We start from the raw sequence: 72,089 nt of genomic DNA, 5'->3' as shown, positions 1-72,089 counted from the left end.
TTGTACTCTAGCCTCATGATGTAGTTCTTGTCAAGTAGTTTTCCAAAACTAATCAGGTTTCTTTCCATTGAAGGAACATATAACACATCACTTATTATATCTTTTGGACCATCCTTCCTCTTCACAAGAATTTTCTACATGCCCTAAGATGTGAATTTTTTTATTATCAGCAAACCTAATGGCTCTTCTTATTGATTTATCAAGCTTGATAAACAAGTTTTTTTACAGTCATGTGATTATTGCAACCTATGTTAAGATACAAAAAATTTACCTTATCTTGTGCTAAATGTGTACTGGCCATTGGTAACACCTCATAAAAGTCATTACTTCCTGTGCAAATTGTGTTTCTTCTTTAATACTTTCATTGGATCATATACTTGCTAAAAGAATAATTAGTGTAAATCCCTAGGTGTGAAGGGTTGTCTAAGGATTTTAATGTTGTTGTTGTGTTAGAGCAAGCTCACTGTGAGAAGCATTGTGTATAGGTGATTGCTCAGTAGAATGAATGTCCTCTCTCAACCCAGTGGTTGAGATATTCATATATACTTATTAGTTATGTATCCTAGGACTCAAGCTACGGCTATTATGTTCCTTCTAGGAGCATGGTTATTCCACCTATTCATTAGGAGAACATGTATTTCCTTATCTAACTGGGCTTCCATGTCGTTAGTGCTTTAGGTCATGTCAATCCCCATGTTTCTTAAGTGGGCAACGAGTAATTTTATTCAAGCCTATGAGGCGATCAATTTAATTAAATAGTGAATGCTACAGATAATGGGTGAACATTATGATAAATGGATGTGTGTTGTGAGGATTGGGCGGCTAGTCACCCTACTTTATGAGAGGTGTGATATTCGCCTGTCTTGGGTGAATCTCGTGTTGTCTAGTGTGGATCCTTTAAAAATATATCAATACACAGTCCCTTAAGCACGAGGGCTTGTAAAGGACAAAGTGATTTAGTTTTAGCGCCTCTTCGCATTTAGACGAGTCCCTCAAGCGTGACATGTGGCGAGTCCCTCGGGCATGCTTAGGGTGAGTCCTTCAAGTATGGTCTAAGGAAAGTTCATCAAGTATGACCTAGGAAAAAGCTTCGAGTGTCAATGAGGTGAATACTCAAACTTTAATTGAGGTAGATACTCAAACTTCAGTTGAGGTAAATGCATGTGCATCATTAAACTTGATCAATGATGATTTTTTCTTGGGAAGCCAAATTGGCTTTAATTTCTTACACAACACGTGTTAGAAATGTGAGTAATCCTTTGCAAATATTAGAGAACCTAGTGATTGGTCATTTAATACCCCATATGGCTAGCTTTAGGATCCTGTATAAAAGGGGTCAGCTCTCACCATTTTATCTTTTCGCATATCCTCTTCTCTGAATTTCTCGCGAGACTTCATCAGAGTACAACAAATAAAGCATACATTCACCTCTGAATTTTGGAGGCGTACTCCAACGAAAAGTGAACCAACATGGATTCCCTAAATGTCTTGACCCCCCCCCCCCCCTTACTTCTATCTATAACTTCCTGTCATTCATGATTTATGGATTCTAATTCCATTTACCGTATTTGAGGTTAAGGTTCTAGTGACTGCAAATGTTGCTCTTTCTCGGATTACGCCCAATGACTGGAGCGTGATTAGGGAGTTCAAAATTATATATTAGCGAATGGTAGTCTTCCCTACCATAGGGATGTTCCTTTCTTTCTATGGTACCAAGAGAAGCACCAAAGGCGGCTGGGTGGTTTTAATCCCCCTATCGGGAAGAGCTTTATTCAAGCCCCATTTCAACCACTACAAAAATTAGAAGGAATGGTTCGTGAGGGTTAGGGGGAAATACGGTGCCTCCATTGTAACGATTGGGGTGGATGGCACCCCTCTATTCCCTTTGTCTTGGATGGAGAATACAATGGCAATCATTGGCTTTAACTTTGACTTTATCACCCATGTTTAGAGGGAGGTGGTTAAACTCGTAGACGAGTTCAAACTCATGAGCTCTCACACCATGATAATACTAGATTAGTGAAAAGGAAGTGAGATAGACAAATATATGAATAAGTAAAAGATCATAGTGACCCTCATTTTAGGATTTTTTTTACTCGTTAGATTACTCATGTTTTCTTTACATCACTTTGCAGAGAAAATGTATTCCATCCCATTGGCTGAAAGGAATGAGCGATTGGCCAAGAAGGAGGAAGACCCCAAAAGTCACATGGGTGGCCTTATGATGAAGGGGATAAAAAGGAATTTTGAAGGAGAAGTCCCTGATGAGAATCGCCCCACTAAAGTCTAGAGACAAAGTCGAGATTATTCTCAGGCCTCTAAGGATACAATAGTAATTCCTGAAGAGGATAACATGGGAAATCACTCTTCACCAATAAGGAATGACTTGTTTCCTAAACCCTCGATGTGGATTGATACAACATTCATTGCCTTAAAATTCAACGACACTCACCTCCATTTTCCTAAAGACTTTCCAGGTGACTATAAGGACATTCGTAACACAGCGCCCAATAAGTTATCTAAGTAGTCTATTGATGGCACGATTCCAATGTGATGACCAGACCCAAGAAGTGAACGAGCTAAAGTCATAACTCTCCATTTCTAAGGGAAGCCTTGCTAATGGTCAGGAGATAGTGAGGACACTAGTCAAAGATAATGAGGATTTTATATCCAAATTTAACACGGTTGCGCTAAAGGCATGTACTCTTGCTCCATTAGAGATGAGCCTAAAAGAATCTATCAAGGAGGTCATCAATTATAAGAAGAAACTGGAGGAAGTTTTATTCATGCTTAAAGATGAATTAGTGGACACTTCTGACCATTTATTTGAGAGTGCGAAAGAGCAAATGGCCTTCTTCTATCCTGAACTAAACCTAAGTGAAATGGAATAATTCATAGAATATGTGATAGCCAATTGGTGGAAGAAGAAGAATAAGTGTCACCTCATATTGGGTATGGCGTGTCTCTTGACGGGGTGCCAAGACTGAGCCTAAAGGCGACAATATGGAGGACGTGAAAACTCCATAGAAGGATTGTGTTCGCCATGGGAGTATTCCTAAAGAATGGTGGGTTCAATATGAGGGTCACTGAGCCCGGGGCTTCTTAGTTTTTGTCATGTGTGGCCCTTTTTTTTGTAACCACACCCCTAAAGCTTTTGTGACCATTCCCTTAGGGATTTTTGTAATGACTAATGGCGTCCTAAAGGGCTTTCCTTATACCTTTTCCCCTTTGGGATTTGATTAATGAAGTGGTGGAATCATATGCCTTTTCCTTACTTTTCTTGTACAAATGTTTATTTTTATAATGCTTTGATTAGGTTTCTCTCCACTATATAACCCGACAAGGATTCCTTCATGACGATCCAATATAAGTGATTTCCCTTATGGGCGGAAAGGATTCATCTATGAGGATCCAACATAATTTATTGTCTTTATGGATGATAAGGATTCCTATGTAAGGATCCAGCATAAGTATTTGCCTTTATGGGCGACAAGGACGCCTCTATGAGGATCCAATATAAGTAATTTCCCTGTGGGCGGCAAGGATTTCTCCATGAGGATCCATCATAAGTGGTTGCCTTGTGGAAGGTTTTGATAAGACTTTTCATTCCAATCCTAAATTCCTGCAAAAACAAAGCAACAATATTTCAAAACTTATATAAATAACGTGTGGTACCTCATTAAAAACCCATGTTCATCACAACCAATGCAAGGTAAATAGTACCCCCATACAAAACAAAGAATGTCATGAAAAATAAACCATGCACATGACAAAAATTATGCCTCTCATTAATCAATCCAAATGATATATTAAATTAATCCAAGCATGGCATAACGCCTAAAGCAATTAATGGTTCCTAACTAGTCTATTCATCTACCACCTTCTTGCTCCTCTGAAGTAAGGCGGTCAAATATTTGTCTTTGATAGTTGTCTCTTATGGTTTGACTACCAACTTCAAGTCTGCAATGTTTACTTCCTATGCGTCTAGCTGCTGATTGTGGACCATGACCATAGTCGCCTTCTTTAACTTTAGACTCTCTAGCTAACACCTCCTAGAAATCTTCTAGTCCCTGTTGATAACGCTAACTCTCCCTTCAGGGAGTGAGTATTTCATGCAAAGATATATTATGGACATAGCGACTCCAAGTTGGTTGAAAGTAGGTCGTCATATAATCATGTTATATAAAGAATATGCATCTATAAAAAGATATATTACCTTGATCAACCTTGTGGTCTTCTCAGCTCCAAACATGGTATTTAGGGTAATATAACCCTTTACATGCACTTCTACGCTTGAGAATCCTACCTGTTAGCCTTGGAAAGCTTTGAGTTCGTCCAAATCCAGGAAGAGTTTTTCAAAAGCGCCCTAATAATGGATGTATGAAATGCTTCCTTGATCAATTAGTAGTCTCTTAATCTTCCACTCATCACACCTTACGGTTATGACCATGAGGTCTTTGTCATGCGGATGGATTCCTTATGTGTCCTTCTCTAAGAAGGTGATCTCAGACTCCAAGTTTCCATTCTCTCCAAAGTCTAGCCTCGTGGACGAGCCCATGATGGTTAGAATTTGGCGTGTGTACCTTCTACGAGAAGAGATAGTCTCCCAACCTCTAGATGATCATCATGCTAAGGTGTTAAGGGTGTGGCATATATGTTTTTCTTCGCCCTTTATCCTTTCTTGGTTCCTTGCCTTTCTTAGGTCTGGGACTCCCATAATTATCTCACCATTGAGAGTTGGATCCGCCTAGGATCTAGGTGGAACCTCCTTTGACATATTCCTTCAAGTGGCCCACTTGGATGAGGCGTTATATATCTTTCTTGATTTCATAGCTGTCTTTTGTGTGGTGCCCTTTGACCTTGTGAAACTTGCACCATCTACTAGGTTCATGCCCCTATTATGTCTGACTTGGGATTTAGAGGAAGAGAAATGTTATGTTTATGGATGACCTCACACCATATCTACTCATGGTGTGTGTTCAAGGGCATGAAACTCTATGTAGCTCTCCCACTTCATCTGAAGGTCGCCATTTCTCAGGCAGGAAAGGCATAGTGATTCATGTGCGACTACTATGAGTTATTAGAGTTGTTAGTTGTATATTCATTAACATATATGGCCTTCTTTTCGTTATTGCTTTCCTTTCCCTTTAAATAGCATTTTGCCCACATCACTACCTTCTCCAAGGAATTTGCAGGCCTTTTGGCAATGGATTCATTAAAATGCTTAACCCTCGGTCTATTTTGGAATTATCTGACGAATATCTCTTAGTTAGGGTGGAAAACCTTGATAATTTCCTCATTAAATTGGGTGAGATATTCCCTCAAAGATTCAGTAGTGCCTTGGTGAATGTTAAACAGACTGGTGGTAGACACCTTCGGTGCTTGCTTGTCACAAACTGGTGGACTAATTTCTTTGCTAGGTCCTGATAATTGGGTATTGAGAACCTTGGTAGGCCCATGTATCACCTCAGTGTCGCATCCCTAAAGACTCCAGAGACAAGCTTACATTTCAGTGAATCAGAAGCTCCAATAGTTTCCATTTGTGTGTTGACAGAGATGAGATGTTATTGGGAAAGTAATGGCGGGTTGAAGTTCTCTGGCACTCATGCCCCCTATATTTCATTAGAGAGAGGTTAGGATTCCCGAACCTTAGTCTTTTTAGCCTTAGATGTCTCTCTTTGATGTGAATGAAGTTGTCCTCAAAAGTTTGATTCTTGCAGCATAAGTCATCCATAGTGGGATGCATTTCTTCCATGGCATCCTCATCATCGGTACTATTGTTATTCGGAGTTACTACCTTCTTGTTCACCATATTGAAAGATGAGTTGAAGATGTGTATAGAAATCAGACTGTCTGATGCAATGGTGGCCCAAGTCAGTTTTACCCATGGTGGGTGCTAATTGTACTTGCTAAAAGCCACATATAACCAAATTTGTAATGTCTCGTTTCATTTTAGCATCAAAGCTTTAATATAAATTGGTTTTAAATTACAATTCTCGGTCAATGTCTTCCGATGTGGGTGTCACCTTCATGGTTTGAATGCAATAACTTCACATCAACTTCAAGTGTTATTGCAAGGTAAAGAGCATTGTATGTGTATCATGGCCTCCGTGAATTGGTCTAATTTGTTTTTCACTAGGTCAACATCTTCTCTTAACGCAATCTGATTTTGTTTCAACAGGTCCAACGATCTTTCGAGAGTTGCTTCAAATTGCTCTTATTGATTGAGCATGATATGACAAGTGTTTTTATACTTAAAAAATCAGCTAACTAATTAATTCTTAAAAATGTCGTTTGTGACAGTTAGCTTATGTTACAAGTGAGTGATTACATTCTCAATAATGAACACGGGGAATCAGCCTATTAATACAAAAATGTAAAACTCTAGGCTAGTGTGAATTCAGTTCTTGTAAATAATTAGAAAATGTTAGAATTTGCACCAAACATCTTATATCCTATATTTAGGGATATATCATATTTCAATTAATCTTCCTCTCGTTCTACATTTACTTTTAAAGAAGCTCGTAATGATCCAAAGTAGAAAGAAGTTGTTTTGAGGAAATGTAAGCGCTTAAAAAGAATCAGATATGATATTTCTACACCACTTTCTTACACCTACACCATAAATAATACATTTTTAATTTTTTATTATTAAATTCTCTCTCCTATTACACCTATATTATCTTTTCTTTATATTTTAATAGATATAAATGTATTTGAAATATTATAATAATAAATATTTTTTATAAAAATATAAAAACTATTATTATTACTTTTAAAATTAATATGATTAATCAATTTTATATTTTTATTATCAAATATTTTATATTTTATTAACCAACTTTGTTTTATTATAAAAAAATATTTTTAATATCTGAATGTTTATTAACCACTTTCATCACTCCATTAACCAACTTTTTATATTTTATTAACCAATTTTATTTTACATTAAAAATTATTTTAAATAGTTGTGTGTTAATTAACCGGTTTTATCACATCAGTAACCAATTTTTTATATCTTATTAACCAACTTTGTTTCCCTATTTAAAATTACTGTTCATGAATAATATTCACAAGATACTGTTCATGATACTATTTATAACACTGTTCATAAAATACTTTTTTTATTAAAAAAATACTATTCACCGTATAAATATGGTGAACAGTGTATACGATATAAGTATTGGTGTATAAAATGGGTGTAGGAATAACATTGCCGAAAAGAATAACACTTGAAGTGAAGTGTTATGACTTCTAGCTTAGAAAGAGAAGTCTAGGTTGTATAGTGGAATTTACAATAAAGTGCAACTCTGACTATTTAACTTATAATTAGTGTTGTAAAGTGGTGAATCGGGATTAATTTGGCATAATGATATGCTTTACCATCAAAATCAAAATTTATCCAGTTTAGAAAAAAAAAATCAAATGAGAGATCAAATTAAAATATTTTAAAACTGCAGAGATTATTTGAAAGAGATTTTTTATAAGAATTAAGATCAAAGTGACTCCTATTTCCATAGATCTTTTGTATAAATAAGCATGGTAAAATTCATCATGTGGCGCTTGAAAGACATTAGATACCAACCTCAATCATGCGTAATATTCTTCTGCAAAAATAATTTTCTTAAGAATAATTTATATAGAATACTCACACTCCACAATATAACGAGATACATTTTTTAAAAGACAAAACCAATAGGATCCAAAGCAGACAATATCTCATAATTACAGTGGTGTTAAGTTAGAGTCGGCCAAAGCATTGGCGCTAGAATGAGGGGTCAGAACTCAGAACCACATGTTTGCATCCTAGCCCTTAGCCTCGACAGGGAGGGCAACTGTTTCGGATTGTCCAAAATAGTCTCACATTGCTTGGGACGCTTCATAATCTAACAAGATACATTTTCTAAAAGATAAAATCATAAGAGTTCTCACATCCAAAACAGACAATATCTTGTAATTACTATGGTGTGGACTTAGAGTCAACTAGAACATTGGCGTTAGAATAAGAGGTTAGAACTCAACCACGTGCTCGCACCCTAACCCAATATCTCATCATTACTATGGTGTGGACTTAGAGTCAACTACAACATTGGCGCTAGAATAAGAAGTTAGAACTCAAATCACATGCTAGCACCCTAGCCCTTAGCCTTGATTGGGAGGACAACTATTTTGGACCGTCTAAAATAGTCTCACATAAATCAAGGATAAGTATAGTTTATTATAATACTCATTCTTCATCCTTTGGGACATCTTTTTTAAAAGACAAAGTCGGCATGATGTGTAAAATAGTCTCACATAAATCAAGAATAAGTATAGTTTATATATAATACTCACTCTTCATCCTTTGAGACATCTTTTTTAAAAGACAAAGTCGACGGTGTTCTCACACTTACACTGAAAGTGGACAATACTTCGTAACACCAGTGGCACGGACTTGAGGTCAACCGGAATAAAAATGTCTAAGTGAGTTAACATAATAATAATAATAATAATAATAATAATAATAAGAATAAATAATTATTATTATTATTATTATTATTATTATTATATTATAATAATAATAATAATGCTTCTGCAAAAGTAAATATTTTCATTTATACATAACAGTTATTTATTTGAATATGCTTTAAAAATGCAATTAAGTCAAAAAAACAAACAAAAATGTTGGTGAAAATATTTTCATTTATACAAAGTACAAAAAAATATTTCCTGGATTTTCTTATCACTAATCAGTAATAAAAAGTACATAATCTCCAAATCCAAAAAATACAGATCACAAGGAAATACATTAGACATTACTTTCAGGCAATGCTTTCTCATCCAGCTCAAGTAAACTTCAATGATTTTCAACAGACATCATAACTTACTAGGAATAACATCCTTAGAAAGCACTCCACTCTTTCCAACATGAATAGGGTCATTGAAAATATCCTTTCTTTCAGCAATAAACTTAGCAAACTGAGAACCCTTCTCTTCTTTGCTTTTATTGTCTAGTCGAGACTGTGGTTGATCAGGTGCGGGATTGAGCTTTGGAGGAGATGGTCGCATCAACGCCCAAATAGATGAAATGTACTCGTCCGGTTCGTCTAGAATCCGCAAAAGTGATGAATCAAGCATGTCTGTAGTGGGAGAGGAGTCATATCATAACATGTCAATCTACCATGTGGAGACCAAGTAAACAAAAACTAAAAATGATTTTTTGAAATTACACCTTTTGCAAACTTGAAGATAGGTGCCAAAGCTGCAGATGGAATGCTAAAATTAAGATGAGGTATTATCGATCCACCGCCGTGCCTTGCATTGCTGTATCAAAAGCATTATATGTAAATACAAGTCAATGATAAAGAATTACATCCAAAAAAATAGGTTAGTGGCATTACCTTGTAACCAGACCAATCATGTGACCGTCTGAATTGATAACAGCACCGCCACTAGCACCAGGATGAATAGCAGCTGTTGTTTCAAGCATTGCTGGGAAATGGACACGGGTATGCATGTGCTCGGGTAGAATGGAATGATAAGATTGAGGAGTCTTTGCTTCAACCACTTTCGCTACCACACCCGAGCTAACAGATGGGAAGAATCCTAATGAAAATAGATCACTTCGGATGTTAAACAAAATAGAAAGAAACTGCACACTATGTCCCAACCAATCACCAAACATATATATTAAGAAATGCGTAGCCACAAAAGTCAAGAGTAACATGGAATATATCGTTTTGAACGAATATCACTGGCATTCATGACATGGAATCGAACCAAGAAAAAAAATAATTAATTAGGTTTGCAAGGACTTACCACACTTCGGGCCAAATAATCCATGGCCAATGACATATGCCTTTGATCCTGTGGATGGCCTGGAAAAACTTGTTACAATAGGCAAAAGATTAGCCGGAACTGGTTCAAGCTGCAGTAAGGCAACATCCCACGGTCCTTTACAGACATATATTACTTTAGCATCACACCAAACCCAAGGCTTGATATGATCAAGCCGTACACGTATATTTCTATGGTTGTCATAAGTTGGGTTCAATTTATATCTCCTCTGCTCAAGAGTAGTTCCCTCCAATATGGAAGGAAAATTTTCCGGGTTGGTTCCATATCCTCTGCCGCTTACATGAGTTTTCCCAAATCTCCAAGGTTCTAACAGATGGGCATTTGTAAGTACGAGACCTTGACTGTTTAACAAAACGCCAGATGCCCATACTCCATCACCAATAGTAATAAGACATACAGAAGCCATTGCCCTCTCGATTAGTAATGGTGAAGAGCTACCAAAATTTAAATGCTCGTGTTTATTACTAGAAGGTACACGAGTTTCTGATCTCTCGTAGTCGATAAAAGGTCTCTTTCCTGGAGCATAAGAGTTTCCCTCTTGATAATGTAATCCTTCTGTTGTGTTTTGAGGACATGTCCGCAGCAAGCCACTAGAAGCCTTCACAATGGCTTCCCATGGAATCACCAGCTGTTACCAAAGACTACAGTATTGCATGATGAGTTAAATTTGAAAAGTTTTATATAATGTTAGACATAGGCTCTATTTGAATAAACGGCTTAATTAAGTGTTTATAGCATAAGTGTTTCTTTTACAAAAAAATATAATAAAGTCAAATTGTTTTCATATAAGATATAAACTATTTTTATAAGCTATCTTGAATAGTTTATGGAAATATTCTGAAAAACTTATCATAAAGTTGTTTCGATGTGGTCTCCCAAACAGTTTTATAAATGCTTATGCTAGTAGATAAACTCAAATAAGTCAACACAAACAGATCCCGAGAGAAAAACACGTTCAAGGAACTACCTGAACTTCAGCTCCATTTGTCTTCTGTCTCAATGGTCTGATCAGGACACCAGTAAGACACGCATGCTCGTTGAAAACTGGACTGCCTTCCATTCCTGACAGGTAGAGTGTCATAAAAAACCAATTTCATAAATGACCTAAATTATGCAACAGAGAAACTGCTCATACCAGGAAGACAGCGTATGTCAGCCATCAGCAACGATCCATCAGATGAATTAGGAGGATAACAATTTGCAATGCATCCAACTGATAAACTGATTCAAGCAGGCAACCGAATCAGAAGACTGAATGATACAAATAATGTCAAACATAGATATCCACTTATTCATCACAGCATTATATAGACAAATAGAAGCTTGTACAACTCAGCTGAACACACAAGTGACCCCAACAACCTATGGAGCACGGACTCTGACATAAATACCAGGACACAACACGGACACTTGATTGAGTTTTCCAACACGTGTCATACGGGTATCTTACAAGTGTCAGACACTGCGACACGCCTAATCTTAGAGGTGTCTATGCTTCATAGCCAACAACTCACCTGAATTTTTTTGGCATATACAACAACAACAACAACCAAGTCTTATCCCACTAAGTGGGGTCGGTTACATAGATCAATTTTCGTCATAATATTCTATCTAGGACCATGTTTCAATCCATGGATCAACATTTTATGGCATATAATGACCATGTGTTACATCAAGGTGACTAAGAAAATTTACCATGACAAGATACCATTTTGAAAGTAACTACCAGTTAGGTTATTCTATATTTTTTTTCTTTTAGCCAGACGAGAATATAATACCTGTTAAAGAAGTGTGTAGATGATAGAACTCCAAAGGGAGACCCAACTGCCAGAAGGAAATCACCCCTTTTATTCATGGAAGGTTTTTGATAGTTCAGTGAGTCCTATGTTACATGCATCAACATGTTATTCTCATGAGTCTAGAAAGACAAAAAATGAAAGAACACCAAATAGAAAAATAATTACATGTGCAAGGTGTAATCATTATGTTATAACTGTTTCCAGAAAAATACCTTGAGAGATAAAGAAACACTAAGAATGGCCATTCTAGTCAGTGATTTGCACATAACACTTGAACTACCCGATCCTCCCTCCGATATCCTCCCCTGACATTTCAAAGATGATTTATCATTCTTCATCCGAAATAATGAGTTTCTTTTTATGCATTGGATTACGGAGATGACATTTCCAAATATCAAATAGAAGAAGAATAAAGAAACTTTAATACTTTATAAGCAAAAGACCGGAATATTAGAAACCAATTTCAATGTACCGACAGTGTAAAACATTTTTACACATGCATCCAATCAAATCACTCTCTGATGTCACATTGTTACACTAGTTTCTAAAATATTTCCATAATTATCTACATGGTGAGATGTGATTGGATGCATGTGTAAAATAGTGCGCACAAATTAAATCGTTAACGCAATATCCAGGGAAAAAACATTATTTCTGTTAAACCTACTTTTCAAGACATAACTTTCTAACCCTTTCTTGATTCATAACAATCAATAAAGTAACCTAATTATGAAGAAAGAAAAGGAATAACCTGAGTTTGAAAATTATCTTTAGAGGATTGAGATTCGTTATTGTGAGATGCCAAAGACCAACCAACCTCCCATTCATGCTCTGACAAGCCTCGAGACGTTTCAACAAGTGACTGTACACAAAGGGCTGAAGCAGGAATATCAACCTGTACGTGGAAACAAATTATTACAAATTGTGGATAACAAACAATCAAATTAAACTCATGTAATTCACAGGGATGAACAAAACCCGAGCAATTCACAGGGATGAACGCGTTTTAAACTTTAATCAGTCATTTAAAAATATAGACCATCAGGAGCACCAAATTATTAATTTTAAAGAAGAAGGCATAGTAAGGAACAACATAGAGAAACTCAAAATGCCTACTAATGACAATAGCTGCCCCTCAAGCCAACTCGGAGTTCCTTGATCAGATTCTTCATTGGTTTTCTCTGTCATAATATCAATTCGAACACCAGAAATCAAATCAGGCCTACCCTGAAAAGCATAAAATAGAAATTCAAAACATATTAAATATAATAAACATGGAAGTAAATAAAGTTAGCACATTTTATGGAGCTATCCCATGAGACAACAAAATTTGACAACAATTTAGATGGTTAAGTCAATTCAAGAACAACAACAGTCAAGCTTTATCCCACTAAGTGGGACCGGTTACATGGATCAAACTACGACATAATGTTCTATCAAAAATCATGTGTCGATCCAATTCGTTAATCTCGAGATCTTTCTTTATAATTTCTTATATAGTTTTTCTAGGTCTTCCTATGCTGATAGGTGTTTGACTATACTCCACGTGTTTTCTCTCTACATACCCAAACCATCTAAACGTACTTTCCACCATCTTTTGTACTATATGTGCTACCCCAATACTCTAATATTTTCATTTTTAATCTTATCTCGTCTAGTCTTACCAAACATCTTCATCTCTACTAAATTTATTTTACTTTCGTGTTGGTTCTTTACCGCCCAACATTATTTCTCGTACAACATATCTTACAATTGTCCTATAAAACTTTTCCTTCAGTTTGAGTTGTACTTTGGTGTCACATAAAACACCTGAAATACTCCTCCATTTCAACCACCCAACTTGAATGTGTTGGTTAACTTAATTCAAACACATGGTTAATAGATAATAACAAGGTATCGCAACTCATTTATCATCCACCAAACACAATTAACCAGGATGACTTTGAAGTGGTGAATCATGTATATTTGAACAATTGATGACTGTGCTTAACAATGTTAAAATTGTAGTTAATGGTTAATGAATTGTTTATTTCATTAATCATCTACTTAACCTAAGTAAATTGAGTTAACTATTCAAACTACAGTCCAATTTTGTCGTCAAACTTGTGCATTAAAACATCATTTAAACATTTAATCTACAACTGAATCCATGAACTATGAGCACCAAATACAAACCTGAGGAATATTCTCTCTATGATGAGGAGATAGAAAAGGCTCAACAACCGAAGCAACCGTCACAACCAATACCCTATCCTCAAACCTATCACCATATAAACGCTTAGCTACTTGAGTATCACAAAGGGTATCAGGTACAAGCAACCCAGAAGCAGAAAGAGTTGTCTCACCAGAACTACACATACCCAGAAGAAGAAAACAAAGCCCACATAAACATAAATTCAAAAAAACGAAACTTTGAATTAAGAAAAGGAAAAGTAGTAGATAATGGATAGGTCAAAGAACCGGTAATGATGAAAAGCGTGTTTTCTCATCTTCATTCCTTTTGGGTCCTGAAAGATGAAATTGCAAGTTGAGTGATCATGATTATGCAGAACTGGGATTAACCAGAGAGAAAGAGAGAAACTTACAGGACCGCGAATTCTGACCATAACTGCGAAATTTCGAGCGGAATTGAAGATTTCTGAGTGACCCATTTTGTGATTCAATTTGATTTTGGGATGAGTTTCAATTTGAAGCAGGAGAAGCTATGCAACAGTGTCAAAAAATAAATATTTTATGTATTGAATTGTAAAGTTTATTTTTTTGTTTTTAATTGTACTTTTACTCTTCTTGTGCAATTTTATTTCTTAATATAATTTTTCTTTTAAACTAAAATATAAATTAGCGGATTTTTGTTTTGAAACTTAATTTTTTTCAGAGTCCCTATATATTATTCTTTGGGTTGATTTTAGTCTCTAAATCCTTAGATTTCCTAACAAAAGTAAGATACAGGGAGTCAGATCAAAAAAAATAAATTACAATGACCAAAATCAAAAATTCAAATTAAAGATATCAAAATCAAAAATTCAAATCACAGGGAATAAAATCAAAAAAATCTCTAACTCACCGAAATCAAAAGATTATTTAAGTCTAACTTTTTTTTATATTGATAACCAAAAACCAATGTGTATTCCAATTCCACGTATTCGATTGTGGTAATATTTTTAAATTATACATATTACTATTTACCTGTCTGTGTTTTTAATACTTTAATATTAATGCATATAAAATATATATTATATTATACTTTTATTAAATTTTAATTTAATTTTAAATTATTTATAAAATAGTTAAAAATAATAATATAAAAAATAATAAATCGTCGTATAATTATCGTTTGTGGAAAAGAGAAGTTACTTTAAAATAAAAATTAAAAGGGTATATTTAGAAGGAAAAAAAGTTACACAAAATTTATGTTTTGACTTTTTATGATGATGATATATGATGAATATGATATAGTAGATTAATTATTTTTTATTGAAACGTTTTTATATACATGCATGGCTTTATGCAGTCTATATACTTTGATTTCTTTGTCAAGTTTCATAAATTTAGTTGGTTGTGCAACATACGCTTCTTCATTTAAGGGTCATTCAGGAATGCACATTTCACATCTATCTGATATATGTGTCAGTTGTTCCTGTTTGTTAGACCAACAACCAACCTGATTGTTTCGATCCTAGCAATAGGTGCAAAAACTTCATCAAAGTCGATTCCTTCTGAAGAAATCCTTTCGCCATAAGCTTAGTCTTGTGTCAAGTTACTTCTCCTTTGGAATTCAACTTCACCTTGTATGCCCACTTCACATCAAATGCCTTATTTGGAAATTCGACAGGTGACCAAGTGTTGTTGACTTCAATGGACTTCAGTTCCTCATTCATTATTTTCACCCATTTCAAATCCTTCAATGCTTCAACTGTATTGATTGGTTCAACATCTGCATAGAAATCATAGTGTACCAGCTCACCTTCATCATCAAATGCATCATCTGATGTAATCACACATTCCTACAACCTTGCAGGCATGTTTCTTGTTCTCTAAGATCTGATTGTGCTTGCTTGACCTCTGACTTCTTCTTGTCGAACTTCTCCTTGGACTTCACTTGCTGGTTCTTCACATAAGATTCTCACTTAATCTTTTTTGACATTTTCAGTCCAATCTCATTCCTTAAGCTCATTTGTGATCACGTCTCTGTTGATCGCTACTTGCTTGCTCACTGGGTCAAACAACTTGTAACCTCCAGTCGAATGATACCCTATTAGGATCATCTGACTCAAATTATCATCAAGTTTTCTTCTCAATTGATCTGCCACATGTCTATGTACTATAGATCCAAATACTTTCAGATAACTCAAGCTAGGCTTGACACCAGACCAACATTCTTCTGGCGTGCTTTCATCTAGCTTCTTCGTCAAACATCTATTCAAAATATATGTTATTGTCGACACAGCTTCTCCCCATAATTCTTTGGGTAGATGTTTGTCTTTCAACATACTTCTCACCATATTAATGATGGTTCTATTCTTCCTTTCTGCAGTTCTATTATATTATGGAGTGTATGGTGCCACCACTCATTCACGATCCCTTATTTCTCACATAACATGTCGAAATCTTTCGATACATATTCTCCACCACCATCAGTCCTCAGAATCTTGAGCTTTCGACTATAGATTTAAACTTGACAAATATCTCGATCACTTCATTTTTCTCCTTAATCAAGTAAGTCCATAATTTTCGACTTAAATCATCTATGAATGTGACAAAGTATTTGTTACCTCCAACGAATCCACCTGGATAGGACCACACACATCAGAGTATATGACTTACAAGATTGCCTTCGACTTTCTTCATGCATCCTTGTTGAAGTTGTTCTTGTGCTACTCCGCCTGCACACATTTCTTACACACTTCGTTTGGAATATCAATTTCTGGTAACCCTGAAACCATATTTCTTCTCTTCAGATCTCTGATGCCTTTGAAGTTAAGATGACCAAATCTATAATGTCATATTCATTCATCTCAGCTAGCTGCAGTTGCAAGACATTTATGCTCCATCACATTAAGTTCAATCCTGAAGGTTCTACTCTGAGACATGGGTGCCTTCAAGATTAATCCTCCACCCGAGTCGAAAACTCTCATCATTTTTTCTTTGATCGACACTTTGTAGTTCTTTTCGACCAACTACCTTATGCTGAGCAAATCACTTTTCATGCCTGGTATATACAATACATTGGAAATTATTGACATCTTGCCATCTTTCCTCATAATTAGAACATCATCAATACCTTTATCTACTAGAGTATTGTCATTTGTAAATTTTACCATGTTCTTCATTGAAGGTTTCATGTTGACAAATCAATCTTTCCTACCAGTCATGAGTGATGAGCATCCTGAGTCCAAATACTATTGGTCCTGAAATCTTTCTTCATCTCTTGTTGTGACCATCAACAACATTTCTTCTTCCTCATGCTTTGCAAACTTTACATCATTATCTTGATTCTTTTGTTTTTCCGGACAATCACTAGAGTAGTTACCATACTTTTGACATTTGAAACACTAAATGCGACTTTTGTCAGGTTTTCGACCACCACCTCTTCCTCTACATGCATCACCATCTCTTTGGTTGTTTTGGTATAAGAGCTTTCTCTGATTCAACCAACCTCTTTCTTGCTGATTTTGACCAATCGAATTGTCGTAGCCTCCTTTACTTTTGTTGTCGAACCACCTTCTTTTACCTTTCTTTTCTCTTGTTGATTGTGCCTATAAAGCCACATCATTTTTCAACTTGCCTACAGCTCTTTTAGCCATTATGTGTTCATGAGATTGAAGTGTCTCTTCAAGCTCTTCCTTTGTCAATATTGACAAATCTTTCGACTCTTCTGTGGCTACTACCACGTGGTTGAACTTGGAGCCAATGACCTTAAGATCTTTGAAACAACTGATCTTGATGTTAACACTTCTCCACATACCTTGATTTGATTCACCAGTTTTGTAACCCTAGTGAAAAAATCAGTTATGCTTTCATTGTCTTCCATCTTAAGCAATTCATACGTTCTTTTGTGAGTTTGTAACCTCACTTCTTTCACTTTTTCCGCACCTCCAAATGATTTTTTCAGAATTTCTCATGCTTCTTTTGTTGATTCAACATCACTAGCCTTTTTGGATTTTCTCCATTAACACATTGATGGATTATAAAGAGAGATTTATAATCTTTCTTTTTCAATTTTTTGTGTGCAGTTTTTTCCTCATTCGTCACGTTTGTTGCAAGCGGTGTCACTCCCTCCTTCACAAGATCCCAAAGATCTTGATAGAAAAAGACAACATCTATCTACTTGCACCAATTCTCATGATTCTGATTCTTCGAAATTGGGAGACTCCTCGAAAAATGTTTGTTTGGTTGATTCATCACCATCGTGTTTTTCTTCCCACGAATCGCTCAATCAGCGCTATAGATACCAGATGTTGGAAATTCATCAATTCTCCTTCAAGAAATTCACCAAAATATATGGAGAATTCTGAATTTAATCTTGATGAATAATAATCAATCTTTCTGATTGATTACTCCTCTTGTTCTTCACTCTTCGGTCGAGTGAATCAACCAAATCTTAGTTGCAAGATTTCGGTGCACAATGGTAATGAAAAGAAACAAAATTGAATTGGAAAAGAAAAAGAGATTAGGATTTTCAAACAAGGAAGAAGAAGAAATTTTGCAGAGTAACTCTCGACTCTCAAATTGAGAACTTTTATTCTTTGCAACTGCAAGTATGTGTTATATTACAATAATAGGGATTACTTCCTATTTATAGAGTTGGATTTACTTGCTCCCCAAACAAAACTCAAAATATCTAATTATGCTACTAAATTTGGCCTAAGTAAAAAATTCATGTTGAGACTAACTCCTCAACACTTCGATAACTAGGTGTTTTGACACATCCTTACTTTTTATCGAACAACTTGATCCGATACATTCTCGCTTCAGTCGAGCAATCTGCTTTAACACAAAAAATTATAATAATTCAACACATTTCACCATTTAGGGTTTCAAAATCCTTAAGTTTTCTCCACACATTTCACCATTTGGGGTTTCAAAATCCTTAAGTTTTCTCCACATTCTACTTCAGTGCTTCGTTTCGTTCCCTTCGGATTTTAAAAATCCATAATTAACTAAAATCGCTTCATTTCAGATAGGTTATGTTTCTATGTTCTTTACTCACTCTCTCACAAAATGCATTTTCTTATCATATGAGGGATGAAAGTGTTAAGAAAATTTGAATCAATCCATTTATTTAATCTATTCTAGTTATTGTGCACGCAACATATTTTAGAAATTAGATTCATGTAACATTATAGCAAGAGAATTATGGCCACCTTTATATTTTTTATGCCAAAATTTTAGTTTCTGGTTCATTTATAATCATGTAATTGAAATTTTTTAAAATTAGTTTTAGTTTAAAGAGGTTTGAAGAGATTTAAATCTCCACAATTTAACATGACACCGGCATACCACTTAGCTATTGTTAGACCAAATAAATAACAGAACAAAATTGTAGACAGAAAATTTTAGAATAAATAAAAAAAATTAGAAACTAAAATTGATTATACATATTTTAACCCTTATTGTTATTATTAATTATTACTCGTTCTATTTCAATTAGTCTAAATTTAATCAAAATATTATTCTCTTTCATATACCTATATAAACTGATCAATTAATCCGTTAAGAATAGAGTAACTTTTTTTTTAAGTCAAGGACTCCATTATATATATCAATGACATGAGCTATGTTGTCAATATTCAAAATAAGGATAAGATATGAATCCCTCGATTTCTCCATTAAATCATACTTTATTTTATTTGTCAATTACTTATAAAAGGACTTGGTATTGGTGGCCCCAAAATTTTAATTATTTCCAAGTAGTATTAAATTACTAGAATGATTAGGAAATGGATATAAATCAATTTAGTGGATCAATGATGTATGCATCTCACCTAAAATTATTATTAATACAGTCCTAATCCATTCAGATAAAAGTTAAATACAAACTCATTAAAGCATACTAATTCAATTTATTAAGTATTTTACATTCAGATTCAGATTAGATGCTTAAATAAAAAAAAAACACTCTGCAACAACCAATCAGATCTCAACACGTAACGGTGATGTAGACACGTGGCAGAAGATGAACAAAACAGAACACTATTTACATGCAAAACCCAAGGGAGTTGGTATCCACTTGATCACTAATCAACGGTGCTTGCTTCTCGTATCCCCACTGTACATCCTGCAATCACATACAACCATACTCATTTTAGCACGAATCATCCCATCAACAAACAGGTAAATCTCATCCGTAGATCAAAGAGTCTCAGATCCAACGGTATAAACATAAATAAGACTATGTACCAATCATAGAGGAGATTATGTACCAATCATAGACAGTGGGGGTGTTGGGGAGTGGTTTGTCGAAAACATGAGCACCAATTGACTTTGTAGCAGAGTTACTCCCAGGATTGAACACGCTCCTCCAAACGTTGTCAACTTTACGCGCCGATGAAGGTGTTGTCGGAGTCACCGGTGTCGTCGGTGTTGTCGGAATCGACGTGCTTCTCATTAATTGATTACTCGCTCCATCATCTACATCCAAATTCAAATTAATTAAACAACCTCAATATACATCACAAATCTAGTATAGTTAGTACGTAAAATTAAGGTTGTTTTGTCGCATAAAAGTTTATGAAATTATTGTTACTACTACCTTTGAGGGTGGTGGTGAGTTTTCTAAGCTTTTCAAGGCCACGTTCTGGTTGAGGGCCAGCAACAATATCATCCCAAAGTTTATCTAACATTTTGTTTGTTTGATAAAAGAGTTTGATGAGAAATATGTAATAAGAGTGTTGTTATATATAGAGAGAGTGATGCTTAAAATATCTAGGGTTAAAATTGAATCAAGTGTTATTTTGGTTACAAGTGTAATATGTGAGTGGCAATATGGTAAAATAGAAAGGGTGGAAATTGGATAAGGATGAAAAGTGGGACCCGGTTATAATATCTTAATGAAATGTGGGACAGAGGTTGTAGTGGGTTGTCGGTAGGGGTGGCAAACGGGCATGCCCGCCCCGTTTAGCCCCGCCCCGCAAAAGCCCACAAAAAAACGGGGCGGGGCGGGGCGGTCATAGTTGAGGATGCGGGCCTAAAACTTAGACCCGTCCCGCAAAAAAGTGAGGCGGGACGGGGAAAGCCCGCGGGCACTGCACTCTTTAAGCCTAAAAATGCAAAAATATATGTAAATACATGTGTCCGCAAAAGCCCGCGAAAAAAACGGGACGGGGCGGGGCGGACACATTTGAGGGTGAGGGCCTAAATCCTTGGCCCGCCCCGCACAAAAGTGCGGGCAAAACGGGCATTCCCCGCGGGCCGAGCCCGTTTTGCCACCCCTAGTTGTGGGTCACCTCACAATGAAAAAACACACTTGTTTTGTTCTATTATTAATACTATAACAATGTGGGGTCCACGAGATTGGAGATATGGATATGGATATACATTCATTCATTCTTGATATGTTTTCTTTTAGGGAGATGTATGCATTAGATTGGTATGTATGGTATGGTATCACGTCGGCAACAATTTGCCGTATCTACATATTTATTTATGACTATTAAATTGATATAGTATAGTTTAATGGACCAATCAACCAACAATAAAGAAATATTGGTTTCATAAAAAATATTAAAATATATTTAATTTGTGTTAATATCTATTTTATGTATAAATAGAATTTAGGGATGGTAATTTGACTCAGTCTCAATTATCCATAATAGATAGGATAAAAATCCACAAAATGGATACGGACATAGATTCGGATAATTATTCATAAAAATAGATAGGTATGGTGCGAATATGGACATCTTGGTATCCACTCCGTCTCATACTTGTACAATATATATTTATGTATTTATTTTTATTTATATATTTTATTTTATATTATTATATAAAAATCTATATCTATCAATTATAAAACATATATAAGTGTTCGTTTATTTAAACAATAATTTTTTTAATGCATTTAAAAAATTAAAATTATATAATATTTTATAATTAATCTATTTATTTTTAATAATAATGCGGGTCATGAGTACGGGTATGAGTACTTACATACCTATAGGACAGAGATACGGGTGTTAACTTTGGCATCCAAACGAGTATGGGTTCGGGCACGAGAATTTTTTCAAATCGCAGGTATCAGGATGGATACTATAGTACCCTATTCAAACTCTACCCATTGTCATCCCTATTAGAATTACATATCAGTGTAAAATAATAAATAAAAAATACAACTAGAATTAGAATGGATCCTTCTTGATCTAGTTTAATATTATCTGCATTTTTTATTATAAATTATTTTTTTAAAAAAATTGTACTGTAATATAAATTATTTTATAATATCAATAAATTATTAATTTATTATTTTTATTATATTTTTAAATATTTATTATTTTCTTTTTTTAATTATATAAATTTATTTTTTTAATAATATTAATGAATAAAAATTTTGTAAATTTTTTTATTTATGTCATAATTATTATATTTTTTAATACGTGTGAAAAGTAAAAAATAATTTATAATAAAAGAACTGAAGAAATAATTTAATAGTTAAGTTTTATTAGTTACGGTGAATTAAAAAAATGTCACTACTGATCTTGCAGTCAAACATTTATGTTCAAGTATAATTAAGCTGCCTTAATGATCATCTTTTATTTAGTGGAATCGTTATCCCTCGAATCTTGTAATTATATATAGTTGTACTTATAGTTTTACAACAAATCGATTCTTAACCACACTGATGTTAAGAAAAGTAAAGGTGAGGAAGAACCATTGAGAAATAAAATGTGAGAAAGTTTTATATTAACTAAATAAAATGGTTATTAGTGAGAGAGTTTAGATATTTAAAGTTGAACGAATATCACTGTATTTCTCATAATGTGTGTTGTTTATAAAGGAAGACTCTAATGTAAAAATGATCCCTCATGTTGATTCCTGGTATGACGAGCATTTGATTTAAGTGAATGACTGACTCACTTGTATCGAAATGCATCCCATGGGTAAGAGGTGTCACGTTGAAGAGCGTTAACGACGGTACACATGTATGTGGATAAAATAGCCTTTGCTTGAAGATGAGCATTGTGGATAGACTCACACTTGATGGCGAGTGTTCAGAAAAGCAAGTGTGAGTTAAGAAGTGTTGAGAAACAAAGTGTGGGAAAGCCCTTCGTTGATTTTAAAAATTAAGACTTGGGCATTTATTAGTGAGAGAATCCACACATCTATCACCTTTAAGTTTTTGTTGAATAATGTGGTGTGTCTCTCATAAGTTGTGTTGCTAATAGAGAAAAGTCTCAATGAATGTAAATGCTCCCTCATAAAGAAATGGGCAAACTTTAAGTGCTTTAAGATGGCCACTTCGAAATCAAATAAGGGTAACTACAATCATATCCTAGTAAATAGACACTTATAAAGTGGGACTGCACAGTCGTCAAATGAGCTGCATATCCTGTTCTCCAGGCCCACGGGAAGAACCGACCAAATCTGAAGATCGCCGACTACGATTCCAGCAACCTCTATTATTACTTCAACATTAAGCACAAACAGGGTACCTACCACTTCGACATCTACCTAGCCATACTTCATTGCATCAGTCAACTCCACTAGCGTCAAGCCTTTTTAGGCAAGGTGGTAGATTTTAGAATGTTCGCCGGATCTAACCTACCCCGGAGATCCAAGTGGACTTTCACTTTAGTATCGTTGGGCTCACATTTATTAGTTCTTAGACAAAGATGGATGAAATCATCAACATGTTTCCTCATCCGCTTGATAGATTGTATCTCCTCCTCGGTCAAAATAGGTGGGAGCATAGGAACCTCAATAGGGTCTTCCCTTCCACCATCTTCTAACATAAGGGCTTCAAAAGAGTATATTGAGGAAGCTCTTTCGTCAAAGGTGTTCCCATATGCCCTTTTCGAATCAGAATTGTCATATAGAGATATAACTTATGATTATATGCAATCATGAGAAAAAGGAGGGAGATGAGAATCAGGGGATGTCCTCATTCCCGCAGCAGAAGAAATATTGTTCTCTGAACTATTCACTAGGTTAACAATACTATCACTCATCCTAACTAGAAAATAAAAAATGCTAAAGGTAAAAGCTTGAGTTGAGGAGGATACCTGGATATGTGAGATTGGTGAAGCGAAGCGAATCAAGAAGGTAGAAACTACGATCAAGGAACTACTAGCGCTCTAATAATTTCCCTTAGGGATGAAGAGAATAGGGCTTTTACTAACAAAGTGAATATGAATGAATTTGAATGCCTAGGATTACGAAAAGATTTTCAACGCTTAACTCCTCCTATTTATAGGTAAAGATATTTAAACGTACCATAATTAGTGAAGGAGAAAAGTTATGTGATCAACAGATAAATTTCCCCTTTGCAATACGTGCAAACTTAAGTGCACTATAAGTTGTGACATTCCCTAACTTATCGCATCACACACGTGTCGGAAGAGGTCAATGAAATGTTTCAATGATGGAAGTGCATTAAATGCACTTGTTCCCAAACTACTCTTTCAACTGACTCCAAATGTTTCGCCTCTAGTTCACATTGGAAGACATCCTTGAAGGTTGGCCAAAATTACTAAAGGCTTCCCCAACTCTATTAATGCCCGACAAAGCCTTGGGGTAACAGTTTTGGGCTGGAAACAAAGTGATAACGCGAAAATACATCGTATATTTGCCTTGATTTACACCCAAAGATCGTACCACTTTCGTTTATATTCTGATTATTCTGTAAGTATTCGAGTTATTTTTGCAGGTATTTTAATCCCCATGCATAAATGAGCAAAGTGTAGAAAAGGAAGAAAAAGAAGAAGAAACAGAAGAGAAAGCATCAGAAAAACAGAAAGCAGCAGAACACAAAAATTATTGATGTGACGACCGTCACAAAGCGTGTAACGACCGGCACGCCCAGCCTGTGACGACCGTCACAGGCCCATGACGAACGTCACACGGTCAGAATCAATGCCTTGAAACAGTCAACAGAAGCGAGCAAACGTGCATAAATTCCCGCAACAGAACCACTTTCCCGTGGATTCCTCACTCAACCGAGTCATCCTTGTTTCTCTCAACTGCCATGACCTACCGGGAGATATAAAAAGGACAGATGTTGGAAACGAGGGGACGCTTAATTTTGCTCTGCAATTTATTTTCTACAGCAATTCAGCTTTCTAGTATTATTTTCCTTCAGCAACATTGTTTCCTCTACCGCAATTCAGCTACCATTCCATTTAGAGTTTCTGTTTTCCCCTTCCCTTCCAGTTTTTCAGTTATCCAAAGTAGTAGTTTCCTACACTGGGGAACTACTACAATTTATTTGATTTAGATTAAGCAATTGTTTCGAAGAATCGGAATCCTACCGACCCGTGGATGACTGCTCAAGTACTTCAAGATTCGACGTACTCTATTTATCCAATTGCCAGGTTTTTATTAAATTATTATTATTATTGCTCTGTTATTATAAGGGTTAAATACACTTTTCCCCCCTGTAATGTTAGCGAGTTTAGGATTACCCCCCTGTAAAAATATTTTTTGTAAACCCCCCCTTATGTTATGTAGATTCCTTCATAGAACCCCCTAATATCCAGGTGGCATGGAATCTAATAAGAGGTCCTACACCTGGCATATTTTTAATTTTGTTAAAGTGATTATGTGTCATTTTACACTTTTTAATTTCAAATACCCCCTTAGAAAATTAGGGTTCTGAACATAGCAGGGAAGACGAAGACGAAATTTCCAGGGGAAGACGAAGACGAAGAAGAAGAATGCAGGGAACGAAGCAAACGAGAAAGACGACCGCAGTGAAGACGAAGATGAAGACAACCTCAGCGAATACGAAGAAGCGATCCAGCTCAGTGAAGACGAGCTCAGTGAAGACGACCGCAGTGAAGACGAAGATGAAGACAACCTCGGCGAATACGAAGAAGCGATCCAGCTCAGTGAAGACGAGCTCAGTGAAGTGTCCAAAGTCCGAGGTTAGTAAAAATTTGAAGTTCATCAATGTCGTAGGGTAAAATTTTGAAATCAACAATCTTTGACATGTGGGTATAATATATTGACAGGATTCACAACACTTTAGTGTTACACTCCACCATGGGGGTGAATTTTACAGGGTTTTTGAAGAAGAAATTATATACAGAGGGGGTACGGATACGACAGTTAATGGGATACATGTTTCAAATTGGAACATGGATAACATTGAGAAGTTGTTGAGTAGGTTAGGGTATAAGGCTGATTGTGTTAGGGTATGGACAAAAGTTTTAGAAATTCAAGATGGTTTTTTTCTGATTAGGAAAGATGATGATGCTGTTGATGATTTTGCTCTATACTTTAGTGCAATGAATGTGAAAGGAGATTTGTATGTTGAACATAGTACTGGGAACATGGACCCTGCTGATAGGGAACCTAAATGTGTGAATGATGATGACCACCCCCTTGATAATGGAATTGATGGGTTAGATGAGGAGAAGGTAGAGGGGTTAGATGACAGTGAAGATGAAAGAGCTACTGCTTACTTTGATGGTTTGAAGGAATAGATGTTACTAAGCCTATTAGGTGGGAGCCCAATAACAGTATGGAGGAGCCCAATAAGACTATGGATTCAGATGATGTATACTATAGTGATGAGTTGAATAGTTCTGACCCAGATGATTCTTGTGATGAAGAAAGGCCCAAGTATGCTAGGTTTAGGAAAGAGCATCTAAACAAAGACTTTATATTCAAGTGGGGTATGGAATTCAACACACTTGATGACTTTAGGGCAGCTATCCGTGAGTGGTCAGTGCTTAATGGGAGGGAAATTTCTTTTGTGAAAAATGAGGGAGATAGGGTAAGGGTGGTGTGTAAGCATAAATGTGGGTTTTTAGTCTTATGCTCTAAGGTGGGCCACAAGGAGACTTTTGCTATAAAAACACTTGTACATAAGCACACATGTGCTAGGGTTTTGAACAACAAGTCTGCTAGCTCAGAGTGGGTGGCCAAGCATGTGGTAAAGAGGATGCAAACTTCTGATACAGTCAGGATAAGAGACATCATCCAAGATATGAGGCAAACATATTCTATGGGTATTACTGTTGCAAAAGCATGGAGGGCTAAGCTAATTGCCAAGAAGATAATTGAAGGTGATGCTGACAATCAGTATGCTTCCATATGGAGGTATGCAGAAGAACTAAGAAGGGTAAACCATGGCAACACTGTGAAGATAAATGTAGAAAGACCTAGTCCATCCATACAACCAAGGTTTGGGTCATTTTATTTCTGTTTTGATGGCTGTAAGAAAGGCTTTATTCATGGATGCAGACCATTTGTGGGGGTTGATGGATGTCACTTAAAGACCAAGTATGGTGGACAGTTACTTATTGCTGTAGGCAGGGATGCTAATGATCAATACTTCCCTTTGGCATTTGGTGTGGTTGAAAATGAAACAAAGGAGAGTTGGAGATGGTTTATACAACTACTAATGGAGGACATTGGTCAGGATAGAAGATATGTATTTATCTCTGATCAACAGAAGGTATGTATTTAACTCTATCTTTCTGTTGCAAATTATTCTATTCTCTAAATGTTGAAAAAATTTCTATTTTGTATCAGGGACTTGTGGCTGTATTTGAAGAATTGTCTGATACTATTGAGCATAGATTATGTCTTAGGCACTTGTATGCTAATTTCAAGAAAAGGTTTGGTGGAGGAGCCCTTATTAGAGATTTAATGATGGGAGCTGCTAAAGCCACATACTATCAGGCATGGGTCCAAAAGATGAATGAATTGAAGAATGCAGATCCCAATGCTTGGACTTGGTTGATGGCTGTTCCTACCAAAAGCTGGTGTAAGCATGCCTTTTCTTTTTACCCTAAATGTGATACATTGATGAATAATATCTCAGAGTCTTTTAATGCTACCATTCTAGCTGCTAGGGACAAACCTATACTCACAATGTGTGAGTGGATAAGAAAATATCTGATGAATAGGTTATCCACCTCTGCAAGTAAACTAGAAAATTGGCCACATAAGGTGATGCCAATACCTAGGAGAAGGTTAGATAATGAGGTGTTCAGGAGTGGTCATTGGTTGCCAACATGGTCAATTGCTGAGACTTTTCAGGTTACACATAGTTACAACACACATGAATTTATTGTTGACATTGCTAAAAGGTCATGTAGTTGTAATTTTTGGGAATTAGTAGGAATTCCATGTAGGCATGCTGTAGCTGCTCTGAGTTATAGAAAGCAAAACCCTGATGAATTTGTTGATGCTTGTTACACAAGAGAAAAGTTTGCACTATGTTATGGATTTTCAGTAAGTCCAATCAATGGTCAAGATATGTGGCCAGAAGTTGAGATGGAACCACCTCTACCACCTGCATATAAAAATGGTCCTGGTAGACCTAAGAAGATTAGGATAAGAGAAAGTGGAGAGGATGGTGCAAGGAAGAGAAGATCTGGTGTTGCATATAAGTGCACCAAATGTGATAATTTTGGTCACAATGCTATGACTTGTAAGGCTACCACTCAGGATCCCAATGCACTTAAAAGAAAGGTAATTCATTGTGATATACATTTTGTCTTAGATTCTACATTCTATCTTACATTCTTCATTGTGATATGCATTGTGATGACAACCATACATTGTGTCTTACATTGTAGAGAAAACCTAAAAAAGGACATGTGCCAACTGCAACTGATATGCCAACTGCAAATGATGTGCCAACTGCAACTGATATGCCAACTGCAAATGATATGCCAACTGCATCTGATATGCCTGCCCCAACTGCAACTGATATGACTGTTCCAACAAATGTGCCTGTTCCAACTGATCCACAGCCTCCAACTGATATGCCTGTTCCAACTATTATGAGTCAAACAAGATCTAGTGTGGCTGCCTCAATCACAAAACAATCCAGAAAAAGGGTTGAAAAAAAACCTATCATCAAAAGAAGGCAAAGTGAGAGGATCAAGTTGAGTTGGTTTAAAAGACCCATAACAGGTGAAGGAATATCTAGTGACAAACCAATTACCCTACCAGAAAATGAAGACATACCCACTTCAAAATGAGGGACTGATTATTATGTTTCTGCTATGTATTTTGTAATCCTTTTGGAAAACTCTTTTGTAATGCCAACTGATCTTTGAAGACATGTATTTTGTAATCCTTTTGTAACAAACATATGCACTTACTGTGATGATCAATTCTAATGTATCAGTTTAACATTATTGGTGTGTATTGTCTATAAAACACAATGGCTAGTCTGTCACATTTTTTTCTTGTTTTTCATAAACCATGAATTCTGCAGAGAGCCATGGCTAGTCTGTGCACTAATCTTACAACAAAACCATGAATTCAAAGTGTATATACTAAGAAAAAACAGAAATATAATATTTCCAATAACTGTATATACTGTAGTATATTTTCTTTCTAAGAATACAAAGTGTAAAATTTAATGTGGAAAAAAGTGTGAGAAAATATGGATGGTTATATTCCCTCTTATGGTTAAACCATCACATAAATAAGTTTCAAGTTGGAACAGTCAATAATTGGGAAGCGTTTGAATGTTGAAGGATTCAATGTCTGAATGTGCTGTTTTGTCAAAAAAGGAAATATAGACTTAATGCAAACAATAAGTTCTACTGTCACAATGGTACACTTCAGATGAATTTCTCAGATCATATATTCCATTTGTTGATGTACGGTTTACTTATAAAGTTACTTTCAAAATGGCTTCTGTTGCAGAGCCGAAGAATAAGAGAAATTATTTTAAGCTGCTACTTCACATCACAGCGATGAACTATTGCTTGTATACGAATATGTTCCAAACCACACTGTTGATTTTCATCTCCAAGGTGATCTAGCAAGAATAGACACACTGCCTTGGCATATCAGGATGATAGTTTCGGTGGCAGAGTTGGCTTTTCAATGTTTGCAAAGGGAAAAGGAATTGAGACCTTCCATGGATGAGGTTTTGAGATAGACTAATCTTACAACAAAACCATGAATTCTGCAGGACCTAAAGAGAAAGCCAAAGTATTTAATTACATTCACCTTGAATTCTGCACTGAAAAAGTTTAAGAGATAGACTACATTAATATATTTCAATTTATTTATATGTTTACTATGTCATATTTTCTTTAGAATTACTGACTATAAAATTGTTCTGTAGTTTTCTGATGATTTTGCAATTTTGCTCTTTCATTATGATATAACTTTTTTCTGTCATTATTGGTAGATTGAATGCTGAAAGTTTAATCAAATAATGATGCTGCACTGACAGTTTAAGATTGATGAACAGATTACATTTCATTGATGAACACATTACAAGTTCAACATTACATTGCTGAAAAACACTAATGACATAACAATTACATGACAGACTCATTAGACTAACTTAACCATAGCTGCTATCAACATCCATGACAGACCAATTACAAACATTAACCATAAATTTTTCCTCTTTTCCATTGCAATCTTTTTCTTCAGTTTTTCTAACTTGTTAAGCTTTCCGACTCTGCAATCTATCTCCTCAACAATCTCTTTAGCAAATTCAATCAAATAAGCCTTGTTGACTTCACATTGGCGGCATCCAGACGGATTGGTTTCTTTCACTGCAAACTCACTGACCAAATCATCCCACAAAAATAAACCGCACCCATTCTGCAATTTGAGACAAACACCACCAACAATTAATTTCGAAATCAAACTCAAAATAATAAAATGCTTCAAAATTGCTCACCATATTATTCCTGCATTTCCAAAATTTGCGACCGGGGTTTTCAATTGACTTGGAGACCAACAACTTCATGGTTTCATTGCATCCACATCTTGGTAAGCCGTTTCCAACTTCACTCATGGAAGATGCCTTGCTGCCACCCATAACCCAGATGAAGGGGACACGGACGAAGATGAAGAGAGGGATGGATTTGGGGTAGGGATGGATTTCACGAAGAGAGAGAGGGATGGATTTGGGATAGGGATGGATTTCACGAAGAGAGAGAGGGATGGATTTGGAACCCTAATTTCTAGTTTATGCCATGCTGGAGACCTAATGAAGATTCACATGTGAAAATAAAAAAATTAAAAAGCCACGTCTGAAATAAAAAACCAAGATTCCATGCCACCTGGATATTAGGGGGTTCTATGAAGGAATCTACATAACATAAGGGGGGTATTGAAAAAATAACTTTACCAGGGGGGTAACCCTAAACTCGCTAACATTACAGGGGGGTAAAGTGTATTTAACCCTTATTATAATTATGTTTGTTGCACTGTTAATCTGTTTATGTTTGTCTGTGTTTGCGTTATTTAACATGTCTGGCTAAACTACCGGTATCGGTATGTAACAATTTAATTAGACGGGATTTAATAATAATCGGTGAAAAACTCCTTATCTCAAACAATCTTTTCGGCTGTGGTTTTTAATTTAAATTTAATTAACTTTGTCACAAAAGTGAGAATCTATTTAATACGATTTTGCCACGAGAGTGGGAAATTAACTAAGGTGAGAACCGACAATCGCGAGAGCGTGAGGGTCGAATTGGATAGTAAAAATTAGGCATTGATTTTAAAAACAGCGAGAGCACTTTAAAAGCAATTAGAACTTATCTATTTTCAAAAAGTATTTTTAACTTCAAATGGAACAACGAGAGCGTACATTCTGACTTAAAGGTATAATTTGAATCAACAATCACGAGAGTGTGAGATAAAGCCTTTTAAATAAGTATTTTCTACTGAAAGATATTTGGTACTTAAATTATACATCGGTGACTTATCGAATCCCTGACGATTAATGTGTTGCATACTGATATCCTCCTATTAATACTTTCTTAAAACTCAACTTCCATTAGATTTAATTTTCTGCAACCAAACTTCTAAAAATCATTCCCTTAGCTAAACATAGTGACGTCAGTAACATTAGTTTGACCATCGGTCCCTGTGAGTTCGATATCTTTTAAAACTAAAACGAATGGATTGTGCACTTGCAGTCAAGTACCCGATAGACTATATTCTATATACAGTCACACACGTATCACAAAGGCCTAGAGAGTTGGTGTCCAATTCACCTCTAATCCATTCTACTTGACCCTAGGTATAAAACCATTTCACAAAAAGAAAAAGCAAGGTACACTTTATGATCTCCACTTTTTACTACAACCATCTTGAATCTTGAGCTGACCTGGCCATTGAAGTGCTAACCATGCAGGTTCACCTCGCGCCTCCATAAAGGATATTAACATCACCGGTTCAAGATCCTCAGCTAACCAACTACATCCAGAACTCAATTTTAAGAATGAAACAAAAACCATAACCCATTTATGGCGATCTAGAATGTGTATCAGATTGTTGCAACTAGTATCATATTGAATATCACTAAGTATCGAATAAAGAAATTGTAATTAGTATTGAATATAACACTTTACTTGTTGAAAAAAAAGGTTTGTTTGACGAAAAGTAAAGTTTGTAAAATTAATGATTAAAATATGATCCTAGATGAGTCCATGATAACTTAAACAAGCATATATATTAAACTTAAACTCTTAGTAATTAAACTTTTAACAACTTAAACAAACTTCTCAATCACATGATAACTTACAATCTAAAGTTAAGCATACAGATAACATAAATGTATGGGTTTCTATCTATAGGAGGTGATAAATTAAAATATATAATTTGAAGCATTTATTCATTCCACTCCCATTTCACAAAATCGTAAATCAAATTATCGTGACCAATCAATAATAATCATCAAGCATAGATATTAAATATTAGACAAATAATATTTAAAAAAATTGATTAAATTAACAATTGCATCAAAGAGTACAAGGTTATTCCTAAGATGTAAGATTCATCTCTCACAAAAGGGGTTTTAGCTATTCATTATATAATTAAACATTATAAAGAAGTTTAAAATAACAATACATGAATCATATAAGAAAGCGCTTGAGATTCAATAGTCACGTGTAATCATTTTATCTCCTCCAGAATTTTCTAAAAGTTCATATGTAATTCAATTTTGAAAACCATATTCGTTGGCACAAGTTAAGAATATATATACTAGGTTGTTTTTCATGCAATCACGGTGAGATATGGTGCAATCATGTTGCGTCGTGGTGCAATCACTATGCAATTCATCAATAATCATTTATATCATAGTTGAGTGACTCATAAATCGTGCCACAGTCCAATCTGATGCAACGCGATATTTCAGGAGAGTCTCTCATTTATTTGCATCTTGAATCATGCCATGGTTCATTTGATTATGCAGAGATTTGAGGATACTTTCATGTTTTATTATTTTCTTCCAATTATTGTTTGCTACTCTTTCATCTCTTCTTGTAAGTGTAACTTCGGTTATGTAAAACATTGTAGAATTGTCTAGTTATAGTGGTTTTAGGGTGAAATGAGATTTTCCACAATATCTTGAATCTTGTGATAACTTGCTATAATTTATTCAATGTTATTCAAAAATATGATTAAAACACTAAGAAAAATGCTAGAAAAAAGTAAAAGGACAATGTGTCATCAACCATCTGAGTCACATGTTATCTCTCATAAAGATGAGGTGATTATGACTACAAATACGTTGTCAGGTAATGAAACTTCCACACCTTCTCTTGATTCTATGTCAACTCTCACTCCCCCTCAATCACCACCATGTTAATCATAGAGTGGTGGTACACCATTTTTATCTCAACAATTGAATTCTCGACTTCTCAATCATTTTCATCTATGGCGTCAAAATTTCGAGTAGTATATCAATACACATAACCTCACCGATTTTGTTATTTGTCTGAAAATTTTGGTGAAATTCCTAAACAACTAGATCACAATTGTGGGATGATCAATCATATGTTTTTCTTATGGTGATGTCGCAATCATATGCTTTAGTCCTGGTTACAATCCACTATCTCCATCAAAATTATATGTTGTGTTAGTGTAGTGGGGTATTCGTTACCTTTAGATTTATTGACTAAATCAAAAGTAAACCATACAAGTCAAGTCGCCACCGCACTTCTATTTATCCAAAGGAAAGGTTAGAAAAACGAACAAAAATTGAGAAGTTTTATCGAATCAAAAACTAATAAAAATGTCAGAGATCGGGGTAAGGGGGTTGGTTATGCAATGGGAAGGTTTTAAGCACCAAAAACATCCTAGGTACTCCTAGTGAGCCCTTTTCACAATTGTTGTAAGGTTGGTATTTTGTGAAAATTTGTTTGTGCAAACATGATTGGGGAGGTGAGAGAAGAATGCACAAATTATTTACAATTTTGTGTTTGAATGGATAAATCCACTACCTACGTACCATCTTAAAAAAGATTAGGATCAAAACCTCGTAGTTCGGGGTAAAAATCTCAAAACAAGTTGGTGAATTGATTGGTCCAAAAGCCTTAAGGTCTTTTGTTATCCAAGGGAGAAAACTCAACCTAAAACCACAAATCCACCATGTGAGGATAGCTTCAACATGCTAGTGAGGGGTTAACCCTATAATAAGCATGGAAGACTCATTGTCCATCACTAAGGATATAGGTGAGTATTATATCTACCTCAAGGATAACTCAAACCTAATAGCTAAAGGTTATGAAAAGTTTTGATAAGAAAGTGGCCATTGAAACCACAAAAACATTTAAATGAGTTATATTTACCAATGAAAAGTATTTACAAAATATGGTCAAAGTTGACTTAAAGATTCAATTCAAAATAAGTGTTATGAAAAGAAAATTTGAAAATCAAAAGCATAATGCTTAGGTTTCTAATGTTGAAAAGAAGTGTTAATGTTTGCACAAAAGTTTTGGCTTGGGTTAGAGTGGAGGGAAGAAGAAGAATGGCTAAGTCCTAAACATACAAGAGATGAAGGAGAAGAAATAAGACCACAAATGGAGTTCCCTTCTTGAGATCATATTGATGATCCAAGTAGCTCTCATCCTTTGGAATAAGCAAGCAAATAAGTGTATACTCAAGCAATCAATCAATCAAGCCAAGCTCTTAGGAATCTTTCAATGGCTCTTGTATCTCTCACTTTAGATGCACATGATAATGATTCTTCAATTTGGCTCAAATAGGAATCCCTAGCACAAAAGCACACACATCAAAAAGTTCCACAATGTAAACCAAAAATGGACAAAAGTGAGTTTAGAGATTTGGTCCTTCCAATTCATCTTCAACATTAAGGCCTTTTTTACTCCATTTTGCATAGGGAATGTCCTAGAATCTAAGTCCTTTTAGTCCATTTTACTTTGGTTCACAACAATCAAAACAAAATACAAGCACAATAGTATATACACAATTATATACTCAAGTGAGCAAAAGGCAAATGGCATTAAAATAAACATGTGCTCAAATGAGCAAAGGGCAAAAGCAAATGAATAATATGTGCAAGAATAGTAAATTGCATAAATGTAAAGTGCAAGAATTAAATGTTAATGGTTAATGGTTAATGTTAGTGTTAGTGTGCCATAAGGCAATTTAGCGCTATGTTAAGCAATCATAAGTGGACTAATGTAGTAGTCACACCTATTTGAGGTCGGTCAATAAAATATAGGCAACAAACACAAGTTAGAGATCTTGATTAGTGAATCAGGCTCCTACAACTTGCCATGCCAAAAGAAGATGAGAAATGATCTTGTATTGATTTAGGTTCTTTTCTTGATTAGGAAGCAACCCATCCTTAATGCAAAGTCATTCACTTGATCTATGATCAAGATGAATTAGATTTGAATCAAGGAAGGTTAAACCTCTCATACATCAAGGCTAACTACCAATCTTTAACTCATTGATCAAAAAAGAAAAAGAAAAAGAAGAAGATGAACAATAAAGTGCATTAGGGGAAATCAAATGAAGTAATCAATAAACATTGACCAAAGGTAGATGAGATCAAGGTTAAACATTAGTGAACAGAAGAAAAATGAAGATTAGAAGTCAAGAAACAAATAAAATATTTTTGGTATTTTTAGAAATTAAAATAATACTTAAATTAAAATAATCAAATAAAGGTCAAACTTCAAATTCACTTCAAATCAACTTTGAAAAGTCCAAGTGAATCATCTTAAGCTCAACAAGGTCAAACAAAGTTTGACAAAAAAATTCAGCATTTTTAGAAACCAGAAACTATTTTTAATCAATTAAAAATGCATAAAAATAACCTAATTGAATTAAAATCTCAAATAAATCTCAAATCAATTGATAAATTGATGAGAATATTTTTCATAAATCAATCATCATTCAAAGAGGTTGAGAAAATATTTTTTAGTTTTTGAATATTGAAAACTAATTAAAATGAAGTAAAAATAACCAGAAAAGACAAAATTCAGAAAAAATATCAAATGATAAAATAAAAAATATTAAAAATCATTTTTAGAAACTAGAAATTAAAATAGAAATAATGCAATTGGTTTCACATTTTTTGGACCAATAATGAGTGAGATATGATTTTTTGAAATGAAATGGAATAAAAGAAATAAAATGAAAATGATATCAGAAATTAAAAATGTGGAAAAACGTGAGGCGTTGGATTGAGCTCATTAATTGAGCTGACATATCACATGGACCACATGCGCGCATCCACCATACTCTCAAGTCAATCGAGTCACAAACATCCTTTAATTAAGTCATAACAAGGAATTATCCAGATTTGATCTGGAAACAAGATTGCACGGTCCAGATTTGATCTGGAGTTGGGACGGTGGTGTACACCACCGTCTTCTCCGGCGGGACCTCCGGCTCCGGTGAGAGTTGCAGACATGGCAACCTCAACCAAATGCCATGATTTATATAGCTATGGAAAGCTGGGGTGATGTACATCACCCTTGTGCCATCTATTTTCGCTTTAGACTTCCATGGAGAGAGGAATCAGAGCTTGAAAAAAATGGTGTTCAACTGAAACTTAATGGAATTTCAAAATTCAAAGCACAAAACAATTGCCTCTAATGAGAGGACTTCAGACAACCCAGTAAATGCAAGAAACAAGCTATGAATAAAGAGTTTCGAAGAAAATAAGTTCTGATGTCCACCTTTGAAATGTGGATCTTGAGAGCACGATTTTCCTTTGCTTATGCTTGCAGTATGATCTCAGGATGAAGGTGAGCAAGGTCAAGGAACTATAGATCTAGAAATCAATCAATGAAATTGAAATTCAGATCTGAATTTTTTTGAAAGAAAAAGTGAGTTCCTTTAAGTGAGGTTATGGAGAGATTCTTGCAGCATAACAGGTGCCTTCAGGTTGTGTAATTGTGAAGCTATGCACTCCTATATATAGCAATTGGCAAGGTAGAAGCATGAACAAATCATGTGCATGGATGAAGAGGGCCTCCATGCATGGGCCTGTCCAGGCGCATGGAGGGCCCAATTCTGATTGGAATTGCAAGCTGATACCAAATGGAATTAAAATGGACGTGCAGAAGTAATGTGATGAGCTCATGCAATGTGTTTGAATCAAGTTTCTAAAAGTGTACCAATACTTTCTCCTCTTCGAAAATGACATTTCCAAAAATGAAACGTAGCCTTATGGGTAATGGTTGGAAAGCTCTTGGCATGAGGATCAATTGTCATGTTGGGCAAAACTTCATTTGGAATTGGTAAATTGGTGAAAATTGATCATGAAGTGCTAGGTGCAAAACATGTGTATGTGAAAATTTCAAAAATGGCCAAACTTCAAGCCCTTCTGTTTCAATGATGCAAGCTCCAAATGACAAAACCTTCAACATAAAAGTTATAGATCTTTTCAAGATAATCAATTTGGACTTAAATGGTGCATCATTTGGATTTTGGATGAGAAAGTTATGGGCACTTGAAGTTGGACTTTTTCACATTTCAATGCCTTTGGTTCAAAGTGACCTATAATGTTTTGCATTATCACATGTATTTATTTTAGGATTATGAAAATGTGTCCAACATAAAAAATGAATTATACATCTTAAAATTTCCAATGCATTTGTTCCCACCTCAAAATCATGAAAAATCAATGAGTTATGTTCTTGGGAAGTTGACCTAAAATTAGGGTTTCAGTCAAAATAACCTATAATGTTTTGAAATTTATGATGACCTTCCAAACTTAAAATCAATTTTTGATGAACATTAAAGTTGTTTATATGGTCCTTAAGAACATTTTTGCTCTTGGGGTCATCTTCATTTGACAAACACATCAAACGTTAGGTCTCAGTGTACTTCAAAATAGTCAAATGAATTAACTGATCAACTTCTCAAGTCCATGCCTCAAATATTGATGAATGGATGATTGAGGAAACTCAAATAAGCTTAAATATGCATGTAATGATGAGTGAAAGAACTTCCCTTGATTGTATTTGATCATGGGTTGAGGTTGCTTCATGAGCAAGGCACAGTTGATGAATAGATGAATTAGGGTTTCCTTGGGAAACAAGCCTCAAGCCCTTTGGTTTGCTTTGATCAAATTGATGAATTGAGATACTTGGGAGGCATATTTGATTAATGATAGATTTGTGAACCATTGTCATGCTTGCGTTCACCTTCACCTGGCCATATTAATGAGCATAAGGTCTCTAGGAGCCCTGAACCTTGTGATTGCTCAAGCTACAAAACAAAAGATGTTAGTGACATATTTTTGTGCTTTTGGTTAGTAAACAAAATAAGAAAAGCAATAATATACAATTCAAGCATGCTTGGTGATCTCAAACCAACTCACAAGTGTTCCCACCCTAGGGTAAGGAGCCAAGATGCTATGATCCTTGAGGCAAATGCAAATGCAATATTATGATGCCATGAGGGATCTTAGGGTCAAAATTAGGGTCTTACATATGCCCCTATTTAAGGTCATTCTAGCCGGAGATATGAAGGTTAAAATCTTCGTCTTGACGAGGTAGAATGGGCTTAAATAATAACAAAGAGACGAATTTTGGTCCCTAAGAGACCTCATGATGTGAATGTATGTATGCAAAAGGTAATACTTTGTGGGGATATATGTCCACAAAGAATAAAAGAAATCAGGAGAAACTGTAAATCCATATGAGTAATACACTCAATGGGACAAAGACTCTGGGAACTTTACTGGGGAGTAAAGGGATAAAATACGTGAGCAGATCACGACTTAAAACTTGCCGAGAGACACGAGAGGAATTCCATGAAAATAAATCAATGGAAAGACTCGAGCTGACGCAAAGATGCATGTATTGGGGAATATGCCAATACATCGAAACTATCCACACAGGATACTTCGGATAAAAATCCGGACTCAGGCTGGGAAAATCCACCAAGGGATCCCGATGGGGAATGTCCAAAGAGGACTCAGCTGAGGGAACAACAAAATGAGATATTACCGGTTACTAGGTAATAAGCTCAAAGGGACATGTGACCAAAACACCGGTATGAAGGTGAGAAAAGCAACATGCTCGGGGAGGATGAATATCTAAGACTGGTATAAGGGTGAAAGATATCAATCATCCAAAATCTGAGGAAGACCTAAAAAGGTATATTTCAACTCAGGAAATCTGACTCCACGGGGGACAAAAAGTCGTAATAGGGAGCAGAAAGGAAGGAACACCAGGGATACCGGTTACTGGGTATATAATAGGTGACCAACCAGGCGTGAATTGGGGAATATTTCAAAACACTCATCATCCAAAAGGAGGACTGAAAAAGCAAACTCGATTACAGGATGGACATTCAATTCCATAAGGAAACACGAATCTTACTCGACTGGGAAGAACAAAGACTTCGACCAAAGAGCGCATGAGATATATCATCTATTACCATCAGAACATAGATAACATACTCGCATGGAAGATTATCCATAACCGGTTACTGGGTTAATAAAGGATAAATCGACCGAAAAGAAAGGACATCGGGATACCGACTACTAGGTATAAAATGATGACCAATCAAAAGGGGAGAACCAATCATTACCAAACAAGGGTAAATGAAAGATAACTCGTTGGGGATAAATTGCTTTATCAGAGCAATCATCCAAGAGACATATCACCAGTTACTGGGTGGTATACTAAAAAATGAAGGAATATCAATACCGAATATTGGATAAAGATAACCGACAAAGAGGGGATTACATCTACCGGATACTGGGTAGAAAACCACTGAAGAGAGTAACCGTCATCGGTTAGGATGAACAAAATAAGGTTAACTCTGCAAGGGGATAAAATGGGGTTTACAACTACCGGTATGAGGGTAGAAAGCCGCAAAAATAGGACTTACAACTATCGGTTACTGGGTAGAAAGCCATAGAAATAGGACTTACAGCTACCAGTTACTGGGTAGAAGGCCACAGAAATAGGACTTACAACTACCGGTTACTGGGTAGAAGGCCACAGACTCCGTCAGGGTAAAGATGGACAATTACTGGTTAGTGAGCAATCATTCATCTAAACTATGGGGAAGTGCAGGGAAAAAACAAGAGTAGTCAATCTAGGAACAAGCTAGAGAGACACAATGAAACAAGACTCAACCCTATGAGGATATAACTCAGGGGGGAAATTCCATCCCAGTACATATTTTGGGGGAAAACAGGAATAACAATCATCCACGAGGTCATAACTCAGTGGGGAATGTGGAAGAAAGGATAAACACTTTCTGCCTATGGGGCTGACTCTATATGGAGAGATCAGACACAAACATCTGCTTGGGGAAATATGTATCACCAAATAGCAGGAGACAACAAACAAAGATATATGGCAAAGAAATGCAACATGAATATCTGAATGTTGAGAATATGCATATATGTGTGTGGTTTATGTATGATTAATGCTGACAAACAGACATATCTGACACAAACATGTCCAAGAATCAATGGACAAACATTCAGTACTAATTCTCAAAAGAGAAAGCCAGACCCACTGGAGAACATCCAATCTGATGGGGGCAACAGATATTAGGAAACAAAAATCTCTGCAGGGAAAGGAGAACCAGTCACTCTACTGGGAAGGAATCAACACATCTTCCTCAGAAGTTCCAACGCCACTCTAAAATCAGGCAAAGTCTTGGCTGGGGAACTGAACATGGATACGATTCATCGTAGAAAGCCATTCCACTGGGGAAATTATCCAGGGGAGGGACAAAACTCTGTGGGGAACAACCATCAATCAAAAAGTTTCAAAACCAACGCATTTCCTTGCACTGACGGATAAATCATCTTTGCCGAGGAGAAGAGAACACCACTCCGTTGGGGATAGAAAATAAGCATTTTCAACACCCGCTCTACTCGGGAGGAAAATAACAAATAGGCTCTGATCAGACAACTTGACTGGGGAAACACTGCTGACGACCATACTGAGAAGTAAAAATGGGATCAACCCTGCTGAGGATGATCGAGGAGCAAATCTGCTAGAGATCAAAGTAGACAAGTCCATAGGGAAAAAGCTACAAGCCAAATGTTGAGAATTCCACTCATGTTGGGGATTTCCTGCTCACTTTGGCGGAGAGATTTCTAACTTGAAGTGAGGGAAAATTAACTTCTTCGAAAAGATTTAGCATATTCAATTTATCAATCTATAAGGGATTTTAGGTCAATCCACGCAAGGGATGACAACCATATAATTGATAACACAAGTGCTAAATCCAACCTCACTGGGGAGCTAGAAAACTGAGACCAAAATCCAGACCGTCTGGGGATTTGGTGGGGCTTAATTTTCTTCTGCGCTCGCGGAGGAGAAAACCTGAAAGATAATGAAGAGGATACAAGTATGCTGGGAATATGAACAAAATGTCTTACCCTTTTGGAGATCATACTATCCTTGGAAGAGCACTGAAGGCGTCCCAACTATCCTTTTTGTCATTGTGAATGTTCACTTTGTTTAAAAACAATTTATGAAAAATTTATTTATTTAAAACAATGATATTTATCAATTAAAACATGCAAAATATTTGTTGAATAGAAACGAATAAGAGTGCAAAGAATTGGATAAAGGCTCAAATTTATTTGATGGAATGGTAGTCTACAAATGGCAAGACTCCATGGATCTTTACAAATTTGAAATTGGTGATATATATTGGAAAAGGGATACATTGAACATAATGACCATTTCTCCACCAACTCTGAATCCAATGTATTTGAAGCTTCAGTTGACGATGACTAAGCGAGAATCTTTGACAGATGACAGTTGTAGAACAAAGTCTTGTCAGGATGCAGTTACTTGCCATATCCCTAATTTTGCCTAGATTGCCCCAGGGTGAGGTACTCAATATAGTGGGATACACATTCATTTTTTATGTCTCTAACTTTTGCCTGGATCGCCCTTTCGGGTTTTCAATCCACCGAGACGCTCATTTTTGCCTAAGCCGTCCTTTCAGGTTTTCAACTTAGCGAGCTATTCTATTTTTTCTTTTAGGCGAAGTATTTCTTGACTGCATCTGAATTCATAGGACGAGTGAAATCCTCCCCATCCATTGTTGTAAGTATCAAAGCACCGCCTGAAAAGGCTCTCTTAACAACATATGGACCTTCATAGTTTGGAGTCCACTTGCCTCTGGAATCGGGCGCGAAAGACAAGACTTTCTTGAGCATAAGGTCACCTTCTCGGAACACACGAGGCTTGACCTTCTTATCAAAAGCTTTCTTCATCCTTTGCTGATATAACTGACCATGACACATGGCAGTCAATCTCTTCTCTTCTATCAGGTTCAACTGGTCATAATGACTCTGGACCCATTCAGCATCATTCAACTTGGCTTCCATCAAGACTCTCATTGATGGTCTCCACCTCTACTGGGAGCACAACCTCCATGCCATATACATGAGAGAAAGGGGTTGTCCCTGTTGAAGCACGGACAGATGTACGATATCCATGCAAAGCAAATGGCAACATCTCATGTCAATCTTTGTATGTAACAACCATCTTCTGGATAATCTTCTTGATGTTCTTGTTAGCAGCTTCAACAGCCCCATTCATCTTGGGTTTATAAAGAGAAGAATCATGATGCGCAATCTTAACCTCACTACACAGCTCTTTCATCATTTTGTTGTTCAAGTTAGATCCATTATCAGTAATGATCTTGTCTAGCACACCATAACGGCATATGAGTTAATTCTTGATAAACTTCACAACCACCTGCTTGGTCACGTTAGCATACGACGCCGCTTCAACCCACTTGGTGAAGTAATCAATTGCTACGAGAATAAATCTGTTACCGTTGGACGCTTTCGGCTCTATCATGCCAATCATGTCAATTCCCCACATAGAGAAAGGTCATGGTGATGAAATCACATTCAGAAGTGTCGGGGAATATGAATCTTGTCCGCATAAATATGACACTTGTGGCATTTCTTCACATATTTGCAGCAGTCAGACTCCATTGTCATCCAATAGTAGCCTTCTCTCAACATCTTCCTAGCCATGGCATGTCCATTGGAATGAGTACCAAATGAACCCTCATGGACTTCAGTCATCAACAGGTCTGCTTCGTGTCTATCCACGCATCTGAGCAAAACCATGTCAAAATTCCTCTTATAAAGCACATCGCCATTGAGGTAGAAACTGCCAGATAATCTCCTTAAAGTCTTTCTATCTTTAACAGATGCCCCAGGCGGGTAAATCTGACTCTGAAGAAAACACTTGATATTATAATACCATGGCTTATCATCCTTCACCTCTTCTACTGCAAATACATGAGTTGGTCTATCCAAGCGCATCACAGTGATATTTGGGACTTCATTCTAGAGTCTCACCATAATCATCGAAGCAAGTGTAGCAAGTGCATCTGTCATCCGATTCTCATCTCGAGGAATATGATGGAAGTCAACCTTAGTAAAGAACGTTGAAATCCTCCTCGCATAATCTCTATATGGGATGAGGCCAGGCTGATTCGTCTCCCATTCACCCTTAATGTAATTAACAACAAGGGTCGAATCACCATAAACATCCAGATGCTTGATCCTAAGATCAATACACTCTTCCAATCCCATGATACAGGCCTCATACTCCGCCATATTATTCGTGCATCTGAAAGCTAGCCTTGCTGTAAAAGGAAAATGTGTGCCCTGAGGAGTAATAATCACTGCCCCAATACCATTTCCATATTGATTTACAGCGCCATCAAACGCCATGCTCCATCGCGAACTAGGCTCTGGCCCTTCATCGAGCGTAGGCTCATCGCAATCTTTCATTTTCAAATATAGAATCTCCTCGTTTGGGAAGTCGTATTGAACTGACTGATAATCCTCAATTGGTTGATGTGCCTAGTGGTCAGCCAAGATACTACCTTTAATAGCTTTCTGAGCTCGATACTCAATATCATACTCAGACAACAGCATCTGCCAACGGGCAATCCTCCCAGTTAAAGCAGGCTTCTCGAAGATATACTTAATTGGATCCTTTTTTGATATCAACCAAGTCTTATGATTCAACATATACTGGCGTAAGCGCTTAGCATCCCAAGCCAAAGCATAGTGATCGCTCGACTGGGTGAGTCGAGAATGGGATACAAACTGCAAGTGCACAGTTCTATCGCGTAGTTTTAAAAGATATCGATCCCACAGGGACTTATGAATCGATATACCGTTATCTAAAGTTACTACGTAAATCTAAGGTGAAGATGTTTGATTGTTTGGGGAAAAACTAAGAGCTAAACTAATGTCTAGATTAAATATTAATAAAACGGATATCGGTATGTAATTCGTCAAAACTAGGGAATCAAGTCTTTGTCGGTTTCTTGGTTTTAAAATGAATCGTTTCGGTTAACTTTATTGGTTAAAGGTTCTATCTCAAACTCTCGCTCTGTTGAATAAACCATGATTTTATATTAATGTTGCTGTCACTTATAATTAAGTCAAAAACCATATTTTGAAAACAATAAAGTTGCAGAAACTCTTTTTAAGAAAATACTGACTGTTTTAAACACCCTTATCTCAAACTCTCGCTCTGTTGACTTAGGTTATATAATTAAATCCAAATGCTTAACTCTCGTCCTCACATTCAATCTTTAAAAATACTTTTTGGAAAATGTCAGAATTTAATTAACTCTAAAACTTGCTCTCGCCCTGATCTAGAATTAATGCCTAACTTACACTGTCCAGTTAAAATCTCAAACTCTCGCTCTATTGATTTTAACTTCTCTATGTCTTTTACTTTTGTAAAAAATCTTGTTATTAAACCTGTAAGTTGAGACCATAAAAAGATTGATTTTGATTTTAAGTTTAGATAAACCGACTCAGTCTCGATCCCTTATTCTGCTTACCTTACATACCGATACCTAGGCAAATTAGCCAGACATGCTAAATAAACAAGAATTTATATCATGCATAAACAGACTCATTCCAGGCAGGCAATATGAATAAACAATAGAATAAAACATACAAAATTAAATAGCAATTAAAGAACCTGAATGCGTAATACAATGGTCTTGAACACTCCACCACAAGCCGGTAGGATTTGTTCTTGGATTCTTCAATTAAACCGTAAAATAAATCAAGGAAATAAAACTCGAATATAACGTAAGGTTAAATCCGGTATAAAGCTGCACAGTAGTTTCCAGTGTAGAAACTATTATGCGAAAAATATCTAAAAGCTAAAAAACGGGAAAGATAAATTGCAAGGGAAAAAGGGAAAGTAAAGCTTGCAAAAGAAATAAATAAAATGAACAATGCTGGAAAGGAAAAAAAAATAAGCAAAGGCGTGAAAGGAAAATTTGGCAGAGCTTTCGCAAAACTGAGCGTGCAAAAACTTGTGTCGACGGCAAAGAGAGGAGATGGCTATTTATAATAGCCTTGGTAACTGCCTTGCGTTTCCTACGAGTCTTCAGCATGGCTAAATACACGGCTTGAGAATAGGACACGAAATCCTCAACGTTACTTCCATTCTTCTGAGAGCGTAACTTGCGCCAAAAAGCTAGTGGACTGGTGTGACGCTCGTCACACCATGTGTGACGTCCGTCACAAGGCTACTTCGCGTGACGCTCGTCACAACCCTTGTGACGCCCGTCACAGGGGCAACTTGCGCTTCCTTTTGGGCTGGGCTTGGTCTTGGTTATTTGTTTTCTTTTTATTGCTTTTTACACCTCCTTTTCTTCCCTTTTTCACTTTTGCTTCAAAATGGGTACCTGATGTAAATAGAAAAGAAATACTGCATAATATCTGATAAAATGGGATAAATTAAAGTAAATGATAATATAATCTAATTAAATTAAGTCTTAAAATGTGATATAATTTCATGTTATCAAACTCCCCCATACTTAAATCTTTGCTTGTCCTCAAGCAAAATTCAGTATAGAACTTGTTAAAAGTTTTAGCCAGATGAAATTTCAAAGCACACCTCAATTCGTACTAGGTTGCGAATGGATTTTTGTTTAGGAGGATTTTGAGTTTAATCTTGACATCAACAACTACCGTTACAACTTAGATAACCCTACTTTTATGCCAATCAGTTATAAGTACCCTATGATAGCTATCCTGGTTCCTTTAGTCTTATTTTACCCGTTTTCATTCTAGCGAAATCACATTAAGCCCTTTATCTTTTCGCGCACATAGTGGAGTAACCGGTTAGTGATTATGATCCGCTTTTAGCTAGAAGTTCTGGTACATAAGTCGGATAACTTCATTATTCAGTCCATTGCAAATTGCGGGGGATCGGACCGTAGTCCGCCCTACCGAGTTCAGTACCAGATTCCTACTGAACCAACTCATAATGGATCTTTCGTATTGTGCTTTTGCATGATCTGCAACCTTTAGATTAAATGATCTGGTAAGGATCACCTAATTTAATTAGTGCATTTCTTGATATCTTTATATATTTTAGGTTACTTTGGGGATCATTCACTTATATTCATCGGCTCTCCACGTAGTTTGCTATTAAGACGGTGCTGACTTCTGTATAAACTACTTGGGGTTGCCATAGAACTAAAAGTTCGAGGAATTGGTATAATAGGTACTTATCCTGATCTAACATATTGAGGTTCTCAGAGCGTTGTTACGGTAATGGTTTTGTTTTGATCTCACTCAAGTTTTATAAAGTAAGCAACCTTTATACTTATTGGGTGTGTTAAAATTTTTGTTATGGCTCAGGAAATTGAGGGGAATAGATAATAGAAAATTTTCACACTTAGGAACTTAACTTAAAATAAATATATATTATAATAATAATTTTTGTTTTTTTTTTTTTTTTTTTTTTTTTCATAATAAGAAGGGGAAATAACAATGAAAGGGAAAATAACATACTTGAAAAAAAACTGAGAATGGAAAGAATATTGTTTCCCCCCCATACTTAAACTAAACATTGTCCTCAATGTTTTAAGGAAGTGAAATACAAGATGGAAAGGAAAAAAAAAGAAAATAACAGCTAAGGCTGCCTTCCGCCTCTGGTTCTTGGACCTGGTGATCTTTGACGTATGTCTAAGTTGTCGAACCTGTTGAACAATTCAGTAAACCGCTGGTCGGTTATGGCATTCCGAGCGTCCTGTTGCTGTTGCATTTGACGCATCATCTGCATCATCTCTGTATTCTGTGCCTGCATACCATCGATAGCATCCATAATGTCATCGTTGGTCGCAGGCCTTCGTCGTCGACGACGTTGGGAGGATGGGCCGGCTGCATTACTGGAAGGGTTTAGCGGGACTGATTGTTGTGTTGGCGGATGATCACCTTGTTCCATTTCTTCAAACTCATCTGTTTGCTGGTTTGTTTGTGAAGGCTCGGTGGTTTCAGGAGCGCTAAGATCGTAGAGGTGGCGGTCGGGGTTTGTGACATCAGTTAGGGTGGTATTGGGTAGCACAACACTCGGGACTGCTTGGTTGTTCACCATAAGATAATAGCCTCCGCCTACTCTGTTTTTAATCAGGCGGCTGGAGCGGCAATAGCTGATATCCATAGACAGGGGAGGTAGGGATTCTAAAGTTTGGAGTTTATCCCCTAGGTTCAGGCCAAGTGCTATGGAGGTTATTAATCCACCAATTATAAAGGGTTGCCGGCCTCTAGCACATAAGGTGCGGATATGATGAAAGAGAAAAGAGGCGGCGTTTACCTTAGTATCCGGTTCGAAAACGCACTGGAGGAAAAATAACTCCTTCGAGTTAACCTTACTGTTGTTTGGTCTTCCAAAAAGTGTGTTTTGCAGGATACGGAGAAAATAACGGATGGTGGGGTTATGGATGTGGGAGAGAAGGAGTTCTTCCCAGTTGTAGGTATTTATACCGGAAATTTTCTTAAAAAGATCGAAAACTAGAACTGTGTTCCAGTTTGAGGTTGGAGGGATTCTGGCATGCAGCAGACCTTCTGTGGGAAATTGTAGCATGGCACTCAATTGGCGTTGGGTTAGAGAGTACTCGGTGTTAAACATACGGAAGGTTGCCGTACCGGTTAGAAATTCACCTTCACCGGCGGGAGTGGTGTAGTCGTAAGAACTTAGGAATTCTAAGGTTAGGGAAGGGTAGGTGGGTTGGTTATGGGTGCAAAGGAAGGTTAAATCGGCTTTACGGAGCATCCACTCGATACCTTGGAGTAAGCCCAATTGTTGTAAACAAGTTAAATCGGGGTACCTGGTGGGAGCGACGCCTCGCTGTTGGAAACGCTCGAATTGCTCTTGCTGATAGTTGTCATCTCCGGATCGGAAGATGATATTTCCGAAATTTTGATTTCCCGCCATTGTGATGAATTTTTGAAGGGATGATTTGGAAAGGAAAAGAAGTGTGTTTGATATGAGAGAATTGTTTTGTGGTGAATGAAGGAGGTTTTGGTAGGTATTTATAGGAGAAGGGTTGGAAGGTAGAAAGAAAAAGTGGTTGAAAAGTAATTAAGTGTGGTAAATGAAAAATGAATGGGGAATGTAAAAAAAAAAAAATCAAAGTGTAACGTTCGTCTCCAACGGCTCCTTAACGTTCACTTGTCTGAAGGGCGTTACGCTCGTCACAGGGGTGTGACGTTCGTAACAGGCGTTTTGCGTGCCGTTCGTCATGGAGTGTGTGACGCTCGTCACACCTCCTTTTTGGCAAGGCTTCAGTGGCGCTTCACAGAATTACTTTGGCGTATTTTAATGTTTTATTTTGCTTATGATCAGTTTAGTCTGCAGTTTTAATGCAATGTGCACGCTTACTTGCTTTGTATAATGATAATAGTAGGTAACAACAGTAGAACATAATAGCCATTGCATAATAAAATTAATTAAACAGCTTCAATAAAATTGATCATAAAGTATTATAGGGAAGGAAAATAATGAAATGAAACAGAAATAAACATGAATTCAAACAACATTAATGAAAAAAAATCTAGCCTAAAACTAAATAACTTAGAAAGAAATATAACTAAATTCCATCTATCTTCGGATCTCTGGCCGGAGGAGCAAAAGAGTTAACATGATGCCGTAACATACGTAACTGACTTGCCGTTCTGCTCATGCATTCTAGGATTTCAAGTCTCAAGTTATGGAAATCTTCCCTGAGGGCGTCTTGCTCTGACATCAAGGCTTCAATGACTGTTTTAATATCTGTTCCTGGCATATGATGTCGGAGATCAGGCATGACTGATTCTTCGGTCAGGACAGGCTGAGGAGGAGGATCAATATCATAGTAGCCGTAAGGTGTCTGAGGGTCAGACTCAGCAAGAGAGATATGGTCAACATAGTGCTCATAGTCGTCACAAATCTCATAGTCCTGGATGGATTCAGTGGATCCAGCCGGAGTTGGGGTTTCATTCAGGTTATAGAGCCAGTTCCTTTGATTATGAACACTAGTTCTAGGATCGGGCATGGTGAATAGGCAGAGAACCTGGTTATCAATAATAAGCTCGAACTCATCAGACCCTATGTTTGCTATAAACATAGTGTTGAAGAGGAAGGGTATACTCATAGTAGTAATGCCACAAAAAGGGTTAAGGTCAAGCATAGGCTGACGTAGTCCAATAGCATTACCTATCATAGTGATCAAACCGCCTATTCTAATGGGTGCTCGCTCATCCTGGATAAGGTGGTCCAAATTAGCTAACATAAAAGTAGCACCGTTTACTGGACGGTTCTGGGAAGCACAAAATATGATGAAGAGTTCATCACGTGAAACTGAAGTACTATTTGGCTTCTTCCCAAATAAAGTGTGGGTCAGGATCTTATGGAAATAGCGAAAAGCCGGGTTATGTATGTTTCCAGAGAGAAACTCATGTTCTTCGGGCTCATCATTTCCAGTCAGCTTACCCCAAAAGTGTTCTAGCTCTCTATATTCAAAAAGTTCTTCCTGGCTTACAGTGAATGTATCAAAGGAGGTAGGAAAACCCAAAAGGTTGGTGAAGTCTCTAATATTAAATTGGTACTCCATATTGAACATTCTGAACTGGATAAAACCTCTGCTAATTCCTTTTCCATGGCTAGGTAGATAGATTAATGAACTAAGGAATTCTAGTGTGAGTCTCCGGTAGGTGGTGAAATGTCTCAGGATAGGGGAGGTCTCCCATCCTATCTGATTCAGCAAAAACAGGACACTCTGTCTCAGTCCAAGGGCAGTCATAGCCCAATCATCAGCATATAAACTAGGTAGCATCTCTCTAGCGGCTAGTTCTTCAGACTTTCGTTTCTGAGCCATTCCTCTGAACTTGATACCCATACGATCAAAATGTCCCATCTGGTTAGTGTTAACTAGAGAAAAGAAACATGAGTTTAAGTCAGGATTTGGCCAAATGCCGAAAGAAGAAAAGAATTATTATTATTATATATAGATATATTTTTTTCTTTTTGAATAAATCAATAATGAATACTAAATAGAAATTAAAAGAATAATTAAGAGAAAAATAGAGAAATGATAATAATAATAGAATAATAAAATAACAGATTAATTTGTGGGTTGTCTCCCACTAAGCGCTTTGTTTAAATGTCGCAAGCTCGACAAAGAAACTGTTAAATATAGTCTATGAGTCCTGGGGGCGTTTCGTCTAAGTGTAGAATTAGCGAATCCTCGTTGGTTTCCGCATAGTGATAATGTTTCAGACGTTGCCCGTTTACGGTGAACGGTTCTGTAGATTGTCCTTTTATTTCTACCGCTCCACTGGGAAAGATTTTAGTGATATGAAAAGGTCCTGACCATCTGGATCGTAGTTTCCCGGGAATAACTTTAGTCTAGAGTTAAATAAAAGTACTGCGTCGCCTTGCTTGAAGACTTTCCTTGATATACGCTTGTCATGCCATTGTTTTGTTCTTTCTTTATAGATTTTGGCATTTTCATAGGCGTCTCTTCTGAGTTCCTCTAATTCGTTTATGTCAAGGATTCTCTTTTCACCGGCGGCTTTATAATTCAAATTTAAATTTCTAATAGCCCAATAGGCTTTATGTTCTAATTCTACCGGGAGGTGACAGGATTTTCCATAAATGAGCTTAAATGGGGTCGTCCCTATGGGAGTTTTATAAGCAGTTCGGTATGCCCATAAAGCTTCTGGTAATTTCAATGACCAATCTTTCCTTGAAGTGGCGACCGTTTTTTCTAGTATTTGCTTGATTTCTCTGTTAGATACTTCCACTTGTCCACTGGTTTGAGGGTGGTAAGGTGTTGCTATCCTATGTCTCACTCCATATTTAAGTAGTAGTTTTTCGAGTACCTTGGATATAAAGTGTGATCCACCATCACTGACTACTATTCTTGGGATGCCAAATCTCGGAAATATTATATTTTTAAAGAGTCTAGTTACTACTCGGGTGTCATTTGTTGGAGAAGCTATAGCTTCGATCCATTTTGATACGTAGTCAACTGCCACGAGTATGTATTTGTTACCGAAAGAGGATGGAAAGGGTCCCATGAAGTCTATCCCCCACACGTCAAAAATCTCTACTTCCAAAATACCTTTTTGTGGCATCTCGTCACGTCTAGATATGTTTCCCGTGCGTTGACATCTGTCACACTCCTTAATAGCCGCATGTACGTCCTTCCACATAGTTGGCCAATAAAAGCCAGCTTGTAGGATTTTAGAGCAGGTCTTGGATGTACTTGTGTGTCCACCATAAGGCGCAGAGTGACAGTGTTGGATTATATTTTCTACCTCTTCTTCGGGTATACATCGACGGAAAATACCATCGGGGCCTCTTTTGAAAAGTAAGGGATCATCCCAGTAATAGTGTTTTATGTCGTGGAAGAATCGTTTCTTCTGCTGGTAAGATAAAGTAGGTGGAACTATTCCGGCAGCTAAATAATTGACTAGATCAGCGTACCATGGTATGACAGATATAGCTAAGGTGGTTTCTACTTGCATGTCGGAGTTGTTCTCTTCCAAAGTAGCTATGAGTTTATCATACGAGAAATCATCATTAATGGATGTTCTTTCTGGTTCAAGGTTATCAAGTCTAGAGAGGTGGTCTGCTACTACGTTTTCAGTTCCTTTCTTGTCCTTGATTTCTAAGTCGAATTCTTGTAGTAACAAGATCCATCTTAGGAGTCTAGGTTTAGCATCCTTTTTTGTTAAAAGGTACCTGATAGCAGCGTGATCAGTGTAAACTATTATTTTGGCTCCTACCAAGTAAGAACGAAATTTATCTAGCGCAAATACCACTGCTAGGAGTTCTTTCTCGGTTGTGGCATAATTCATCTGTGCTTCATCCAGGGTTCTGCTAGCGTAATATATAACGTGAAGCTTTTTATCCTTTCTTTGTCCTAAAACAGCACCTACAGCATAATCACTGGCATCGCACATTATTTTGAATGGTTCATTCCAGTCTGGTGTCTGCATAATGGGTGCGGAGATCAATGCTTGTTTAAGAGTTTGAAATGCTTTTAAACAGTTATCGTCGAATATGAATTCAGCATCTTTCATCAACAGTCCGGTTAAGGGTTTGGTTATCTTAGAGAAGTCTTTGATGAATCGTCGGTAAAAACCGGCGTGTCCTAGAAAGCTTCGTACTTCTCTCACGGTTCTTGGGGGTTGAAGATTTTCGATTACCTCTATTTTGGCTTTGTCTACTTCAATTCCTCTGTTCGAGATGATGTGTCCTAGAACAATTCCTTCTTGTACCATAAAGTGGCACTTTTCCCAATTAAGTACTAAGTTTACTTTTACACATCGCTCCAGAACTCTTTCCAGGTTTTCAAGGCATTCTTCGAAACTTTGTCCGTATACAGAAAAGTCATCCATAAATACTTCCATGATGTTTTCGAGAAAGTCGGCGAATATTGCCATCATGCATCTTTGAAAAGTTGCAGGGGCATTACACAGACCAAACGGCATTCGTCTATACGCGAAGGTACCAAAAGGGCATGTGAATGTTGTCTTTTCTTGGTCATCAGGGTGAATTGGTATTTGAAAGAAGCCTGAATAACCGTCTAAATAACAGAAATGTGAATGTTTAGCTAATCGTTCTAACATTTGGTCAATGAATGGTAAAGGGAAATGATCTTTTCGGGTTGCTTTGTTTAGTTTCCTATAATCAATGCACATTCTCCATCCCGATTCGATTCGTTTAGTTATAGTTTCTCCTTTTTCGTTTTCAATAACGGTTATGCCTCCTTTTTTGGGTACAACGTGTACAGGACTAACCCATTTGCTGTCAGATATAGGATATATAATACCTGCTTCTAATAACTTGGTTATTTCTTTCTTTACTACCTCACTTAGGATCGGATTTAGTCTTCTCTGGTGTTCCCTAGAGGTTTTACAGTCTTCTTCTAACATGATGCGGTGCATACAAATAGAAGGGCTTATTCCTTTAAGATCGGTGATGTGGTATCCTAGTGCAGTTGGATATTTTCTTAAGATATGTAGGAGTTTTTCTGTTTCGAGTCTTCCTAGATCTGCATTAACTATCACAGGTCGTTCAAGTTCTAAGTCTAGGAATTCATATCTCAGATTTTTGGGAAGTGTTTTCAAATCAGGGGTTGGTTTGTTAAGACACTGCGTAGGATCTGGTGTTATTGCTAGGCATTGTTTAGATTTGTCCTCTAAAAGATAGTCTGATGGTTTGACTTCTCCTGACTCTGCTTCTTTTATGCATTCATCGATGATATCCATGAAGTAACATGTATCTTCTATTGCAGGTGCTTTCAAGAATTGGGAAAGAATGAATTCAATTTTTTCTTCACCTACTTCGAAGGTGAGTCGTCCTCGTTTTACGTCTATGATTGCACCGGCAGTTGCTAAGAATGGTCTTCCTAGTATAATAGGTGTCGTATCATCTTCTCTAATGTCCATAATTGTGAAGTCAGTGGGAATGTAAAACTGACCTATGCGTACGGGAACGTTTTCAAGGATTCCTACAGGATATTTGATGGAACGATCTGCTAATTGCACAGACATTTTGGTCGGTCTTAATTCTCCCATCTCTAGTTTCTTACATATGGATAAGGGCATAACGCTAATTCCGGCTCCTAAATCGCATAAGGCTTTGTCGATGACAAATTTTCCTATGTGACAGGGTATAGAGAAGCTACCCGGATCCTTGAGTTTAGGGGGCATGTTTTGGATTATAGCGCTACATTCGGCAGGGAGTGTAACGGTTTCGCTATCCTCAAGTTTCCTCTTATTAGAAAGAATTTCTTTTAAGAATTTAGCATATGAGGGCATCTGCGTAATAGCTTCGGTAAACGGAATTGTAACGTTTAATTGTTTAAGGAGATCAACAAATTTTCTAAATTGGCCTACATCTTTGGTTTTAACAAGCCTTTGAGGGTAAGGTATAGGTGGTTTGTAAGGTGGTGGAGGTACATAAGGTTCCTTCTTTTTTAGGGTTTCCTTATTACTCTCTTCCTTTTCCTTAGGTTCACTTTCCTCAATGGATTTCTCAGGGTTTTGGTTTTCTATCCTTGGGTCAGACGGTCCTTCCACTTCCGTTCCACTTCTCAATATAATTGCATGAGCTTGGCTTCTCGGATTGGGTTGGGGCTGTCCAGGGAATGTACCAGTTGGTGCAGCAGTAGGTGCTTGTTGTTGAGCTACTTGAGATATTTGCGTTTCCAGCATTTTGTTATGGGTAGCCAGGGCATCTACTTTGCTTGCTAGTTGTTTAAGTTGTTCGCCAGTGTGTATGTTCTGGTTTAAGAAATCTTTATTGGTTTGTTGTTGGGAAGCTATAAAGTTTTCCATCATGATTTCCAAGTTGGATTTTCTAGGGGTATTATTGTTAGGATTCGGTTTCTGATATCCTGGAGGTATAGATGGGGCTTGATTTGGAGACTGTCCAGGTGCGTATAAAGCATTATTACTCTTATATGAGAAGTTTGGATGGTTCTTCCAATTTGGGTTATAGGTATTCGAATAGGGGCTTCCTTGAGCATAGTTTACTTGCTCTGTTTGGATTCCAGTCAAGAGTTGACATTCCGCAGGAGTGTGGCCTTGGATTCCACAGACCTCGCAATTCTGAGTTATAGCAACCACGACTGCTGGAGGCGATACGTTTAAACTTTCAATCTTCTGGACCAAAGCATCCACTTTTGCATTGACGTGATCAAGGTTACTTATCTCGTACATGCCAGTTTTCGGTTGAGGTTTTTCCACTGTTGTTCGTTCGGTTCCCCACTGATAGTGGTTTTGGGCCATGCTCTCGATAAGCTGGTAAGCATCAGCATAAGGTTTGTTCATTAGTGCACCACCTGCAGCGGCGTCTATTGTTAACCTTGTATTGTATAAGAGACCATTATAAAATGTGTGAATTACTAACCAGTCTTCCAAACCATGGTGTGGGCAAAGTCTCATCATGTCTTTGTATCTTTCCCATGCTTCGAAAAGAGACTCGTTGTCTTTCTGTTTAAATCCGTTTATCTGGGCTCTTAACATAGCTGTTTTGCTTGGCGGAAAATATCGGGCAAGAAAAACTTTCTTCAACTCGTTCCATGTGGTGACTGAGTTGGAAGGAAGAGATTGAAGCCATCTTCTAGCGCTATCTCTTAATGAGAAAGGAAAAAGACGAAGTCGAATTGCCTCTGAAGTGACACCATTAGCTTTAACAGTATCAGCGTATTGGACAAATACGGATAAATGAAGGTTTGGATCTTCGGTAAGATTTCCAGAGAATTGGTTCTGTTGCACAGCCTGCAACAACGAAGGTTTAAGTTCAAAGTTGTTTGCTTCGATTGCGGGCGGAGCAATACTTGAATGCGGTTCATCTTGCGATGGAGCGGCGTAATCTCTAAGAGCACGAGCTGGTTCTGCCATCTCGGTTAAAGAAGGAAAATCTTTGAGATCAGGAAGGTCTATAGGAGGGAGATTGTTTTCAGCACGATATTCCCGAATTCGTCGTAAGACTCGGAGATATAGTTCGATGTCGTTGATTCGTAAATAGAGCGGTTCGCCTTGAGAGCGAGTGCGTGGCATACAAATCAACGAAAGAAAGAAAATAGAAGAAAAAGAAACCTTAGTCTCTACAGCGTAACGGAAGAGTTACGATATCGATTGAATAAAAGTCCCCGGCAACGGCGCCAAAAACTTGATCGCTCGACTGGGTGAGTCGAGAATGGGATACAAACTGCAAGTGCACAGTTCTATCGCGTAGTTTTAAAAGATATCGATCCCACAGGGACTTATGAATCGATATACCGTTATCTAAAGTTACTACGTAAATCTAAGGTGAAGATGTTTGATTGTTTGGGGAAAAACTAAGAGCTAAACTAATGTCTAGATTAAATATTAATAAAACGGATATCGGTATGTAATTCGTCAAAACTAGGGAATCAAGTCTTTGTCGGTTTCTTGGTTTTAAAATGAATCGTTTCGGTTAACTTTATTGGTTAAAGGTTCTATCTCAAACTCTCGCTCTGTTGAATAAACCATGATTTTATATTAATGTTGCTGTCACTTATAATTAAGTCAAAAACCATATTTTGAAAACAATAAAGTTGCAGAAACTCTTTTTAAGAAAATACTGACTGTTTTAAACACCCTTATCTCAAACTCTCGCTCTGTTGACTTAGGTTATATAATTAAATCCAAATGCTTAACTCTCGTCCTCACATTCAATCTTTAAAAATACTTTTTGGAAAAGGTCAGAATTTAATTAACTCTAAAACTTGCTCTCGCCCTGATCTAGAATTAATGCCTAACTTACACTGTCCAGTTAAAATCTCAAACTCTCGCTCTATTGATTTTAACTTCTCTATGTCTTTTACTTTTGTAAAAAATCTTGTTATTAAACCTGTAAGTTGAGACCATAAAAAGATTGATTTTGATTTTAAGTTTAGATAAACCGACTCAGTCTCGATCCCTTATTCTGCTTACCTTACATACCGATACCTAGGCAAATTAGCCAGACATGCTAAATAAACAAGAATTTATATCATGCATAAACAGACTCATTCCAGGCAGGCAATATGAATAAACAATAGAATAAAACATACAAAATTAAATAGCAATTAAAGAACCTGAATGCGTAATACAATGGTCTTGAACACTCCACCACAAGCCGGTAGGATTTGTTCTTGGATTCTTCAATTAAACCGTAAAATAAATCAAGGAAATAAAACTCGAATATAACGTAAGGTTAAATCCGGTATAAAGCTGCACAGTAGTTTCCGGTGTAGAAACTATTATGCGAAAAATATCTAAAAGCTAAAAAACGGGAAAGATAAATTGCAAGGGAAAAAGGGAAAGTAAAGCTTGCAAAAGAAATAAATAAAATGAACAATGCTGGAAAGGAAAAAAAAAATAAGCAAAGGCGTGAAAGGAAAATTTGGCAGAGCTTTCGCAAAACTGAGCGTGCAAAAACTTGTGTCGACGGCAAAGAGAGGAGATGGCTATTTATAATAGCCTTGGTAACTGCCTTGCGTTTCCTACGAGTCTTCAGCATGGCTAAATACACGGCTTGAGAATAGGACACGAAATCCTCAACGTTACTTCCATTCTTCTGAGAGCGTAACTTGCGCCAAAAAGCTAGTGGACTGGTGTGACGCTCGTCACACCATGTGTGACGTCCGTCACAAGGCTACTTCGCGTGACGCTCGTCACAACCCTTGTGACGCCCGTCACAGGGGCAACTTGCGCTTCCTTTTGGGCTGGGCTTGGTCTTGGTTATTTGTTTTCTTTTTATTGCTTTTTACACCTCCTTTTCTTCCCTTTTTCACTTTTGCTTCAAAATGGGTACCTGATGTAAATAGAAAAGAAATACTGCATAATATCTGATAAAATGGGATAAATTAAAGTAAATGATAATATAATCTAATTAAATTAAGTCTTAAAATGTGATATAATTTCATGTTATCACATAGCATGTTTTCTCAAGCATCGAGTATCGAGACTCACAATCAGTGAACTTCTTACTCAGGTAGTTGTCGCATCTCGAAAAATACGATTCCTCGCGATGGTCGCGGAAAAATTAGTTCGAACAGAGTCGCCACCGAACTTTATTTATCCCAATGAAGGAATAGGAAAATATCGATAAAACCTTTTAGAAAATAGAATAATGGTCGTCGCAACCATATTCGGGTTCGAGAGTCGATTACGCAAGGGGAAGGTATTAGCACCCCTCACGTCTGTTGTACTCAACGGGAACCTTTTAGTCTGATTTGCTATTTGAATGTTAGTTGACTGTTATTCGCTTTCTTCGAGTGATTTAAAATAGATAACATAATATGGATGGAGACCTTAGGAAGGAGAAAGGGGAGGTTTTTTATTAGTGTGCTCGCCAAGATCTCGCAATCTCGTGTCTACGTATCCTTATGGTGCAATAAGGAAATCAGAGCATTCGTAGTTCGGGGACTACGAATAATTGGTGTGTTTTATTTTGTGAACGACTGTGTAGATCGGCATTCTAAAGGCTAAACGTTGGCTTGTCTACTCTCAGCGGAGGCTTAAGCACTGGTTTGTTGTGCGCATTAGAAAGGATTAACAATGTTCTTTTTTTTAAAAGAGTTTTGGTCACGCGGGGGTGACAAGTTGAGTTAATATGCTTGATGTTTTTGATTGGTTGGTTTCGATCGCACGGGGGCGAGAAATTAGTTTGATTTGTTTGAGACGTTTTGAAGAACGACGAAAGATTGATCAATATGGTGCACACCAATCGTTCAATTCTTTCGAGGAATAATAAGGCGGACGCCTTCTACCCCTTTTTCGTTCGAATTATTTTTGAAAGTTTGTTTGCGGAATCTGAATATGCACGGTAGTGAGGCGTACGCCTCCTACTTGCTTATTCAAAGAATAACGAGGCGTGCGCCACTCATTCCTTTATCCAAGTTTAGTTAAAATGTATTAATCGGAAGTCGATGATTTGTGCAATATGGCGAGCGCCAATTATTCAAATAATCGAGAGATGGTGAGGCGAACGCCTCCCCTCTTTTATCATCCGAAGTTTAATTTATAAAAAGATATGTTTTTAGATGTTGTATTTGATATAGGAAAATAGTTTGAATTTTAATGTGTAGATTTTAATCGAAAGTCGATGATTTGAGCAATGTGGCGTGCGTCAATCGTTCAAATAATCAAAGGATCGTGAGGCGAACGCCTCCCATTCTCTTAATTGAAGTTTAAGTTATTATTTTGTGAATTTGCGTTTGATATGAAAGGTGACTTGAATTTATTCGATTGCGTTTTGAATTTGATGACGAGAATTCAATCAATATGGCGTACGCTAATTATTCGAATAATCGAAGGATAATGAGGCGAACGCCTCCCATCCTCTTATTATCGGAAATTTAGAATTTAGAATGTTTTTAGAAATCATATTAATTTGGAAGAAATGACTTGAACATTATTGTTTGATGTTTTAATCGGGTGACAAGAATTCGAGTAATATGGCGTACGCCAATCATTCGAGTAATTGAGAAATAGTGAAGCAAACGCTTCCTATGTTCTTTTTCATCCTAAGCTTTAAAATTTAAATATATTTTTAGAAATTATATCGGTTTAATTTGGAAAATGATTTGGATTTGTGCGATTAAAATTTTAATCGGAAGTCGGCAATTTGAGCAATATGGCGAGCGCCAGTCATTCAATTATTCGAGAGATGGTGAGGTGAACGCCTCCCATTCTTTTTTTCAACCGTTTTTATAAAAACATATTTATTTTTATTTTATCATTGTAAAATATATAATTATTTATGACATATAAAACATTTATTTTAAAAAAAAATCTTGATTTCATGTAATCATTATAAAAAGAATATAATTATTTATGACATATGGAATGTTTATTTTATTAAAAAAAACTTGATTTCATTTAATCATTATAAAAAGAATACAATTATTCTTTACCTATTACAATCCACAACAACCATGATTAGTGAGAACTTAAATCCAATATGAATGATATGATAATAAAGTCATATTCATATTTTTCTATCATCAATCATTAATAAATATATTTTCCTAAAACAAACTCACTTACTAACACCAAACATTAGGACAAAATATACCCAAAAATAACAACAACAAAAAAAGTCAATGATAAACTTATAGCCAATCCATGAACAAACCGAGTGAATTCACCCACCGACTCGACAAATTAGATCATCCTGAAGCAAATGACTTGATTCTACAACAAACTCAAAATCATTATTAATATTTCTCACATCCACATGGAAAACACTTATTTTCTATCAGAAAACAAAAAGTATCATATAAAATGAACATATGTTCACCAACCAAAAATAGTTCCATTTTTTCAACAGTTGATATAACATTAGTTGATATAACGTTCAGCTTTATAGAAAGAAAATGAAAACGCATGGTTATTTATGGAATCTCAGACAAAATTAGTTTTCTTCTAAATATTATTTTTAAACAAGCTTTAAATAAAAATCTCACAAATCCATCAATAAACACACAAATTCATCATGAATCAAAACGATAAAAAATAAATTTACCAATCGGAAGAGAAACGAGATGGAGGCCAGAGCTTTTTAATGGCGGTGGAAAAATAGGCGGTGGTTGCGAGGTCACATACAAAATCATTGTTGTTGTTGTTCTAGGAAGATGGAGGTCCAAAGGTTGTGTTGCACGGCGGATGATGCTTGTTAGGTGGTAGATCTGCGGTTTTATGGAAGAGAGATGGGACGAGTTTGATTGTTGTTGTTAGTGGTTAAGCGCAACCTCCAGTTGTGTGGTTTCTATCGTAGCGCTTGAAGACGGAGGGGCGACAGAATGGTGATTGCAAAGATGATGATGGTGGATACAGAGGATGAACGGTTTTGACGTGGTGGATGTAATCGGAAGCAAATCGAAGTCACACAGGTGTATGGTGGAAGGCTTGAAGTTGTACGATGACGGGTTGACGAAGGAGAAGGATGAAAAGATGATGATTGTTGGTGAAGGCGAAGAGGAATGGTGAGGGCGAAGGTTTTTGGTGGTGTATTTAGACGTCACGGTGGTTGTTTGCGTTTTGAGGAAGGTGGAGATTCGGCGGTGGGTGGTTCGAAGAAGAAGAAACCTCTTCTTAATTTCTCTCTTTTTTGTTCTTAGTGGGAGTAATTATGAGGGAGAGAGAGAGGTAGCTGAGTGATTGAGAGAGACGTGTGGTAGCTGAGTGATTGAGAGAGACTGTGGTTATCTTGTAATGAATGTGTGAGTTGTCCGCGTGAGGTTGGAGAGAGAGGGTGAGGTGGGTCATGCAAGCTGTCAACTTGAAAAAGAAGAAAATCCAATGCTATCTTATTTTAACATTATTATTCTAAAAACCATCATTGTTATTCATTTTTAACTAAAAATAGGATTATTACAAATAAAACTTTAATTATTTAATTTGATATTTTGAATAAAGAAATAAAATGATCTGATTAAAAATAGAAATTGGATATTAATTTACTCGAACAGTTAAATTTGAAACACTAAAATGATCAGCACACAATATACTTATTGAAAAAATACAACATTTCTTCAAATTCTGAAATAAATTTGCACCGGTTAAAAGGCTCAGGCGGGTCAAAACGCAACCGAAACAGCCGCTGAAAAAATATGACAAGCACACCAGGTTAAACTACGTGAACCGTAGATTAATAATACTGGTGTCTGTAATTTTAATTTTGAAACTTTTTACCCGCTGATTTTGCATGTTCTTGAGAAACGATTTAACCAATATGTCTGTATTCTCAATAAATTTATCTTGACTGATATTTTAGGCATTATTCATGATCGAATGTATGTCATGTTATGCATATGATGCAAAGATAAAAAATGAAATCAATTCTATGAAAATTTAAATATGTCTGGACAAATTTGGGGTATGACAGTAGTAAATGGCATACTCTTTCTTCCCTGATCCGTCTTGCTGACCAAGGACACAACCCATAGAGTCTTTAAGAACTGTCAGATACATGATTAAGGGTCTCCCTTCCACAGACGGAGACAGAATCGACGGCTCGGACAGATATTCTTTGATAATGTCAAAGGCTTTTTGGCAATCCTCGGTCCAATCATGACGCTAATCTTTCCGGAGGAGCTTGAATATTGGCGCACATGTGGCAGTCATGTGGGATATAAATCTGGAAATATAATTCAAGCGGCCAAGAAAACCTCGGACTTGCTTCTGAGTTTTGGGTGCATGCATCTCTTGTATTGCTTTGACCTTGGTAGGATCAACCTCAATACCTCTTTCACTGACAATAAAGCCCAATAACTTGTCGGAACGGACTCCAAATGTACACTTGTTAGGATTCAGACGAAGCTTATACTTCCTCAAATGCTGAAAAAGCTTTAACAAGTGCTCAACATGTTCAACTTTCGTTCTTGACTTCGCAATCATATCGTCAACATACACCCCGATCTCCTTATGCATCATATCCTGAAACAAGGTAGTCATAACTCGTTGATACGTGGCTCCGGCGCTCTTCAAACCGAAGGGCATCACTCGATAATAGAATGTTCCCCAAGGTGTGATGAATGTTGTCTTCTCCATATCCTCGGGTGCCATTTTAATCTGATTATATCCGGAAAATCCGTCCATAAACGAAAAGACATTGAATTTAGCGGTATTGTATACCAACATATCAATATGTGGTAGAGAGAAATCATCTTTCAGACTAGCTTTGTTCAAGTCTCTATAGTCCACACACATTCGGACTTTTCCATCTTTCTTAGGTACGGGCACAATATTGGCCACCCATTGAGGATATGTAGAAGTCACCAGAAACCCCGCATCAATTTGCTTATGAACTTCTTCTTTGATCTTCACTGCCATATCAGAATGAGTTCTTCTGAGCTTCTGCTTTACAGGCACACACTCAGGCTTCAATGGCAGGAAATGTTGCACGATATCAGTATCTAGACCAGGCATGTCTTCATATGACCAGGCAAAGACGTCAACGTATTCTCGTAGCAACTCAATCAACCCCTTCTTTACAGATTCTTCCAGGAGTGCCCCAATATTCACTTCTCGCACACAGACCTCAGACCCCAAGTTGACTGTTTCCAGATTCTCATGATGCGGCCGAATGATCTTCTCTTCGTGCTCGAGTAGACGGGTAATCTCGTCAGGAATCTCTTCAACATCATCTTCTTCGGCCTCAAATACAGGGAACTCAAAGTTGGGAGATGGTGTTGGATCATTATGTTCAATGGGTTTGATCAACCTGCATAATGATTTTGGATATAAAGAGATTTTAGAATTCAAACAAGGCAAATCATTATGCAGATGAAAAGATTGATTTTATTCTATTTTTAAGGTTTTATGTGATCACCAATTTCATGCAAAAAGCATAAAGTGAAAATAATTGGAAAAACAAACATTTAACATGAATTTATTGAATGAAATATCATTGTATTTTATGCGCCAACAATGTCATCACTCCTCCTTTTGGCATATGAGGAGGGTTTTTAAACAACAGGTGAACATTACGTTGACTTATGGACAACTGTTGGAACATCAACAGCGACCCAGTTATAGCAGACCCCTCCAGGGATGACAAAGTTGCCAGAATCCTCCTCTGCATCCTCTTCCACAATAGCAACAACTTCCTCGTCTTGGATGGTGTGGATGAATCCACCACTCTGAAACAGCCCACGCTTGTTGAAAGTGCCAAAAGAATACCATATGCCAGCCCGGGATTTATTGTCTTCTATCTTGATCATTTGTCCTAAACCAGTAGTTGTGCCATGCTCAATGGCCAACTTCGCATCATTGTATGACGCAAATGAAGAAGTTACTTTCTTAGAAGGCTCAGCAATAGATAAATCTTGGAACAACGTCCCAACTTCATCCTCAACATCTATATAAGAAAAGGAAGACATATGGCTAACCAGGAAAGCCTTCTCCCCCCTACCACCACCAGCTTTTTGTTCTTGACAAATTTCAATTTCTGGTGTAGAGTGGATGTCACGACGCCTGCCTCGTGAATCCATGGTCTGCCCAACAGACAACTATATGATGGGTGGATATCCATGACCTGAAAAGTGATCTGGAAATCACTTGGTCCAATCTTGACTGGGAGTTCAAACTCTCCAATCACCATTTTGCGGGATCCATCAAAAGCTTTTACCACCACTCCACTCTGCCTCATGGGAGGCCTTTGGTATGGCAATCTAGCCAGAGTGCATTTTGGCAACACATTCAGTGATGATCCAGTGTCTACCAGCACATTAGACATGGCATCATCCTTGCAGCTCATAGATATGTGAAGTTCCAAATTGTGGTCTCTTCCCTCCTTAGGGAGATCAACATCACAAAAACTCATATTGTTACAAGCAGTAATGTTTGCAACAATACTATCGAATTATTCTATTGTGACATCATGGTCTACATACGCCACATCCAACACCTTCTGCAGAGCTTCACGGTGTGGTTCTGAGTTCATCAATAAAGATAGCACAGAGATCTTTGATGGCGTTTGTAAAAGTTGATCTACCACGTTGTGTTCACTCCTCTTGATGAGCCTCAACATCTCATCACAGTCTTCTTTCATTGTGCCATTCTGGCCAGCAGAGACTGGAGTTCTTAAGCGGTGGCAGGTTTATTAGCAACAAGTGTCGGATTCGAAGCAACAGTAGCATTTCCAACCGGACTAACAGCGCAATCAGCAATATCAGTCGTTCTGGTGTCAGCCTGGGGTTTCGGCGGAGCCGAGAAAACACGACCACTGCGGGTTAGGCCGCTGACATCGGTGATATTAACAACAGAGGTAGAGGGCAGGGGCACCTCCTTCCCATCTTCCAATGCCACAACATTGTAACGATAGGGTACGGCCTTATCAGAAGAATATGGCACAGAGCCAGCTGGTTTAATTATGAAATAGGGAGAAGCCTTCTGTTTGCTGCCATCATATCGGATGACAACAAGCTTTGGGATCCGAAATACTGGTGATATCACATTGACTTCATCATCTCAATCTCGATTCTGAAGTATTTCAATTACACCTTCATCCAACATTTCTTGGATGTCTTTACGGACTTGACGACATCCCCTCTGATTGACAGTGCAGACACGACATCTGTCATGGTCGTGCTCATAGTGACTGTATTCACACAACATTCTGTGCATCTCGACCAAAGATTGTCGAATATGGCTGACATATTTGACCTTATATTTACCAGGGCAGCCATGAACCATGTTGACATCAAATTTCCCATGCTCAGGAAATGAGTTCTTCTTAACGTTGGGACCTACGTCTTCGAAACACAAGATACCACTTCTCACAAGGTCTTGAACCTTGGTCTTCAGCGGGCAGCAGTTTTCCACGTCATCACTACGCCAAATAAGGGAAAAGAGGGCGCTTATTTTGGCCTATAACAGCGCTTTTAAGCGCCCTCTAAAGTGGCGCTGGCATAGGTAAAGACAGCGCTTTGTTTTCCTGGAGAAAGCGCTGTCTAAAGTGGCCACATTATAGTGCGCTTTCAGAAAAAAGCGCCCTCTGGAGTGGTCCATAAAGGGACACCTTAGAGGGCGCTTTCTGGAAAAAGCGCCCTCTAAAGTTGTCAATGTAAAGTGTTTAGAGGGCGCTTTCAGGAAAAAGCGCCCTCTAAAGTTGTCAATGTAAAGTGTTTAAAGGGCGCTTTCAGGAAAAAACGCCCTCTAAAGTTGTCAATGTAAAGTGTTTAGAGGGCGCTTTCTGGACAAAGCGCCCTCTAAAAGTGTTAGTTATTTTAAAAAAAATTGTTTGAAAAACAGTGGATATTTAATTGGTAACCTGTTCGCATGCTGCAAAAGTGTAAAATTCATATTGATTTCATCCTTTAATCCAATGTTATACACCATTAATCCATTGATATATACAACATGAATCCATTTATATACAACATTAATCCTCCATATATACAACATTAATATATGATTCTTTGATCAACAATATACAACAACATATTCATGATTTAGTAAAAGTACAACAACAATATACAACATATATACAACAACATCATACAACAACAACATTCCATACATATATGTACAACAATATACAACCTAGCTATATGATTCTTTGATCAACAATGAATTGACACAATTCATCCTTTATTTCATCCAAATGAGCTCTTGAGTAAGATTTGTATTCCTCAAAGTACTACAATTAAGAGAATAAAACATATTCATGATTTAGTAACAAATTAGATGAAATATCCGATAATATTAAAATAAACCCTAAGTTATTATTCCATACCATTTTTGGGATGTCTATACGATTCAACGCAATGATATCTCTCATAAATCTCAATACAAAAAATCCACAATCGACCGAATTATTTTGCTGAGGACACTACACAGAAAAACAAACAATATATATATAGTTAATTTCTTACAAACACTATTATAAGCAAAAAAAACAAACACTATTATAAGCAAAAATAAGATACTTAATATATCCCTGAACTCTGACCCAGGTAATGTCCTTCCTATTACGATAATTCTTTTTCGATCTAAATTTTATTATTGCCCTAACAAAATAAAAACGTATATTGAGATCAATCTGACAGACATAATTAAATATACAAATACACACGAATATTTAGGGGAATTTCACTTACGCGTCAACCGTCTTCTTCATACTCGGATATTTACTCCAATCACCCGATAACGAATCGAGATAATACACTATTAGTCTCGAAAGATCCATAGCAACCAACACCCAGTGACCACTGTAAAATAAAACAAAAATTTAGATGAATGAAAATTTTCTACGTAAAAGATATACATAGATTAAAATGAAATTATTAGAAATTAAGAAAATCTAACCCGTTGCCAGAATTAAACGGTAAAAAATACAAACTGGGTGTAGTATTATCGCCGGCCGCCATGAATCTATCGACTAGATCATTCTTTACGGATGTTGGATTTTTCGTTATTAACATTGCGTTGATACGGGAAGCAGCAATAAAATTGAAACGGTTACACAATTCAGTTCCCCGCATCAATGTTACATACATATACCTTAAATAGAAACATAATAAACATTAGACTACTCATTGAAATGTGTAAATAAATTGTTTAACTAAGTAAATTATAGATTGATCGGAGTACCATATGTATGTATGAATGACAGCGATGCCCAATTCGTCGTGTTCAAAAAGTTGTTGCATGTCCTCCTTTGCAATTATTTCGAAATGAGCAGCTCCGAAAACACCTTCATCAAAATCTATACTACGAATGGCCCCGTGCATAATATCGGACTCATCCACCATTTTCTCAAGACGCATCATAATTTGAGATTTTGTCCCGGACGTCGTTGGAATATCCTTAGCAGCGCTTTTCAACTTTCGACCGGGAACCTAAAAATTCATATAAAATAAATCATGACTTTTTGTGATGCAACAGAATCGTTGCGTATATAATTCAATAGGTATATATATTTGTACCTCTTTTTGAGATGCAACCGACTCGATGCGTCTTGAAATCCCTTTACCAACTTTATGTGTGGGTCTTGTAGGAGTCTAACATTATCATGTAATAAGGATTGATTAAATATCATAATTGTAGCTGAATTGAAATGTGAATACTAAATATTCATAATCATTTAGAACATATATACCTCGGCATCAGGGAAAATTAGATCTGACGGCCAACCAACAAAGGATCCGACTGCATCTCGCATCAACGTTGTCTCTGAAACAACGTCAGGTAATGGTAGAAGGGCGTTCGTATCTAATACAAGGTCAACCGAAACTTTCATATATCCCACCGGGAGGGGATTATGGTGAAGTAATTCACCCGAAGTATTGTGCACTTTTCCCTTGCCAACTATGCGATAAGTTGGTGACGATAGATACAGCTGACAAGGTGAAATGCCCTAAACCAATAATAAATGTTATTGTTAACGTGTATATGTGTCAAGTAAAAAAGTGCTATTTTAATTTCATAATAACATATATAATTACCTCGGGAAATTTCGGTTGACAATTGATACTAGCTCGGTCACTAGTATCTTTTGCCTCGGGAGCGCACCTTTCCTCTCTATACCTTGCATTCTCGTTTTGCAGTTGGAGTACTTGTGCCCTTAACTCCGCCAAGGTCTCCATCACCTCTTTGTTGGTAGGATATTTTGTTTTTGGTTTTTTATAAAATGACGACGGAGTCACACCAAAACCCTTACCCCTCACACGACCGGAATACTCAGGAACATTTAGTACTCGACTAAGTACGCTCCTGCAATCCTGGACCTCGGTTGAAGGTAAGGTTTGGGATAAAGTCTCCTGAAATATTATTAGAGGAGATTAAAAATTAATTATATGTCTAACAAAATTTTCGATATAATTAAAGAAATAATGTTACATATACTTACACATTCGTCATAAAAATTTTGGACCACTTCAACGACAGCCCCATCCTTCCCAACCCGAGCAGCCTTCCATAATACGTGCTCCGGAAGAGATGTTGCGTCACTTTTCTCCTTGGTTAGCTACACATTGAATTAGATTATAAGATCATCAATTATAACATATTGTGACAATGTATAAGCTCATAGCATTTGAATATACTCACAATTCTTTGTTGTAACCGTGCATATCCCGTACGCCCTTTTTTGTACGGATACGCGGGTTTTGATGCCCTTTTCCGATTTTTGTCGCTTACTTCCTGGATAAAAAAGTTTAAGGCATATTAGAACCAAGTAACTTAACAATTGTATAATACCATAATTAATAGACATTACATGGAATTTTTCGTTTCTTCGTTTGGCGACAAAGTTATCCCATTCATCGGCTGAAATAATCTCGGCATACTTCATTGGCCGTTCTGCTTCAACAAATTTTCCTTCCTCATCCTTGAGAAATTTGTTGGACAAAAAGGATCGAAATCCTCGGAGTCTTTTTCCGGCCAATTGAATACAATATTTTTGCCGGCTTTCATCGATGTGAAAGGATCTCTAAAAAACATACACATGGAGTGTGTTATTATAAAGTAATATTATAACAATATATGGTCAACAAATAGTCAACAAAAAAAACATATAACAATATATGGTAAGTACCTGTATCTCCAACCTTCAAGTCCGGACTTCTCCAATTATCACATGTAATCGGAATATGTTGTCGAACAAGGAAACCAATGTAACTTGCCAACATTGAACCGTTAGGCTCAATTAGTTGGTCTTCAGCACTCCAATGTACTTCAAATTTTACACCCTTGTCTCTTGCACGAATGATTGACTTCATAACAGTCAATCCTCGTTTGATTTCTTTTTCAACATTGTTACGTGATCCATTCGCGTCATGGGTATCGTCTTGGTTAGCCATTTTATCTGTAATATAGAAATGATTCAATAAGACCCAAGTAAGACAATGATTCAATACGTGAACACATTCATATACCTTCCATTTCTCTCATGTTACAACAATCTAAACTTTTTTTTTTATCATTATTGAATACAAACTCACACACACCTACTGCATGCAAAAGACCAATGCAAATTTATGGTGTTTGGAACATGAACAAACTTGCATCCATAATCATCAAACTTCCAAGCACAAGCTCAAACACACTTCAAATGATATCAGTTTTCAATCAGAAATAAAAAACTCAGTTTGCCCTAAACAACATTAATCAACATAATGCACAAAATGTAAAACTAAGTTTAGAAAATGCCCTAATCAAACACATGAAGAAAGTGAACGGTAACGATGGAGAAGAGAAATACCTTCAAGGTGACGGTAACGATGGAGAAGAAAGTGAACAGTGACGGTGGACGTGAACGTGAATGCAGCAGCATAAAAAGGCGATGGTGACGATGACGGTGAGGGAGGGAGAACGAACGGAGGATGAGAGTAATTGGAGTAGAGAGTAATCGCAGTAGAGAGAAAACCCAGTTACGTAAACGAAATAGCTTATAGAGAGGGAAAATAAAGAGACATGCAGTATATGTTATAATTTTAATGTTTACTAAAGGGGACCTTAAAGGGCGCTTTTGTAAAAAAAGCGCCCTCTAAAGGGGGCCTAAGAGGGCGCTTCTGAAAGCGCTCTCTAAGGCTTTCCAAAAGCGTCTTGTAAACTGGAAATGTACATGGACTTAGAGAGCGCTTTTTTAAAAGCGCCCTCTAAGGGTAACCTTAGAGGGTGCTTTCACTAAAGCGCCCTCTATTGTTGCCCCTCCATTTCCTCATTATTTTTTTTTGGCTTCACTTTAGAGGGCGCTTTGTTACAAAAGCGCCCTCTAAAGGGGGCCTAAGAGGGCGCTTCTAAAAGCGCTCTCTAAGGCCTTCCAAAAGCGCCTTATAAACTGGAAATGTACATGTACATAGAGAGCGCTTTTTAAAAAGCGCCCTCTAAGGTTACCCTTAGAGGGCGCTTTCAATAAAGCATCCTCTATTGGTGTCCCTCCATTTCCTCATTATTTTTTCGCTTCACTTTAGAGTGCGCTTTGTTACAAAAGTGCCCTCTAAAGTGCGCTGTCTATTCCAATAGTATGCTCCTTATTTTTTCTCTTCACTTTAGAGTGCGCTTTTGTAATAAAGCGCCCTCTAAGGGGCGCTGTCTATTCCAGTTTTTGGCGTAGTGCATGTCCGGGGGCGCCGAAATGATAAATACAATGTAGCTCGGGCTTATACCACCACTGAGGGTTGGTGGGTATAGCCGGTGGGTCGCGTGGAGTAATTAGTTTTCTCTCTATCAAAGAGAGATATAACTCTGCATAGGTCATTGGAATAGGATCAAAAGTGACCCTCTTCCTCTCATAGCTTGTACTGGTCTGATTATTGTTTCGAGGCTGGTAGGCCTGCTGTTGAGGACGATGTTGTTGTTATTGATATTGTTGGTCTTGTTGTTGCTGGTTATTATTATGCTGATAGTGCTGATTTTCTCTAAAAACAGGTGCTATGTGAGCCACCTGATGTTGATTATCGGCGGTGTCATACCCCAATTTTGACCCTGAGTCGCTGATTCAACACATTAATCATAGCTATTGCATGTCTACATAGCATACCATGCATTCCATACCGCATAGTGCCTAAAATATCAGTCGAAATAATTTTTTCGGATCTACAGACAAATCGGTTGAATTAGTCAACGAATGTGCGTCAAATCAGTGGATGAATTTTTATTTTTATTTTTTAAAAAAATCAAGCTTCTAGACATCAATTTTATTAATCTACGTTTCGCGTAGTTTAATCTGGTATGCTCGATTTATTTTTCAGCTAATTTTTTTGGCCACTTTTTGATCAGCTCGAGCCTGTTTAACCGGGCATTTTCTATTTCAAAATTTGATCAAAACCTGTATGTTTCCGAGAAGTTTATTTCGCGTCGATCATTTTGGTGCATTCAGTTTAATTTTTCCGGGCATTTTTGCGCCCGATTTTTATTTATTTTGAATCATTTTATTTATTTTTTAGTCAAAATGTTCATAAAAAAAACAAATATAATTAATTACTTTTTTATTTTAATTCTATCTTTCTTATTATTTTATTTTGACTCAAAAATTAAAACTCATTTTTTAAGCTCTGCAAGGCCATTTGTGGATGTTCAAAATTAATTTACAAAAAAACTAAGGTATCATTGAGACAACCTTTTTCAATATGGTTTTTGGTCAGAGTGAAAAAAAGAGAAAAAAACAATGTTAGCATGAATATGGTATCTTTTCTCTCTCACATAAAAAATATTTTCTTTTCTTTCTAGTAGTAGTAGCTACATCACCTTGTCCTCTACACACTTCTTCACGCCTTCTCTCACTACGCATACACACATGATCTTAAAAAGACTCTATATACAAAAAAATTCTACACAACCAAACCGATAACTTTTCACTCACCTCTAAAAACCTCTCACTCTCTTCCACCTCATCCATACACTAACCTTCATGTTCATAAAAAACTCACAAACAAAAATCTTCCCAACTCCACATTCTTCTTCCATGTAAGAACCATAAACATTCACTATTCTCCTTCACTGAACACTAACTTTATCACACTTCCTTCCTTCAACCCCGAAATCTCCATCTTCTTCCTAAAACTACATCTCACAAAAAGCAACAAAAACTTTCATGAACCACCAACATAACAAGTTGCTCCCTTTTTCATGTAAGATCCTCCATAACCTCTACTACTAATTTCTCTTTCACCATAGCAACACCCTTACCGCCGACGAGTTTATGATCTACACCATACTCCCTTCCAAACGCTACAGCAACAAGCCACTGAACCAAACAAAAATCGAATCTCCCTCATCACCAATGTTTATGT

The 72,089-nt window shown here is 36.8% G+C and overlaps 4 protein-coding genes and 1 pseudogene across 5 annotated transcripts; 2 read left to right on the top strand and 3 right to left on the bottom strand.

Annotated features, from left to right (window-relative positions):
* Positions 1-8,662: 8,662 nt before the first annotated feature.
* On the bottom strand, positions 8,663-14,383 carry LOC127081955 (glyoxysomal processing protease, glyoxysomal). The gene is made up of 13 exons (XM_051022183.1): positions 14,222-14,383; positions 14,097-14,143; positions 13,812-13,986; positions 12,753-12,863; positions 12,388-12,531; positions 11,849-11,941; positions 11,616-11,719; positions 10,973-11,058; positions 10,805-10,899; positions 9,799-10,465; positions 9,381-9,585; positions 9,212-9,303; positions 8,663-9,119 (listed from the first exon to the last, which is right to left on the bottom strand). The coding sequence occupies exons 1-13, from the start codon at positions 14,285-14,287 to the stop codon at positions 8,857-8,859; spliced, it is 2,148 nt and encodes a 715-aa protein (XP_050878140.1). The 5' UTR covers positions 14,288-14,383; the 3' UTR covers positions 8,663-8,856.
* A 5,061-nt stretch (positions 14,384-19,444) lies between these two features.
* Positions 19,445-20,597, bottom strand: LOC127081942 (dormancy-associated protein 1). Of its 2 annotated transcripts, none has more exons than NM_001426878.1 (3): positions 20,389-20,591; positions 20,060-20,267; positions 19,445-19,914 (listed from the first exon to the last, which is right to left on the bottom strand). In NM_001426878.1, the coding sequence occupies exons 1-3, from the start codon at positions 20,477-20,479 to the stop codon at positions 19,878-19,880; spliced, it is 336 nt and encodes a 111-aa protein (NP_001413807.1). In that variant the 5' UTR covers positions 20,480-20,591; the 3' UTR covers positions 19,445-19,877. The 2 variants fall into 2 exon arrangements, with proteins under 2 accessions (NP_001413807.1, XP_050878127.1); XM_051022170.1 differs by having other exon boundaries at positions 19,659-19,914; positions 20,037-20,267; positions 20,389-20,597.
* A 5,716-nt stretch (positions 20,598-26,313) lies between these two features.
* On the top strand, positions 26,314-28,789 carry LOC127115216 (uncharacterized). The gene is made up of 3 exons (XM_051046810.1): positions 26,314-27,252; positions 27,330-28,274; positions 28,382-28,789. Exons 1-3 carry the CDS (start codon positions 26,314-26,316, stop codon positions 28,787-28,789), a joined length of 2,292 nt encoding a protein of 763 aa, XP_050902767.1.
* Positions 28,790-29,973: 1,184 nt separating this feature from the next.
* LOC127081935 (uncharacterized) lies at positions 29,974-30,795 on the bottom strand. Its single transcript, XM_051022164.1, has 2 exons — positions 30,463-30,795; positions 29,974-30,383 (listed from the first exon to the last, which is right to left on the bottom strand). The coding sequence occupies exons 1-2, from the start codon at positions 30,601-30,603 to the stop codon at positions 30,108-30,110; spliced, it is 417 nt and encodes a 138-aa protein (XP_050878121.1). The 5' UTR covers positions 30,604-30,795; the 3' UTR covers positions 29,974-30,107.
* Positions 30,796-55,252: 24,457 nt separating this feature from the next.
* On the top strand, positions 55,253-55,352 carry LOC127116494 (uncharacterized; annotated as a pseudogene).
* Positions 55,353-72,089: the final 16,737 nt, after the last annotated feature.

The sequence above is a fragment of the Lathyrus oleraceus genome, chromosome 1 (assembly GCF_024323335.1).
Source record: "Lathyrus oleraceus cultivar Zhongwan6 chromosome 1, CAAS_Psat_ZW6_1.0, whole genome shotgun sequence".
NCBI classification, from domain to species: domain Eukaryota; kingdom Viridiplantae; phylum Streptophyta; class Magnoliopsida; order Fabales; family Fabaceae; genus Lathyrus; species Lathyrus oleraceus.
Note: the sequence above shows the minus strand (reverse complement) of the source record. Positions and strands in the feature narration are given on the sequence as shown.

Excerpts from the sequence above, each read along its gene's own strand:
- LOC127081955 (XM_051022183.1), bottom strand. The coding sequence starts at position 14,287 with ATGGGTCACTCAGAAATCTTCAATTCCGCTCGAAATTTCGCAGTTATG. Across the intron at positions 14,144-14,221 it reads TGGTCAGAATTCGCGGTCCT|GACCCAAAAGGAATGAAGAT; the intron begins GTAAGTTTCTCT and ends TTCATCTTTCAG. Across the intron at positions 12,864-13,811 it reads ATAGAGAGAATATTCCTCAG|GGTAGGCCTGATTTGATTTC; the intron begins GTTTGTATTTGG and ends TATGCTTTTCAG.
- LOC127115216 (XM_051046810.1), top strand. The coding sequence starts at position 26,314 with ATGGAGGAGCCCAATAAGACTATGGATTCAGATGATGTATACTATAGT. Across the intron at positions 27,253-27,329 it reads TTATCTCTGATCAACAGAAG|GGACTTGTGGCTGTATTTGA; the intron begins GTATGTATTTAA and ends ATTTTGTATCAG. Across the intron at positions 28,275-28,381 it reads CCAATGCACTTAAAAGAAAG|AGAAAACCTAAAAAAGGACA; the intron begins GTAATTCATTGT and ends CTTACATTGTAG.
- LOC127081942 (XM_051022170.1), bottom strand. The coding sequence starts at position 20,479 with ATGTTAGATAAACTTTGGGATGATATTGTTGCTGGCCCTCAACCAGAA. Across the intron at positions 20,268-20,388 it reads ACTCACCACCACCCTCAAAG|ATGATGGAGCGAGTAATCAA; the intron begins GTAGTAGTAACA and ends ATTTGGATGTAG. Across the intron at positions 19,915-20,036 it reads CATAATCTCCTCTATGATTG|GATGTACAGTGGGGATACGA; the intron begins GTACATAGTCTT and ends ATGTGATTGCAG.
- LOC127081935 (XM_051022164.1), bottom strand. The coding sequence starts at position 30,603 with ATGGGTGGCAGCAAGGCATCTTCCATGAGTGAAGTTGGAAACGGCTTA. Across the intron at positions 30,384-30,462 it reads GGAAATGCAGGAATAATATG|AATGGGTGCGGTTTATTTTT; the intron begins GTGAGCAATTTT and ends CTCAAATTGCAG.